Source organism: Arachis hypogaea, chromosome 8, assembly GCF_003086295.3.
Source record: "Arachis hypogaea cultivar Tifrunner chromosome 8, arahy.Tifrunner.gnm2.J5K5, whole genome shotgun sequence".
NCBI lineage: Eukaryota > Viridiplantae > Streptophyta > Magnoliopsida > Fabales > Fabaceae > Arachis > Arachis hypogaea.
The window spans coordinates 30,685,590-30,743,730 of record NC_092043.1 but is presented as its reverse complement, the minus strand read 5'-3'; the positions used below and the strand labels follow the sequence as shown (position 1 = coordinate 30,743,730).

Here is a 58,141-nt window from a genome sequence, read left to right as displayed (position 1 = left end):
AATTAATTACCTCACGACAGAGGCCCTCCCTATAGATGAGAAAGAGGCAAAGAAGTTAAATCAGGAAGCACAATACTATACCATCATAAATAACACTTTATACAAAAGAGGAATTTGAACACCATTGCTAAAATGCATGCCGACTTACAATACTAAGGACATCTTAGAAGAAGTACACAGTGGCATTTGTGGCAATCACCTCGGAGCACAAGCACTCGCCAAAAAAGTACGACGGGCCGGATTCTATTGGCCAACCCTACAAAAAGAAGCCACAGACTTCGTAAGGACATGTTCGCCATGTCAGAAACATGCCAACTTCCACACCGCTCCGCCCGAGGAACTCATCAGCGTAACCTCACCGTGGCCTTTCGCAAAATGGGGACTCGATCTCCTCGGACCCTTTCCCCAAGGATTCGGATAGGCAAATTCCTCATAGTAGGAATAGACTACTTCACAAAATGGATCGAGGCAGAACCCCTAGCCAATGCCACAGCTCAAAGAAGTCAAAAATTTCTGTATCAAAATATTGTCACAAGGTTCGGAGTTCCATACTCCATTACTACGGACAATGGTACTCAGTTCACAGACGCAGGCTTCAGAAAACTAGCGGCCGACCTGAATATAAAACAACACTTCACCTCTGTTGAGCATCCCCAATCCAATGGGCAAGCCGAAACTGCCAACAAAGTTATATTAGCAGGGATAAAATGGAGATTACAGGATGCAAAGGGAGCCTGGGCTGAGGAGCTCCCACAAGTCCTATGGGCATATCGAACGACCCCACACTCCATAACAATGGAATCACCTTTCCGGTTAGCTTACAGAATGGAGGCTATGATCCCAGTAGAGGTTAAAAAAAGATCCCCTAGAGTGATCTACTATAGTGAAGAAGCCAATCCCCAACTTCAAAGGGAAGAGCTCGAATTACTCCCAGAAGTCTGAGAAAGAGCTCGGATAAGGGAAGAAGCATTGAAATGACGAATGGCTTCCATATACAATCAAAAAGTAATACAGCGGACCTTCATGAAGAATGACCTCATTCTAATCCGAAATGACATTGGAACAACTCGACCTGGAGAAGGAAAGCCGGCTGCAAATTGGAAAGGACCCTACCGAGTCATAGAAGTGCTAGGGAAGGGCTACTACAGGCTTTCCGAACTCAACGGGCGAGAGCTGCCAAGGTCATGGCACGCCTGCAACTTAAGAAGGTACTATAGTTAGGGAGGATAAGGGACATTGGGACAAGGCACACTCTTTTTCCTGAAAAGGTTTTTTAACGAGGTGCCAGGCCCAAGACCTACAAACTAACCCCCACGTGTATATATTTGCATTTCTCTTAATAAAATTTTTTCAGATTTTCTACAAACGTTCAAGTCGTATTATTCTAAAAACAATCATCGCCCGATTATAAAGCTACAGATCGACAGAAAGTGAAAACCAAATTCACTGCGCGATCACGATAAAAACGAGGGTTAAAACCCAAAATTCTACAAAATCGGCAAAGATGAAAATAGAATAATACAAGAAGATATAGAAAGTGATCCATAGAAAGGACCTGACGAGGTCCTAATAAAATGGATTGCTATAGAATAGCTTAAAGGCTGGCCGACACCTAAAGTCGGCCAGCCCCAACAAACCAAGTTATAAGTAAAGCCCTGGAAAGAGGTCTGGCCAACCCTATAAAAGAGGATTACTATAACTTCGAAGAGCCCGACGTGACGAAGTCGGACTCCTACAAAAGGTTACAAAAGATAATCCCTGAAAGAGACCTAAGCAAGGTCCAAGAAAGAGGATTATCAAGTAACTCGACAGCGCCCGACGTGACAAAGTCGGCCCAGAAAGATAAAGTTACAAAGATAATCCCTGAAAGAGACTTGAACAAGGTCCAAGAAAGAGGATTATCAAGTAACTCGACAGAGCCCGACGCGACAAAGTCGGCCCGAAAAGATAAAGTTACAAAGATAATCCCTGAAAGAGACCTGAACAAGGTCCAAGAAAGGGGATTATCAAGTAACTCGACAAGGCCTGACATAACAAAGTCGGCCTGGGCAGATAAAAGCTACAAAGATAAATTCCTGAAAGAGACCCGAACGAGATCCAAAAAGAGGATTATCAAGTAACTCGACCAAAAGTCCGACATGACAAAGTCGGCCCAAGACACAAAACCACAAAGGTAATCCCTGAAAGAAAGGGCTTATTACGATCGATGAGAGCAACGTCAGGCCAAAGGATCAAGTTAATCATGTCAGATAGAAACTTACGAAGGCGCCAAGACAAGTGCAAACAGACATAATATAGAAACTACCGAGTTATGACAATAAACTCCAGAGGCCATCAAAGACCAGCCCCGGAAGCCCGAGAAATACTTTTGATTTTCAAAACGAAAGTTGCTAAACGAGCAACCCTAGAAAGTGTCAACAGTCAAACAAAACACCATTTACAAAAAGTTCAAACGCCCACAGACTGGGCTATGTACAAATTTATCAAGAATAATCAAAGAGAGTCCAAAGGCTTCCCAGTAGCAACATCAATAAGAGGTGAAGGAGGACGAGTCTGGAGAGGCACCGCATCCACTGTCCCGTCGCCTCGATTCAAGATCTGACAGTCAGAATCTGGCTCAACTACGGTCGAGGGGGCTGAAGGAACCGACATGGTAGAAGCTTTCAGAGGAGGCGCAGGAGGTGGCTCAACATCATCATCGGGATCATCCGGGACAATCTTGCCATCCTTTACTACGTTATCAAGACTAACGAGAGTCAAATCGGCATTAGGGGCAACAATCCGGAACTGCTCCATCAGATTCTCACAGGCGGCAGTCACGTTGCCCACAAGGTGACCCTGGAGCTCGGCATAATCAGTCCGAGCAGTTTCCAAGTCATCACGGAGATGCACCAACTCCCTATAAGTCGAGACATAGCTATCTTTGTGCTTCAGTGCGATGTCCTCAGCCAACTTCAAAGAAGCAACCAAGGTAATAGAGCTGGTCTTCTCACCCTCCAGTTCCTTCTCTACCTTCGCCAACTTCACCTCCAATTCATCCTTCAGACCCTTGATCCGATCAAATTCTGATTTAGCCTCCTCCATGAAGGATTTTGTGGCATGAATCGGGATCCCCTGAACAGTTTGAAAAATAGCCGCACCCATATGTGCCATTTTCACACTACTTTTGGTGATAAAATCCAGATACTGAAGAAGAGACACATCATCCATGGAGAGCCCACCATAGGGGGCAATTTGCTGGTCAACAAATACGACAGCATCAAAATCCGGAGCATCTAGGTTAAAGGGCTCAGATGTTTTTTGCTTTTTTAAGAGAGAAGCACCAGAAGCAGCAACAGAAGTTTGTGGGGGATCTGTTAGTCGAACTCGAGGAGTAGGGATCACCCTCCTCGGCCTAGGGGAACTCAGCACGGGCAACTTCAGGATGGTTTGAGAAGACCCCTCCCCAGCCGCCCTGACCGAGATATTCTGTGCAGCGGCTGCCTTCCTAGCCTTTTTAAAAGCCTTCATGGAGTCATTGTTCCTCGACATTTCTGAAAAACAGGAAAGACAGAATCAACAAACAAAGTCATTGAGCACAGGGAAAAATAGAATAAACTAAAAACACGTCAGTCAGTACCCAACACATTTCGGACTAAAGATGGGTCCCCCAGAAATTTCTTAGTATCCAGATGCGGGGCCTCCCCCCAAATATCCTCCAATACACTCACAAAGGCCTGTTTGACCTCGTCCAACATCTCCCAAGTATACCGGACACCATGACATTCTTTTGCCACTCAAGAGGAAAAACGGGTTCATCATTTTCATCAAGAAAAAAAGGGCGAACACCCTCAACAGCTCGAACTTTAAAGAAATAGTTTTTGAAGTCCTTAAAAGACTCGTCATACATGGCAAAGACTTTGTGCCCCTAAGCAAATCTAAAGGAAACCCAAGAAGCTTTCTTTTTTGAAGAGGCCCCAAGCTTGGCCGAAACAAACAAATAGAGGAAAAGAGTTAGAGAAGGCTTGATGCCTAACTCTTGACACAGCAGCTGAAAAATCTTTATAAAACCCCACGAATTGGGATGAAGCTGGGATGGAGCAATGTTACATGACCACAACAAGTCGGTCTCAAAGGCAAAAAAATGAAAAGTAACGTTCAACTGACTAAAGAAATACTCGTAAGCATAGAAGAAGGGACGCTCCCCCTCGAATGAAGTGGGAAAACAGACTCTCTCGCCAGAACCAGGCGCTACAAGCTCATAATCCCTCTCCTGGGCATCACTACCACAAGCCCTATGATGCTTTCGCAGCTCTATACAAAAATCTGAGTCCACCACAGAAATACACAGAAGAACCATAGAATCCACCCAATCAGCCATGCCCTCAGGGACTTGGACAGATGTCTCAACAATATTTTGCAAGAAGCCATGAGGCCAACTAGTCCTACAATAAGAAAAGAATATTAGATTACTAAAACACATCTCGGACAACAGCAAAATAACTCAGCTACACAATCAAGCACGGTATGAGGAACAAAAGGAGACCCAGGACCTACACGAAAGATCCAGGGGCGTCCTTTGGAGGCAACCACAGAACAAGAACTCAAGGGACCTACAAGTTCACACCCCAGCAACGACCCTTCATTCTTAACCAGAAACCATCAAGAAATCATCATTTCTGTCAAAAAGAAAAACTATCGACAAAACAAAGCCACCAAAGGAGCAACCTTTTTTCAAAACGCAGCAACTTGCAAAACCCTAAAGGTAATAAACTACCAAGAAATCCAGCCGAAAGCATACAGAAAGACGAAAAGAAAATTAGAAACATACATCAGAGCGACAGTCAAGCATAGTGGTACGAAAAGATTCAAGCTTTCCAACAACAACTCAGGAAAAATCAAAACTTTATTGAAGAATCACATTCCAAAGTAAAAACAGAAACAAAGAAAAGGTTCAAAGCTTTCCAAGCATACAAAATCAAGGCGTCATCAAAAGGATCACAAGCAAAAGTAGCAGAAATAAAAAGGTGAGGAAGAAAGCAAAAACTAACCTGGAAGAAGGAAGAAAACTTTGAAAAGCGAGTAGCAGAGAATCGATCACAAAGCAGAAGCACCAAGCGAAGGCCAAAGCTTCACAGAGAGACGAGAAGTGCAGAACAGGAAACGGCGAAAGAAAAGGAAAGTTAAAGGGAAAGAAAAACCGTCTCTTGGATACAAAAATTTGAAAAGAGAAAATCAAGAGAAACGAAACAAATTAATGGGGGCATTAAAAACCCTCGCACATTCCAAAGGAAAACGCTAAAAGGCAAAAGCGTGCGCTTTCAGAAGAAACGGAACAGAAACGTTCCGTATTCAAGAAAGAGCTCTACGGAAGATAAAGCGACAAAATGCTCGAGTTCGGCTTTACCCGAGAAGGCTCAAAGTCCTAAAACCAAGACTCGACCGCCAGATAAAAGACCAAGCTCGAGCAGGGGCACTGTTCATACCTTGGGTCGAGCTGTCCGACCCGGGATGTTCTACAGACAAAGCGACCGACCTCTTCAGGCTAGGACAACCCGGCCTCTTCTTAAAGAGCTCGTCCAAGTCACAGGAAAGCCCAATAAATGGGCCCAAGCAGAAGAACACGACCCGAATCCAAGGGTGGCCCAAGCCTATAGAGATAAAGGCGGTTCCCTTAAAGATAAGATGACCTCGCTCGAAGATAAAGATAAGATAAGATAACTAACTTATCTTATCTAAGAAGGTCAATCTACACCATTATAAATACACTGGAGCACCCAGGTATAACTCATACTCTGATACTACTCAATACCTGCTTAATACCCCTGCTAACTTAAGCATCGGAGTCTCTTGCAGGTACCCCCCACCCTCCGGGGACGAAGGATCAGCATTATCACCAAGTCTCACACGTCGAACACCGCGACTCCAAACACCCCCGTAAGATCGGACTCAGCAGCTCCGATCAGTATAAAAGATCTCGTCCGAGATCGACCTCTAGTTTCAGGTAACCCTCGGAATAAATAGGATACTAAGTATTAAATATACACATGCAATCCAACTTATCCTATGGTTATCTAGCCTAAGTTTTCACAGAACATTATATATTAAATGTAAGAAACCTAAACTATACCTTGGCCGATTTTCATGTAACGACCAATGGAAATTATTTAAAACCAAGACAACCCCTTCAAAATTCAACTAATCAACATCCTCTAATTTTCAATATTCACAATTTCAAGCTCCAATTATTTATTCACAACCTAATACACATTCATAACACATATATATTCAATTTAATACTCAAAGCTCAAATTTAATGAAATTAAAATAAAATTATTGTATTCTCACCTTACCCAAGCTTCACATAAGCAAGAGTGAACGTTTTTCTCAAGCTAATTGGATCATAAAACATCAGAAATTAAAGAAATTCAACATTCCTATTCATAATTCAAAAATTGGGGGAAAGAAAAGGCTGAGGTGAAATAACAAGTTACCTATGAAATTGTTTCAGTAGAAACGTAGAGCTCGACGCGATGAACGCGTGGTCGCAAACGGTGCGGCGATTGGAGCTCAGACGGAGAAGTTACGGGAGTTGGAAGGTTACTGTAAGGATTCGGGAGTATTTCCTTCTCCCTGGAGCTTTCACGCTGCTGCAGGTGAAATGAAGAAGAAAGGGGCCTTCGGGCTCATTTAATATGTTGGTCCGGTTGGACCAACAGTCCGGTTTAGGCCCGGTTCAATCGATTTGGCCCGTTCAGTCCAATCTTAGACCGATTTCTTCGAAATTAGTGTCAAAATTCTCATTTCGATGAGCTCTATTCTAATTTGATATAATATTTGTGTTTCTAATCTTTCTTATTAAAACTAATTTATTGACTAATTATCTACTAATTTATCAGGGTTTACATAGACAATAAGTTTGAGCTTCAGAATCGGACGTTGTTACCAATGCTGGTGCATCAACGTTTAGGGTCAAACGTTGTGTCCAACTTTGGGTCCAACTTTGGGTTAAAGTTGAAGCAGGCTTGGGAGTATTTCTCAACGTCTGTGACATAAAAAATGGCCCTAATAAATGCCAATACACCCCTGAAGCATGCATTAACCTCTCAAGCAAGCAGAGCCCATCAACATCAGTCAATCCAAGGCACAAGAAGCATCTAGATTAGGAATTTTAATTCAATTATAATTTTTTCTTTTATTTTAGTATGTAAGCCTATATATAGGCATTAGCTGGATTGGAGAATTCATTCTGGATTGGAGGGGGGAGTCCAGAATCAAGCATACCCACATCCCCTGACATACACCACTGGGAGTGGGTCTTCGGATCCCTCCCCCTTACACTCTTCTTCCTTTTCTTTTCTTTTCTTCCTTAGTAGTAGTTTCAATTTGTAATTTTCATTTATGAATTTTAAAGTTTCAATTTCAGTTTTGAATTCTTAATCTTCATCTTTATTTTTTTGCACTTTCTTTCTTTTTAGTTAGAATAGAGCAATGAACTAAATTAACTTTTTTCATTGGGTTAGAGAGCTCTGTTACAATTCAAAGGATTAAAATGTTTTCGTCATTCATCTTCTTCTTTCTTTTCTCTTGATTTTGCTAGAAAATTTTCGCTCTTCATTCAAGCATTCAATTGTCTTGGAAAAGAAATTGAATGTACTTGGGTTTTGTGATTGGCTTGGAAGAGAAATCATAAAACCATGCTTGAAATCTTTCTCACATTGGATTAGGTTGGAGGTTGGATGGATATAGTGACATGTAATCCTACCAATACTTTGATCTATGAAGGTGTGTGGTATAATCAGTGACCAAACTTCATCTCTTCCCATGAGCAATTAAATCAAGGAATTGGGCAATTGTTCAAGTTTAGAGAGATTGGATTGCCAAGAAATTGGGATCCAATCACCTAAGATTGCCAAAGAGATCAATAAATGCATTGATTGAGGAAGAGATGAGAGCAATTGATCTGGAGAATTCAATATCTCTCTATCCCAATGCTCTTATTTTCTTTTACTTTTAGTTATTTACTTTCTTGTACTCTTCTTTCTTGCATTTTACTTTCCCGTATTTTACTTTTCTTACTCTTTTATTTTCCAGCACTTTACTTTTTTTGCCATTTACTTTCCTTGCACTTTATTGTTTCCTTTACTTTCATGTCATTTACATTTCCCTGTTGCTTAACATCTAATTGTGCTTGTCTAACTAGGCTAATCAATCAACTATTATTTGCTTATAATCCTCGTGGGATCGACCTCACTCTTTTGTGAGTTTTATTATTTGATACGATCCGGTGCACTTGATGGTAGTTATTACGGAGAATTAATAATTTTTCCGTATCACAAACTATTCCAAATAGACGTAAAGTGTGCATTCCTTAATGGTATAATAGATAGAGAGGTCTATGTAGCTCAACCTCCCAGATTTAAAAACAAAACATTTTCTAACTATGTTTTCAAACTAGCCAAAGCTTTATATGGTTTAAGACAAGCTCCTAGAGCTTGGTATAAGAGGTTTAGCTCATTTTTATTGAAAAATAATTTTCAAAGAGGAGCCACTGACACCCTTCTATTTATTAAAACCTTCAATGATCATTTTATTCTTGTGCAAGTTTATGTTGATGATATCATTTTTTGTTTAGCTGATGAGGCTTTGTGTGCAGATTTTGCAAAGCTAATGACAAGTGAATTTGATATGAGCATGATGGAAGAGCTAACTTTCTTCCTAGGCTTGTAAATCAAGCAAACTATCGAGGGCATTTTTGTTCATCAAGAAAAATATGCCAAGGAACTTGTTAAGAAGTTTGGGCTGGACTGTGCCAAGCCAATGGGAACCCCCATGCATCCAAATATCAAGCTTGACAAGGATGAACATGCTAAAGATGTTGATGAGACAAGATATAGAAGGATGATTGGTTCCTTGATGTACCTAACCTCTTCAAGGCCTGATATCATACTAAGTGTTGGTGTGTGCTCAAGATTCCAATCAAAATCCAAGGAATCACATCTCTCAGCTGTCAAGAGGATTATTCGATATGGTTTATGATATCCCAAAACTAATTCCTTTCAATTAGTGGGTTATTGTGATACAGATTTCGCTGGGGACAAAATTGATAGAAGAAGCACAAGTGACATGTGTTGCTTCCTTGGCAAATCACTCAATGTATGGTAAAGCAAGAAGCAAGCAACAGTTGCACTATCCACAGCCGAAGCTGAGTATATTGCAGCATCTTCTTGTTGCTCTCAATTACTATGATTGAAAACTCAGTTAGTTGATTATAAACTGAAAGTATCTAATATTCCATTATTTTGTGACAATATGAGTGCTATAAATATTTCAAAGAATCCTGTTTTGCACTCAAGAACAAAGCACATTGAAGTTATATTTCATTCTATAAGAGAACATGTGCAAAATGAACATTTAGATATTCAGTTTGTTAAATCTGAGGATCAATTAGCTGATATTTTTACCAAATCATTGATTGAAGAGAGATTCTGCAAACTACGCACTGCATTGGGCATTCTTGATTCATCTGATATTTCTTAATTTTACTAATATTCTGGTTTAAACATTTTGTCTCATAAATCGAGATGAGATTATTCTAGGTAGATGATGAGTAAGCTTCATTAACTCCTTGTGATACATCCTGGACTCGTTGAAAGCAAGAGTGATTTGGTGGACCTGGAGTGTTGGCTTGTCTACCGTCATATGGGCCTCCTATATTGAAACCTTTGGGCCCACTTTGGACTTGTAATCTCAAAAATTTATTGGTCCCAAAATTTTACTCAATTTGTTTGGGCTTTATTTAAAATTGCTTTTCTGTTACATCCAAATTTCTTTTAAATTACTTGTTTTTGAAAATAAAAGTTACATTGGTTACAGTTGTGAAATTAAATTGTTTTCAAAGTTTTTATTTTTATCCTCTTTTTCAAGCTGAGACCCTTGCACTCCCCAAGGTCTATATTAACTCTCTACTACAAGCACCTCTTTACATACAACTCTCTCCACTCTTCATATTCTGAAACTAACCAATGCTCTATAAGTATGGCTCGCAAGAAAAGAGCAGTCCGCAAAGGTTCTCATAGTGGTGCTCACTCTTCACGTTCTAATTCCTCCACTCCTATCTCATTAAACTCTCAATCATCTCCTTCTCCATCTCCCACCAACTCTCCTCTTACCTCTCCTCTAAATACCACTCTTAAAATGGCTCGCACTAAGACCACTACTCACCGTCCTAGCGTAACTCCTCGACCAACCTCCACTCAGTAAAATGTCTCACAGCCCAGCTCTTCTCAACCCAGTTCATCCCGGGAGAAGATACCCATTCGTGAAGAAGACGAAGAGCTTCCTTCACCCCCTGCTACATTCATTGACTTTCATCTTTGCTCTATTTCTGAACTAAAACTCTCCAATCCCATTGCCTACAAATCCTTCTATGTTGACTTCCCAACAGTTTCCTTTGATTGTTGCCGTTATAATTCCTTCATGAACTATATGTTTTTCTGCAAGAACATTTACAAGCGTACTCTCTGTCCCTCTAAGCTTGTCAATATAGACAAACTTTATAGAAAAGGTCTAAACTTTGCACCTCTGTTTACATGTCAAGGACGAATTCCCATCCTGTCCATTCGTGAAAAAGTTTATCCTGGTCTAGTGAAGCAGTTCTATAGCAACATGTCCTACAAGGAAGGCAGAATCACTTCCTTTGTTAAAGGTCGCACAATCATTCTTGACAAGTATCACATCAGGAAAGCCCTAGATTACCAGGACAAGGAACTTGATGTATTCACCTCTGGTAAGTGGGATGAGTCTCTCAATGTGTCATATTTTGAAGTCATAGGGACTGTTTGTGTCAACATTCCTCTCCTTAAAGGTACCACTCCCACTCATAAATCTCTTGGTCCAGTTCGTGCCCAATTTCATAGGATTGTGAATCATATAATTTTACCTTAGAGTGGATCTTTTCAGCGAGTCTCCTTCTGTGACATACTAGTTATGTTTGCTCTTCTCTCCAAAATCCCAATTTCTTTTACTTACTTTTTAGTGAGACACATGCATGCTTGTGTTAGTTCTAAAAATGCTTTACCTTATGCAATGCTGCTCACTAAAATTTTTTAATATTATAATGTTGATTTTGAGAATGAGATTTTTAGAGACTGTAACTCTTACATCAAAGGTGGTGGTGCAGTAAAAAGAACAACAACTAAGCGCTACAACACTGATGAAGGCACTGAAGTTCCATACCATGATGAGGATCCACTGATTCCCACATCCAATTCCTCTAAGATCAAAGTCCTGACAGGTATCGTGAAGAATTTTTGCTCCAAGAGTTTGTCAATCTGACCGATCTTCTCATCAACTATGGAGCCGAGCGCAAGAGGAATGAAGTTATGGAAGAAAATGCACTCAAGAAAACTAAAGGAAGGATTCGGATTCTCAGAAATTATGTGGAGGACATTAAGGTTGGCCTTACAAATACTGATAATGAGGATGATGATAAAGCCTCTGATGATGCGAATTCTAATGCCTAGACTCTTTCATCTCTTCTATGGATTGGACTGTTTTACCTAGACTCTTTTCCTTTTATCTGGATGACTGTAACCCATAACTACTTTACTACTTGATGACTCTTTTGTTTAGCCACTAACAGTTTTTACAGGGTCTTTTCCCTCCTTGATGACAAAAGGGGGAGAAAAAAAAGAAAAGAAAAGTTAGTGATCATATCCTGGGTCGAGTTGTCCGACCCGGGATGTTCTACAGACAAAGCGACCGACCTCTTCAGGTCAGGACAATCCGACCTCTTCTCAAAGAGCTCGGCCAAGTCACGAGAAAGTCCAAACAAAGGGCCCAAATAGAGGAACACGCCCCAAATCCTAAGGCAGCCCAAGCCTACAAGAGAAGGGCGGTTCCCTTGAAAGATAAGATGACCTCACTTGAAAGATAAGATAAAGATAAGATAAGATAACTAACTTATCTTATCCACAAGAGGCCACATCTCACCATTATAAATACACTGGAGCACCCAGGTATAACTCATATTCTGATCCTACTCAATACCTGCTTAATACCCTTGCTAACTTAAGCATCGGAGTCCCTTGCAGGTACCCCCCACCCTCCGGGGACGAAGGATCAGCAGCACTTTCAGTTCCACAAGTCGGACACACCAGCTCCGGCCGCTATACACCTGCCGGACATGTCAGCTCCGACCAACACAGAAAATCTCGACCGAGGTCGACCTACAGTTTCAGGTAACCCTCGGAACATTGGCGCCGTTGCCGGAGAACCTGGAAGTCATCCCAACACTATGGCGGACAACCATGACAACGACCACGACTCAGGTTTGGAAGATAGAACGCCGCACAAGAATATGGATGCTATACTTAAAGATACTCTGGAATCCAATGAAGACAAAAATTCATCAAATCCAGGGGTGATAGAAGCACTTCAAGATCGACTAAAGCAACTTGAGAAAGAAGCCCAACATCAACGCGAAAAAGAAGAGGATCTACATCGGGGGATAAGTCGGGGCCGAGAATTAGAAGATAAGCTTATGAAACTCGAAGCTGATCACAAAACTAAAGCTACTCGATCCACCCCAGAAGATAGCTCTCACAAAGATCAAGATCCATTCACCAGGGAAATTATGAAGACCAAAATTCCAAAAGATTTCAAACTTCTGGATACGTCTTTGTATGATGGCACCTCGGACCCCAACCACCATCTCAGCAACTTCAGAAGTAGGATGTACCTCACTGACGCCTCAGATGCAGTTTGCTGCAAAGCCTTTCCAACAACTCTTACCAAGACAGCCATTAGATGGTTCGACAACCTACCTCCAAAATCCGTCTCGAGTTTTGACGACCTGGCCAAAAAGTTCCTGGCCAGATTTTTCATACAAAAGGACAAAGCCAAACACGCACCCAGCCTATTAGGAATCAAGCAAGGAGATCGAGAGAGTCTTCGTAACTACATGGAAAGATTCAACAAAATATGCATGGACATACAAAGTCTACCAACAGAAGCTGTCATCATGGGCCTCATAAATGGCCTACGAGAAGGACCATTTAGCCAATCTATATTAAAGAAGTCCCTAGCATCCCTAGACGAAGTACAAGAACGGGCGCAGAAGTACATTAACATGGAGGAGAATTCTCGACTTGGGGAAGCCTCAAGGTTTGGTTCTGCCTACCGAGATAAAGATAAAGAATCCAAGAAGAAGGAAGATCGCTCCGGGGAGAAAATAAAAAAATATCATAACTACACCCCTCTTAGGGTATCCTTGCTAGATGTTTACAAAGAAGTCTGCCATACGGAAAAAATACCCCCAACTCGGCCACTCAAAGGCAAAAGGGGGGAGGAAATCGAAACGAATACTGTGAATATCATCGAGTCCGAGGACATTCCACCAACGAATGCTTTGTCTTGAAAAACGTCATAGAGAAATTAGTAAGGGAAGGAAAACTAGATCGGTTCTTGGCCAATCGGGACGAAGAACCAAGAAAAAGAAGAAGGGATGAAGATGTCGGACGGTCTGAACGATCACCCCGCACACTGGAGAGACACGTCCACGTGATACACGGCGGATTTGCTGAAGGAGAAATCTCCAAATCATCCCGCAAGCAACACCTCAAAGAAGTATACCATGTTGAAGGAAAGAAGGAGGCGCCAGACATCCCAGCAATCACATTTACCAAAGAAGATGCAGCCGGAATCATCTTAGGACACGACGACCCCATGGTCATCACAATCATATTGGCAAATGCCAACCTCCACCGTACATTAATTGACCAAGGAAGCTCTGCCGACATCTTATTCAAAACCGCCTTCGACAAGCTCGGCTTAGAAGAAAAAGAGCTAAGAGCATACCCGAACAGCCTGTTCGGACTTGGGGATACCCCAGTACAGCCACTGGGATACGTATTGTTACATACAACCTTCGGAAAGGGGAACCAATCCAGAACACTCAAGATAGACTATATCGTGGTCGACGTAAGCTCAGCCTACAATGCATTAATAGGCCGGACAACGTTAAATCAACTCGGAGCAATAGTTTCAACTCCACATCTATGTATGAAATTCCCAACTGCAGAAGGGATAGCTACAATAAAAGCAGATCAAAAGATGGCGCGTCGCTGTTATAACAAAAGTCTAAACCTCCGAGGTGAAGGAGGAGAGTTCCACACAATCGAACTCGGCAGAGTTCAGAGACGAGAAGAACTCCGCCCACGACCCGAAGGAGAAATAGAAAGAGTCCAGATCGGATATACCTCGGATAAAACAACTAATATTGGCTCAATCCTGAAAGGAGACGCAAAGGAATCACTAATACGGTTCCTACGAGATAATGTTGATCTCTTCGCATGGAAAGCTGCCGACATGCCAGGCATAGATCCCGAACTAATGAGCCACAAGTTGGCAGTCTACCCGGGATCCCGACGGTACAACAAAGACGAAGAAAACTCGGGCCAGAACGGTCTCAAGCTGTAGAAGAACAAGTACAAGCACTACTAGAGGCAGGGTTCATAAGAGAAGTTAAGTACCCACTATGGCTAGCAAACGTCGTCTTGGTGAGAAAGTCAAATGGGAAGTGGCGAATGTGCACCGACTACACCGACCTCAACAAAGCCTGCCCAAAAGACCCTTATCCACTCCCAAGCATCGACGTTTTAGTAGATGCCTCATCGGGATATAAGTATCTCTCGTTCATGGACGCATACTCAGGGTACAACCAAATCCCAATGTATCAACCGGATCAAGAAAAAACCTCGTTTCTCACACCAAAAGCAAATTATTGCTACATCGTAATGCCTTTCGGCCTTAAGAACGCAGGAGTCACTTATCAAAGGCTAATGAATAAAGTCTTCTCGGACCACATTGGAAAAATCATGGAGGTCTATGTGGATGACATGTTGATAAAGACACAAAGTGAAGAGACATTACTAACCGACTTAGTTCAAGTGTTCGACACCATACGGAAGCACGGCATGCGACTCAACCCGGCTAAATGCACCTTCGTAGTGGAAGCAGGTAAATTCTTAGGCTTTATGCTCACACAAAGAGGAATCGAGTCAAATCCAGATAAATGCCAGGCCATACTCAACATGAAAAGCCCAACCTACGTCAAAGAGGGGCAACAACTCAATGGGAGATTGGCGGCCTTGTCCAGATTCCTAGCAGGGTCAGCAATAAGATCCATCCCCTTCTACGCTACCTTAAGGAAGGGAAAGAACTTCGAGTGGACAACGAAATGTGAACAAGCCTTCCGAGACTTTAAAGAATTCTTGGGATAACCCCCTATCCTATCTCGACCACAAAAGGGAGAACCACTCATACTGTACCTCGCAGTAGGAAGTCGGGCAATAGCCTCAGCACCAATTAGAGAAGATGAAGGGGGACAACAACATGTCTACTTCATTAGTAAAGCACTACAGGGGTCAGAGCTAAACTACCAGAAAATAGAGAAGTTTGCCTATGCTCTGATACTCACATTCCGATGACTTCGCCCATACTTCCAAGTGCACACCATTAAAGTTCGGACCAACCAGCCCATAAAAGGGATATTGCAGAAAACAGATCTAGCAGGAAGAATCCTACAGTGGGCAATCGAGTTGTCCGAGTTCGACCTCCAGTACGAGGCGCGGACAGCCATTAAATCACAATACCTAGCCAACTTCATCGCAGAATTCACAGACACCACGGAAATCCCCATAGAGTGGAATATATACGTGGATGGTTCCTCGAATAAAACCGAAAGTGGTGCAGGTGTGATAATCGAAAGCAACCAAGGAACCCAACTTGAGCTTTCCCTGAAATTCGGATTCCTGGCCTCAAACAACCAGGCGGAATACGAAGCGTTATTAGCTGGTTTGAAGCTGGCTAGGGAGGTCGGAGCTCAGAAACTCAACATCTACAGTGACTCACAAGTCGTTACCTCACAAATAACGGGAAGCTACCAAGCCAAAGATCCTACCATGAAAAAATATTTGGATAAAACCAAAGAACAGCTCGGACAACTCGGAGAATATAGGATCTGCCACATACCCCGCGAGCAAAATGCCTGAGCTGACGCACTCTCAAAATTAGCCAGCACCAAACCAGGGGGCAACAATAGAAGCCTCATCCAGGAAATACTGCAGAACCCATCAATATCAGAAGAAGAAAAAATCCTAGCAATAACAGGTCGGGATCAAGGATGGATGACCCCTATAATCAACTACCTCAAAACATCCGTGCTCCCTACAGATGAAAAGGAGGCAAAGAGGTTGAAAAGGGAGGCACAGTACTACACTATCATAAACAACACCCTGTACAAAAGAGGGATATCAATACCATTGTTAAAATCCGTACCGACCTCCAGCACAAAGGAAGTCCTGGAGGAAGTACATAGCAGCATTTGTGGTAATCATCTCGGAGCACAAGCTCTCACCAAAAAGGTACTTCGGGCGGGATTCTATTGGCCAACTCTACAAAAAGAAGCTACAGAATTTGTAAGGACATGCCCACCATGTCAGAAGCATGCCAACTTTCACATAGCCCCACCAGAAAAGCTCATCAGCGTGACCTCACCTTGGCCATTTGCAAAATGGGGACTCGACCTTCTCGGACCCTTCCCACAGGGATTGGGACAAGTAAAATTCCTCATAGTAGGAGTAGACTATTTCACAAAATGGATCGAGGCAGAACCCCTAGCCAACGCCACTGCCCAAAGAAGCCGGAAATTCCTATATAGGAACATTATTCCAAGGTTCGGGGTACCATATTCCATCACCACAGACAACGGCACCCAATTCACAGATGCAGGTTTCAGAAAACTAGTGGCCGACTTGAATATAAAACACCAGTTCACCTCCGTCGAACATCCTCAAGCCAATGGACAAGCCGAAGCGGCCAACAAAGTCATATTGGCTGGGCTGAAATGGAGACTGCAAGAAGCAAAGGGAGCTTGGGCCGAGGAACTTCCACAAGTCCTATGGGCGTATCGAACAACCCCCCATTCTACTACGAACGAATCACCATTTCGATTAGCATATGGAGTGGAGGCAATGATTCCAATAGAAGTAGAGGAAGGATCCCCCTGAGTAGTCCACTACAATGAACAAACCAACTCTCAACTTCAAAGAGAAGAGCTCGACCTACTTCCGGAAATCCAAGAAAGGGCTCGGATCAGAGAAGAAGCGCTAAAGCGGTGAACGGCTTCCAGGTACAATCAAAAGGTAGTGCCAAGAGGTTTTGCTGAGAATGATCTCATCTTAATCTGAAATGATATTGGAACAACTCGACCCGTAGAAGGAAAGCTGGCAACCAACTGGAAAGGACCCTACCGAGTCACGGAAGTACTTGGGAAGGGCTACTACAGACTGTCCGAACTCGAGGGACGAGAACTCCCCAGATCATGGCATGCCTGTAACCTAAGAAGGTACTACAGTTAGGAAAGATAAAAGTCTCATCACAAGATGCACTCTTTTTTCTGAAAAGGTTTTTTAATGAGGCGTCAAGATTGAGATTTAATCCGACTTAAGGGTATGAAAAACTCCCGCCTGTATATATTTGCACTTTCTTTAAATAAAATACATTTCAGATATTCGACAAATTCCCAAGACGCATTAATCTGAAGCATTCATTGTCCGATTATAAAGCAACGGATCGAACAGAAAGTGAAGAACAGATTCACTATACGATCTCGATAGGAATGATCGACCGACAAAGGTGAAAACGCGATTCACCTAAAGGTCGATTAAACCAGGACAGAAACCACCATCTACAAATCGGCAAAGATGAACACAGAATAATGCAAGAAGTTATCGAAAGCGATCCCAAAAAGAACCTGACGAGGTCTTATGGATTGCTATATAATAACTTAAAAAGACTGGCCGACACTAAAAAGTCGGACCAAGTCAACCCAAGTTATCAGCAAATCCCTGGAAAGAGGTCTGGCCAACCCTATTAAAGAAGAATTGCTATAACTTAGAAGAGATCGACCTAACAAAGTCGGTCTCCTACAAGACAAGTTGTAAAAGTAATCCCTGAAAGAGACCTAACAAAAGGTTCAAGAAAGAGGATTACAAAAACAACTTAGAAGAGATCGACCTAACGAAGTCGGTCTCCTACAAAGACAAGTTGTAAAAGTAATCCCTGAAAGAGACCTAACAAAAGGTCCAAGAAAGAGGATTACAAAAATAACTTAGAAGAGATCGACCTAACGAAGTCGGTCTCCTACAAAGACAAGTTGTAAAAGTAATCCCTGAAAGAGACCTAACAAAAGGTCCAAGAAAGAGGATTACAAAAATAACTTAGAAGAGATCGACCTAACGAAGTCAGTCTCCTACAAAGACAAGTTGTAAAAGTAATCCCTGAAAGAGACCTAACAAAGGTCCAAGAAAGAGGATTACAAAAACAACTTAGAAGAGAACGACCTAACGAAGTCGACCTCCTACAAAACAAGTTGTAAAAGTAATCCCTGAAAAAGACCTAACAAAAGTCCAAGAAAGAGGATTACAATAACAATTTAGAAGGGGACCAATATGAAGAAATCGGTTATAAGGTGCTAAAAATACAAGCCAGAGCAAGAAAAACCGAGAAACAAATTGGACCCACACAAGTCACAGCCTCAAAGGAATCCAAGCTACGAACAACAAGTAAGAAAACAACCCAAAGAAGTCAAGCAGCAAGATTCCAAAACCAGAAGAGATACCATGCTAAAAGCACAATAAAAGCATAGTATGATAAAGTTTCAAAAGGCTACCGAAATCTACCTCGAAGTGCTACTTTTGTTTTTTAAAGTAAAAAGTTGCCACGCAGACAACTAAAAAAGTATCAGCAGTTAAACAAAACAAATAAACAGTTCAAAAGCCCACAAACCGGGCTATTTACACAAAATACTCAAATAAAAGGAGGTCAACCAAGATCTGGAGCCTTCCCGGCAGCATCAGTACGAGGAGAAGGAGGGCAAGTCTGAATAGGCACAGCATCTACAGTTCCATCATTCCGGTTCAGAATCTGGCAATCCGGATCAGATGTAACAGGAGGAACCGAGGAGGCCGACACTTTAAGAGAAGGCATTGGAGAAGGGTCAGCATCATCATCATCCTGGTCATCAGGGATAATTTTACCATCCCTCACAACATTGTCCAGGCTGACGAGAGTCAAATCGGCATCAGGAGCAATAATCCGGAACTGCTCCATTAGGTTCTCGGAGGCGGCAGTTACGCTGCCCACAAGGTGACCCTGAAGCTCGGCATAGTTAACCCGAGCAGTTTTCAAATCATCCCGGAGATGCATTAATTCTCTATAAGCTGAGACATATCTATCCTTATGCTTCAATGCCATGTCCTCAGCCAACTTCAAAGAAGCAGCCAAAGCAATAGAGCTGGCCTTCTCACCCTCCAGCTCCTTCTCTACCTTCGCCAACTTCACCTCTAACTCATCCTTCAGACCGTTGATCCGATCAAATTCTAATTTGGCCTCCTCCATGAAGGACTTTGTGGCATGAATAGGGATCCCCTGAACTGTTCGGAAAATAGCCGCACCCATATGTGCCATTTTCACACTACTTTTGGTGATAAAATCTAGATGCTGAAGAAGAGACACGTCGTCTATGGAGAGCCCACCATAGGGGGCAATTTGCTAGTCAACAAACTCAATAGCATCAAAATCCGGGGCATCCAGGTTAAAAGGCTCGGATGTTTTTTGCTTTTTTAAGGGAGGAACACCAGAAGCAGCAGCAGAAGTCTGTGGAGGATCGACATGACGAAACCGAGGAGTAGGAATTGCTTTCCTCGGCCCGGGAGAACTCAGTACAGGAGGCTTCACTGGGACCTGAGAAGATCCCTCGCCGGCCACTTTGGCCGAGATGTTCAGAGCAGTAGTTGCCTTCTTTCCCTTTTTAAAGACCTTCATGGAGTCGTTGTTCTTTGACATCTCTGCAAATACAGAATTAGCCACAATAAGAGGAAGAAAAAATTAAGAAACAAGTACAAGAGACAAGACAGACAAGTACCCAAAACAGTCCGAACCAAGGACGGGTCATTCAAAAACCTTTTTGTATCAAGATGGGGTGGTTTCCCCCATAGATCCTCAAGAACAACAACAAAGGCACGCTCAACATCATCAAGCATCTCCCAGGTATAGCAAGACACTCTCACATCCCTCTTCCACTCTAGAGGGAAAGAAGGCTCATCATTTTCATCAAGAAAAAAGGGGCGGGCCCCCTCGACAGCACGAACCTTAAAGAAGTAATTCTTGAAGTCCTTAAAGGACTCATCATACATAGCAAAAACTTTATGGCCCTGGGCAGACCTGAAGGAAACCCAGGAAGCTTTCTTTTTTGAAGAACCGCCAGGCTTGGCGGAAACAAACAAATAAAGGAAAAGAGTCTAGGAAGGTGTTACATCTAATTCACGGCAGAGAAGTTGAAAAATTTTAATAAAACCCCAGGAATTGGGGTGAAGCTGGGATGGGGCAATATTACACGACCACAACAGGTCGGTCTCAAAAGCAGTAAAAGGAAAGGTAACGTTCAACTGGATGAAGAAGTATTCATAGGCATAGAAGAAGGGACGCTCCCTCTCAATGGAAGTCAGAAAGCAAACTCTCTCATCAGAATCAGGAGCGACAAGCTCGTAATCCTCCTCACAGGCATTGTTACCACAAATCCTATGGCGCTTCCTCAGCTCTGTGCAAAACTCAGCATCCACAATAGAAACACACAACAAAACAAAGGGAGTCCAGCCAATCAGACATCCCCTCGGGAACTCTGGAAGACATCTCTATAATGTTATTGCGAGAAGACATGAGGCCAACTAACCCTACAAGTAAGAAAAGAAGATGGGGTTACCACAAACATCTCGAACAAAGGGAGAAAACAACTCGGTCAATACTTCTCAAGCGATGGAACAAAGAAAAGGAAAACCCCAAGACTCAAACCAAAGTTTTGGGGCATCCTTTGGGGGCAGTAACAAAGCAAGGTTTCCAGAAATCAATCCACAAGCTTACATCCCAGCATGTCTCAAAAAGAAATTCAAAAAACAGCAAACACCTTTCTTCAAGGAGAAATACAAAAAATCGTTACATTCTACCAAAAAGGCCAATCAGAGACCATTAACGATGCAACCTTTTTCAAGATCAGACAAAAAGTAAATCTCCAAACAAAGCAAGAAACAGACGCAGATTTTTATCAAAGTATCAGGCAGGAAAAAACCACAAGCGACAATAAAACCCTAGAAAGCCTCAACGGAAAAGCCAAGAAGAATGCATAAAAGAAAAGACAGGAAAAACATGTTACAGTGACAAGCAAATACAAGACCTCAAAAAAAAATTCGAACTTTCAAACATGCAAAATCAAAGCTTCACCAAAAATTGAAAACGAAGCTACAAGGAAGCCAGTACTAACCTGGAAAGAACAGCAAGCTTCAAAGAAATTGAAGAAGGAGACGAAATCTGGGACGCCCTCTCACAAGCAAAAATGCGAACAAGGGCAATGTCGCAGAAGAGGAAACACGAAAACCACAAAAACTCCAAAAGAAAGCAGAAGCGCAAACAAAAGAACAGAAAGCAAAGAGAGCAGAGAAAAGAAGTTACGAAAAGGCTAAAGGAGAGAAACCGTTGCTGGGTTTTCAAAATCAAAGTAAAAAGCCAAAAGGAAACGGGGCAATTAATGCTCAAATTAAAGAAGGCATTAAACCCTCGCACGTTCCCAAAAAAAGCGCCGATATAAAAGCGCGCGTCTTTTAGAAGAAACGTTCTACATTCAAAGCTGCTACAAAAGGAGTCAACAAAATGCTTGAGTTCGACTTCACCAAAGAAAGACCGAAGTCAAGGACTTGACCTCAAAAAGAAGACCGAGCTCAAGCAGGGGCACTGTTCATATCCTGGGTCGAGTTGTCCGACCCGGGATGTTCTACAGACAAAGCGACCGACCTCTTCAGGTCAGGACAATCCGACCTCTTCTCAAAGTGCTCGGCCAAGTCACGAGAAAGCCCAAACAAAGGGCCCAAATAGAGGAACACGCCCCAGATCCTAAGGCAACCCAAGCCTACAAGAGAAGGGCGGTTCCCTTGAAAGATAAGATGACCTCACTTGAAAGATAAGATAAAGATAAGATAAGATAACTAACTTATCTTATCCACAAGAGGCCACATCTCACCATTATAAATACACTTGAGCACCCAGGTATAACTCATATTCTGATCCTACTTAATACCTGCTTAATACCCTTGCTAACTTAAGCATCGGAGTCCCTTGCAAGTACCCCCCACCCTCCGGGGACGAAGTATTAGCAGCACTTTCAGTTCCACAAGTCGGACACACCAGCTCCGGCCGCTATACACCTGCCGGACACGTCGGCTCCGACCAACACAGAAGATCTCGACCGAGATCGACCTACAGTTTCAGGTAACCCTCAGAACAGTTAGCATTGACTTAGGTTATGGACAATGATACTTGATGATATATGTTGCTATGATTAACTTTAATTGCTGTGTGTTAATTGCTCTATGCTCTGTGTTATTGTTGCTGTGATATATTGCTTTGGTAATTTTTCTTTGCTGTTTTAAGTTTTATCCACTTGAAGATGTAAGCCATGATTAAGGGGGAGAAATGCTAACAGTGAGAGAGAGTACTACACACTTCGGATGGTCATCAAAGGGAATTGCTCTCAACTTATTTACTCTCAACTCATTTAAATTAATATTTTAAATTCAATTATCCTCTTTTATCATGTTTGTCATCAAGAGGAGATTGTTGAGTTAAGCTTATTTTGGGCTCATATATGATGACAAATATTATTTAAATTAAAAGTCCAATATTATTAAATGTGTGTATTTGTGGTGCAGGCCTATTATTCAATCATCAACCCAACATGTTGCTTGAATATTTCTTCAATGCTTCAAATCAATGCACAAGCTAAGCCCAATGCACTTAACAAGTACCATTTAGCAAAAATAGAAGGTTATGCATTTGCAAAGTGGAAAAATGGGCATTTGTCTTCATCATGGAGAAAGGAGGACAGCTAGAACAAAAAGGAATTAACAACACAACGATGACAACTGTGGCTCTAGCAAAGCAACAAGACACAAGGACAATTTCACTACTCCCAGGACTTCAGTAAAGCAACATTCAGAATATGGGAGAGCAAACACAAACTTGTAAGAATGCAAAAGTAGTGGAGCAGCTCCTCGGATAGCAGAGGTAATGGAGCAGAAGGGAGAAAGAAATGCATGTCAAGGAAGAAAGCAAATCCAAGGACAGCAGATGTGGTGGAATAGCTCCTCAACCAACAGAGTTAGTGGAGCAGGATAAAAAAGAACTGCATGCCATTAGAGATAGCTCCAACGGGTTGAAGAAACAAGGAATTGAAAAGGCAAATTGGAAGAGGAAGATGATGATATAAAACATACCTCACTTTAACATTTGAAAAGAAGAAAAAGAGAGAAAATTCATGAGCACCATCTCAACATACTTGAGCTGAATTCTTTTTCTTCTACTAGTGCTTTTCTGATTTTCTTTGTTATGGCTATCTTGTGTCATCTTTTGTATTGAGAAAAGGCTGATTATGTAAGTGAAAAATCCATGAGAGAAATGGCAAAAAAGATACATGAAAGAGCCACTAAAAATTCTATTTAATTGAGTTGTTGAACTAGGACTAGTTTCCCTTGTCAAGTTGGAATAGCACTTTGTGAGTTTGAATCTGTTTAGATTCTCCTTCCAAGTTGGGACAACACTTGAAAAATTGAGCTTTAGTGAAAAAAACTTAGTGGTAGATACTAGTTTTATTAGGTTATGATTCAATAGTATTGGTGAATGTAATTTGTTTATTATAGTGAAAATTCTATCATGGTTGTAGTGAAGATTGGATGTAGGTTTTATGTTATATAAATACCGAACCAAGATACATGCTGCCTTCTATCTCTATTTCCCTTGTCTATTTAAGTTCTGTGTATGAGACAAAACAAAAAAATTTTCTACATATTTAGCTTCCGTGAAAATAGAGCAAAAGAAGTTCAATTTTGAACTAACTTGATTCAACCCCATTTTCTCAAGTTCTAGCAGTTCTATCAATTGCGGATTTGAGTTTCATTTAAAAATTTATCGTTAGCCAATAAATTACTGTATATATAAAATAAAATGGATTTGGATCCTCTAAATTTTAAATTTCACTTTAAAGAGAAAAGTATAATTTATCACCATTTATTTCATAAGTGGGATAAAAAAACATAAAAGAAAAAATATTCAATAATAAAAAATCTCACTTTATCTTCTAAAGTAAAAATCTAAAATTTAAAGAATATAAATTTAACTAAAATTAAATTCCAATACCCATTTAAACACACAAATAAACTAACAACACTCAGACCAATTCAAATTAGTTAAAAAGACAATATATTTAACCATTCAATTAAAACCTCAATTGCTTTTAACTTGGTTTCCACACACCTCAAACAATGGTCAAAACATGTGCCCAATTGTGGCCCAACAAGGCAACAACAATAATATTTTTATGAGATTTCATATAATTACTTATTTTAAAATTTTAACTAATGAAGGACTAATTATTTTATTCCTGTCTTTATTAATTACATCAATGTTGCTTCTCTCACTATCTCGTCTGTTTCGGTATTTCCTTTTATATAATTATGGTCGTCTAATAAGTTAAAAGAGAATTTTGTCTTTAACTAATAGCTAGGTAATAAATATATACCTATAAATAAAAAATCCATTTTTTTTTTGGCATAAGGCTGTAAGATTAATATTTACTTTTTGGTATATTAGCAACAATAAAATTTAAACTTGAAACTTCTATAAAATATTTATACCTCGTTAATTAATACAAATATGATATATTACCTACCATCTTAGTTGAAGTATATATATTCCTTTTCACTTTTGGAGACATCCTGTCGGTGTTATAAAACAGCTACTAAAAAGAAAGAACAAACCCCGAAAGGGACTTAGTTCCCAGAATATTATTAAAACCTAATTTGACATCAATCTTTTATATTAGAGTATGTTTAATGTCAGTTCTAATTTTAATTTTATTTTAAATTTTATAAAATAATAAATAAATTTTTATTTTTCTTCTCCGAAAACATCTAACTACTACATTCTTAAAATTGGCTAAAATTGGAGAATAGTTACGAAGTACGGACACTTTACTGAGTTGCCGTGTCTGTGTGTTAGACACATTTCAGATACGACATTCATCGATATTCGTCTGACACGCGTGTCTGCTGTGTCCAATTGTATCTTAATAAAAAATAAAAAGTTTTTCTTCGGACACGTCTGAACACGCCTAAATACCATCACGTGTCAGCGTGTCCAGTCTTATTCTGAACATATATTCTTAAAATAAATTTAGATATAGTATATATTATTATTTATTAAATCAAAAAAATATTTTAAATACTTGATACGATGAAAATAAAATATTAAAATAATTAAAAAATTAAATTTATATTTTAATATCAATAAAATATCAAAATATTATTATAATTTATCTAAAAAATATTTTATATTTTATATGTATGCATGTCCCCGTGTCATGTAAGATTTTAAAATTCGCGTATCGGTCGTGTTGTGTCGTGTTCCGTGTCCGTATCAGTGTCCGTGCATCATAGGAGAATAGCCACATAACAGCGTCTATGTTATAAGTCTCATTGTACTAATGTACTCATTTACCTCTCTATCGCAAACTAGATTAAGATTATTTATTTGAACTTTAAATATAAGTGTTAAATATATAATAATTCATAATTTTATATTAAGTTAAATTTTTAGAATAAATAATTTTATAAAAAAAAAAACTCATCGATAAGTCTTGGAAAAGATTTAGAAGGGTTTGAAACTCCAAGACTTGCATGTTACGTGCGAAAGACCAAATCTTCAAATAATCCCAAATTGCAAATAATCACACTTCTTGTAATCTGTAAATATATGGTATAGGGATTTTGTCTTGTTGCATGCGTGTTTTCTTCAGCATGCATAATCACTCACATCGTATCCTCTTCTTTCGCAATTGCATACTCTTTCTTTCCGCGTCGAGGATAATTAATTAATTAATATTAATCATGAAGATAATAAAGACACATGTACTTTCCTGAGGGAGACGTTCTGTAGCATAACTATGTTAAATCTTTAATTTTCATTATTGACCTGGTAATAATCTCATCATAATTAAAATCGTACTACTAGGGAGCCATGCATATACTCTTTTTTACAAAATAATATTTGTTGTGTACTTATAGTTATAATATAATATTATAATGTTTCCATTTTCCACCACCCTAAATAAGCACAAGGGTAATTTGATTTGGAAGAAGGGCCTTGTGAATTGGTTTAGGCACATGGGATTTTGATTTGAAGTCATGTGTGGACTGAGGAGAAAAGCCACCGATAATATTTTCTAGATTGTGTATACATATTATTCGCCGTGAACTCAATTAATGTAATTAGACATAAATACACGTGACTTTAGAAAATGTTGAACCTGAGAGACCTAATTTAGGGATCGAAGCACTTAACTATGTCTCGGTATGAATGAGTTACAAAACAAAGCTAGTAATATATAGCTAGTGCTTTATTATAACAATATGTGCTAGCTACCTTTAATTTGGCAACCCCACAAGTACATATATAGGTAGACTCGTAATTGTAACGACCTCTAGATCATAGAATTTTCTTAATTCCGTTCATTATTAAATATTAAGTATATGCAAATAGTGAAAAATATCAAGGTATTCCAATTATAGGGAAGAAATAAGGAAAGTAGTAACTAGAGGGTGCCAAACCCCACTCGGGTGGAAAAGGGAAATTGAAATCGAAGGTTTTGGATGAAGCGAACGCGTTGCAATATTCAATGTGTTGTTGGGGGCATTCTTTGAAGAAGCTAAGAGGACTTGATAGTTTTACCTCCTTGCCCTTCATTACAATTTCTGACACCTGGTTCTTCTTTCTCGCATATATGTGATTTGGTCCTCCAATAATTTTTGCATGGCACTTCTTCATAAAATTATTATGCTGGTCAAAGGGGAGGTCAACCTTGAAGGTGCCGTTATCTTGTGTTGTTGCCATGGCTACCCTTTTCACACCTTCACACTTCACTGACACCTTGATCCCTGAAACCAACACAAATAATTATAGATACCTTATCACTGCACTTTGACTATATTGTTCCACCAATTAATGCGTGCTTTGAAAATAAATATCCGATTTATTAATTTACAAAAATATTTATATACATTAAAATTAATTATTATATATTTATGTATAAATATATTAAATTTAATTTATTTTTAATATATAATTTATATTAGTGACTAATTTTAATATGTAACTCGCATGATTGTTAATTTTAATAATTCAACCATTTTTAAAATCAAATCTAGTCTAATAATAGCTTTAATAATATGACTTGATGAAATCATGTCATTGGTGTGAGTATTCTACCACGAGACCGATTAACCATTGGCGGAAAGATTTTAGGGAGGAATCAAGCGAGAGAACATAAGTTGAGATGACACTACATCTAACTCAAAACCTTAAAATAGTAAGTTAATGAGTCTCTCATCTTATAAACTTCTCATTTTTTATATTTTTCTTATGTAGGAACATTCCTCACACTTGCAACACCAACAGTTATCAATCTTTAGAGAATAATGATAGTTAATGACCAAAACTAAAACACTATATATAGAAATTTGAATATTATGTATAATAGCATAAATAAATACTATATAGTACACACAAAAAATTAATCACTAAATTAATTATTATATATTGTGTATAAATATATGTTATTTAATTTATTTTTAATGTATATTTTTTATATTTTAATACATATTCTATATGAATAATTAATTTGGTAATTGTTTTTTTATAAGTTCAAATTGAACAAAAAAAGGCATGAGATAAAAATATATTGACTATTTATTGTGAGGTTCTAATTTTTTACTAGAGGAGACACCAAAGACCTCTACCCTTCCATCCCTTGAATAAATAGAAGAGAAGGGGCAGAGCTTTTGGTTTTATCAATTAATATAATATTCAATTTTTTAATTTAAATATAAGATTTTTGAATATAATATTCATTATATTATATATATATATATATATATATATATATATATATATTAGTATTTGTAGAAATTATTATATTTGATGTTATAAAATATAAAGATTTACTAGATATTTTTATTTTATAATAGAAGTTATAAATTATAATGTTATTTTAAGAATTTACATGATGATGAAAAAAATATTTAAAACTCAGACTTGACAAAAGTAGCTTTGAATCTGGGCAAGAAATTATCGAGTTGGGTTGGATCATGAACATCTGATCTTCTAACATGAATCAATAAAAAGTTGGAAAATATGCATTTCTAACTTCTAAGCAATATATATTAATTTACACACAGTTGAACCAATCTAGATACATAATAATTTACATATCTATATATCTTGATTGATATCATATCTAAGATTTATTACTCTGTTTTCTAGAGTACAGATATCGTTGTTGTATGTTATCTATTAATTATTAAATAAATTATATATATTTCTAATAGGCAGAATAATATATTTAAGAACCATAAAGAAAGCTAATAATTAGGAGAATAAATAATTAATTAATCAGAGACAAACCAGAGAAATCGTAGTTTTGATGAGTGCAGTCATTGCAGGAGACTTTGCCCTTCACCAATTGGCATGCTGAGGGGTCAACTTTGGTCAAAACTAACACAAAAACAAGTGCTGTGACAACTTGATGAGCAAAAGCCATCACTTATGGAAGACCAATAAGCAATGGATCGGATGATGATAATAGCTTATTAACTATATAGTAGGAAATTTAAACCAGAAAATAAAACTTTGAAGAGAAGAAGGTAAGTTTGAAGCTTATAAATAGTGGTGGTTAGCTTGCTTGACGTGACTCACATTAATTCATTAAATGTAAGGGCCAAGTGCTGCTATTAGTAGTTGGACACATTTTAGTTTATTTACTTATGTGGATTACTTAAATTGTAAAATCACTTTTTTGAAAAAAAAAGAAAAGAAACAAACAATGCAATCTAATAAAACCCATAATCTTAAACCAAAAAAATTTATCTATTAAATAGAAAAACTTTGATAGTTTAATTAAAATACATTTGAGCATATATTCATTTGTTCAATATTCATAGCTTACCTTATATTTAGAGTAAATTACAATTTCTCTTCATAAAAGTTCAGAAGATAATTTATCCATGAATAATCGAAACTAATATTGTATTTATAAAAAATAAAAAAATTAACATTTTACTCATAAAAGTTTAGAGTATTAATAAATCTAACATAAATAAAATTAATATTTTTATACTTTTATTATATAAAAATATCTTTCGTAGATACAAAACTAATTTTATTTATTCATAACTAAATTTATCAAACATTTTAAAGTTTTATGATTAAAAATAATAATTTACTCTTATATCTAACTATCAATAAATTCAAATCCACTTTGCCCACTCTCATTGGTTTGCTTGTCTGATTAGGGTTACCACGGAAGATATATAAACTTTGTACGAAAAAAATATTATTATATATTCCACCGCTCCCCTCGGATCTTCAAGAAAATCCACCATGCATGCATGGTCCTTTCTCTATACTATGCTTTTCAGACAAAGTAATCAATTTTTAGTTGCAAAAATAGTGGTAAGTTTTAGACTTTAGTATGTGTGAGCAAAGCAGAGAGCACACACTTGGAAATTAAGAAGAAAAATGTGCCCCACCTTGAGAGCACACTAATTTACTATTTCTATTCCTAATTTTCTGTGCCCTAAGAATTTGGGTACTAATATATAACTTGTTTTTCCATGAGTGAAAATGAAGTGTGCAATACAGTGATACACCATGTGGTTGATGCTTTCTCTAGACACTATCATTAATGAACATTAATTAATATGTTTTAAAACTTGAATTTGTTAGATATGTAATTGAGTAACACAAGTAAATGGAAAATACTATAGACGTATCCCATCTTTATAGTGAATTTTAGGCCCTTTTTGTTTTTCCCTTTTGGATTCTACATACTTTAACTTATCCCTTACAATCTGGGAACGTTGCTTGAACCAAGTAAGAACTACGAACAGAACCAAGTGGTAATTTTCTAAACGGGTAAAATTAACCGTAAATATAAAAAAGATATCGGGAGATAATTTATCAAAATATTATAACTAGGCCAGATAAACTCTTCACAATTGGATATGAACTATATAGTTAGTTATGTTCTCATTCGTAACATTCTAATTATTCACGTGATTATGAATTTATGATGTACCCTAAACCTCTGAATATGTGTGTGAGGCCCCTACATTGTGGATTTTTCTTTTCTGAGTAATATTGTTTATACATTTAAAAGTAAGAGCCCATTAATATTAAACTAAATCCAAAAATGAAAATATGAGTTGGGCTATTAAAAGACTCTAAACAAGTTACCTTCATTACTATGTAATAAAATGTAAACATGACTTTATTAAATTAATCTATATATTTATATAAGCTTGGTGTTTTCTCCTAATGAGAATGGAAAGCTAAGTGGCAAGCTTTCTTGGCATATTATCCAGCTTAGAATATAGTTGTGATTTTAAGAAAGGAAAACTTTCACGTGCAACAGAATAAAGTGTTGATCACTGACAAACATATCACCATACAAAACCAGCTAGCTACTCCACCGCATCAGTGTTAAATGAAGAAGATATAACACAGCATATTGTGCAAGTTAAGGAAAGCATTCTTAATTCTTGGCTGCTTCTAATTGAATGATCACTGCGCCAACGGGACCATGTGGGTGTTCTTGGAGTTTAATTTAAAAGGACTAATTGCCATTGTGAGGTTGAAAACCAATGATGAATACACTGCCAAAAATGGCAATGGTTATTCGAGTAAATGACTCAGTCAGTCTTCAAAATATTATGTGGACCATTCAGGTTTATCAGGTTTTGTATTTTCAATTTCATTTGTAATATTTTTTTTTTCTTTTAAAGTTCTACTTTTTCTTTCTTAATCTTTATTTATTTTTGTTGACTGATTATTGGTTAAAAAAAAGCTGGTTCCTGAATCCTAACACAACCATTCTCAATAATAATAAATAAAAATGCAAACCACAGGCTGTTAGTCTCCGAAAAGTTGAACCACTAAGAATTAAATCTTTGACCAACATAGTACTTAAAGATGTACTTTATCTGATAAATTTCATCGCACCTTGTATTAATATAAGCGGAGTCAAAATAATAACTTTGTTGTAATTCGAAGTACGTCATTTGAGAACCATAAAAATCCATCCCACCTTGAATTAATAGAAGTGAAGCCTAAAAAATAAAATAGGAAGTGTTTTGGCCAGCAATCTAGCACTGTAGTAAATTCCACCCTGAAACTCAAAGTCTGAAACATGACCATGATTGAATATGAAATGCTCACCTAACAATGGACTGTTTTACAATTTGAACTCTAATAATCTGGCTAAGTGTGAGATTAGCTTACCTATGCAAATAAAAAATTATGAGCAACAAGTGACAAGCTCCACTCTGCTCCCAACAAGAAATTGAAAACCCAAAATTACTTGCAATGAAGAATGGAATGAAATCGTACAAAGGATTAATTCAACTTGAAAAACATATGCCTGCTAAGCACTAAGGAGTGAAAAGATAAAAGTGTAAAACTGAACTGATCAACTTAGCACAAAGTGCCAAAAATCAAATAAAAAGATGAAAAACCAAGAATCATTCCATCCTAATCCATAAATTCATGAAACAATGTTTGAATCCTTCCCTGAAATAACCGATTTGTTTTCAGCTGTGTATGTAAATTGTTGCTTCACTTATGAAAGCGTCCGCTACGAGCAAGGACTGCCAATCAAGTAATATGTTATATTGTTATCACAGAACAAATCTACAAGATTATGACAGGACTAAAATACTATATAAACTTCAAAAGTTGACATAAGAAAGTCATATATCCATAATCATAAAAATTGGCTGCATTCTGATAAATGGCTGTTATCATTTCAGCTGACGTAAGAAGAGCCATAGGAATGCAGCTTGGGATTGAGCTCAACACATATACGTTAATTAGTCAAATTACCATAGTGGAGAGAAGAGAAAGAGAAAAGAGAGGCGGGGGGCGGACATAATAAAGAATAAATCAATTGAGGCGAGAAGATATTGTTGTGTTGGGTATCTGGGCGTACAGTTATCCCAAATAATGGTATGCTATTCAAAATGCCCTAGGCAAACAAGTTTGAAGGATAGAGGACTTCAGGAAACACAAGATTGACAAGAACCCATCACATGGCTTAAGACGTGTGCAGTGGATCATAAGTAAAGATATGACTGGTTAGTTTCTCTCCTCAACACGAAGCCACCTTAACCAGCACAAAAAGAACAAAAAAGGTCTAAGAACCATCTAGTTATGATAATCCTTAAATCCACCTGAAACAAAGACTCTAGACTATGTTTGGATTGATGGAAAAGTGAAGAGTAGAGTGGAGTGGAATGTGATTTAAGAGATGAAAACCAAAAGAGTAGAATTATTATTCCACTCCAAGGTTTGAATAAATGGATTTCTACCCTGTACACTCCAGATTGGGAGGAATTAAATATCGAGCTTCAAGTTGAAACAATTCTTTTCCATCATAAAACTACATATCCAAACAATAGAAGCCCTTTATGTTATATTGCACTGTGTCCTATTTTTCTACAAAGCAACATTCAGAGTTCATTAGGGGAATAACAGCAGGTAATCTTGTCCTAAACAATCTGTTCATAGCTTGGGTGGCCAAATATACAAAGCCTAATCCTACCTAGTACCTAATTTGGCCAATTCCTATACTGAAGGAGCAATCATTCTTTTTTTTTTTTTTAATCAAAGAAACTAGAATAGAACAGAAGGTAATAGAGTATCTTGATACTAAGCAAGAAAAAATATAGCATCACCAGGTGTATTTGAAGTTTCAACAGAAACGAATAACATCTTCCAATGGGGCTCAATGGCTCATTCGAATAGCACTAATTTAGGTTATGTACATTATGGAAAAATATTCTAGTTGATTAACGAAGAGCACAAGACATACACAAATACACGAGGGGAATGAAATCATAAAATCAATCAATGATTCAACACACTAGATTATTGCCCAATCTTCAAATGTCAAATTCTGAACATGTCCACTAGGGTTTTCAGCTTTCAGCCTTTGTTTCCATTTCTCAGTTCACATAGAAAGATAAAACTACTCAAATTTAACCCTAAAAATTCAAATATATTTTTTTCAATCAAGGAAACCTGTTTGCCGCCAAACCGCATTCCGAACCTGCCGTAAGTCTCTCCCTTTCAGGGTCCGCCCCACCCCTTCCAGGACCGAGCACGCCAGCATCGGCGACTGCGCCGAGTTCCTCGCCACAATCTCGTGCGGCGGAAGCATCACATCGTCGTCCTCCGCCGTCACATCGTCCACATCGTCGTCATCGTCGTCATCAAACTGGCGGTGCCTCCTCATCATCGCCTGAGACAAAATAGGAACGTTCACCGGCGCCGACTGGTGGTACATGACCGAAGACTGCGGCATCCGGTCGTGGTGCGCTGACGGAGGCTTCGGTATGGCGGGAATCATACGCGACGAAGAAGAAGAAGAAGACGAGGATAGCGAAACCGAGGAGGCCTTGTGGAAGAAGTGCGTGCCGTTTGGAGCAGTAGGTGAGGCGTCGTTTTCCGGCAGAGCGGCAAGGATGCCGAAGGTGTCAGAGGAGCCGAATCCGAAGCCCTTGTGGTTGTTGTTATGGTGGAGGTGGTGGTGGTTAGGGGTGGATGAGTTGGAAGAGGAGGCAGTGGAAGGGAGGTGATTGTTGTCGGCGTTGTCGTCGCCAAAGAAAACGACGTCGTCCTCGGTGAGCTCGTCGGTGGCGGAGGAGGAGCTAGGGTTTTCAAGAGGCGGCGCGTTGGATGGGACGCCAAGGAAGCGTTCCGTTGAGGAGGCCGGTTTACGGTTACGGAAGCGGTTCGGGTCAGACCGATCCATAAGATGGTTTCGGGTTCGGAGCTTTTGAATTTGGTGTTTGTGAGAGAAAAGAGGATTGGTGGAGACTGGAGAGTGGAGACAGTTAGAGCTTCATCAAGAGCGACCAGCAATGGCTATGCTTTTTCTCAATTTATTTATTTTATTATTTTTTTTAACTTATTAGTGGAACGGTTTTAATGCCTATTTTCGCCACTTGCCACTTCCCACGTGGGAACTATTTAACAGAACGCAGTGGAGCCTTTGAACGTGGTGTGGGTGTGAAGCCCAATTTTGAATTTTCACAACTTTTTCCTTCCAGAAGAAAACAAAAAATTCCTATTTCATGTTTTCACATTTTAACTCAAGTAGCGCACTTATTAATTTGTTACTTTTATATATATTTTGGGAGTTTATATTTCATTCTCAATTTATATTAAGAATTATCAGTGTTTTTTAAACTTTTCAGTGGAAAAAAAAATCTTTCTATGTATTTGACAAAAACATTCTTAAGGGAAAAAAAAAGGATAACGTTTTTCATCATATTATTGATTTTATTTGATAAATAAGTCATATTATTTAATTTTAGAGTAAATACCTTTTTGATTTTGACTTTTTTTCAGTAAGACATATCGTACCGTAATCATTCTTAAAATTAACCAGATCCCTACCCATCAGTAAAATTGGACAAATCGACCCCTATAACTGATTGACAATGGGTTGCATATCTGACGTGTCAGGTGAAGTATGATGTGTCAATGCCAAGTGTTAAGTATCAACTCCAAATGGTTATAGGGACTAAAACAACCCCCTCTTCTTCTTCTTCTTCTTCTTCTTCTTCCTCCTCCTCCTCCTCCTCCTCTCCTCCCTCTTTTTTCTCTTCGTCAAACCCATTATCATTACTATCTACCTCCATAGCCTTAAAACTCTTTTTGCATTAACCTTGACAATATCATAAAACTAGTAATTCATATATCATTAACAATTTAGGATACACTTCATATATACAGAAGACAGGAATTGAGGGCAACAAAAAGGCCTCGACGACGAGTTTAAATGTCTCACCAGATACCACATGGGGGCTCTTGTAGCGCTTGCGGAGGACAAGGTAGGGCAAAGGACTCTGGATGGCATACCAGTCAGGGAAGATGGAGTTGTTAGCTGCGGCGGTGAGGCGGCACAAAGGATGGTGAGGGCACCGCGGATCTTGGTGATCCCGAGAGGATTTGGAGTGAGCTATTGAGGGAGGTTGGGTGAGGGCGAGAAGGAGAAGAAGAGGAGGAAGAGAGAACCACGGTGGTGGCGACTATAGGTGGAAAAACAGAGGGAGAAGATGGTGGTTTTGGAGATGGCACGATGGAGGAAGAAAAAGAGAAGAAGAGGAGAAAGAGGAAAGGAAGAGGAAGAAGAAAAGAAAACCTCTAAATCATTCTATACTACGACTATTCTAGTTTATGAGGTATTTATAACCTCTTATTAGGTTAAAATATAGAAAAACCCTAAACCCGAAAACATAAAGTAAAATCTAGTAATTAAATAAACAAAATCAAAATACATTAAATTAAATTAAAACATTCTAAAAATATAAATTAATATTTTCTAAATAACACTTGAACTCTTCATATCACGAATATTTGAAGCACGTATCAGGTTGGTTCGGCGATGGTGGTGCCACGGTGATGGTTATGGAGGTGAAGTTTGATGATGATGGTGATAGTCATAAAGGTGAAGTTTGATGATGATGATGGTAATGGAAATGATGGTGACTAGTCGAAGAGAAAGACGAGGAGGAGAAAGAAAAAGGGAAGAAGAGGAGAAGGGAAGAAAGGAAATTTTTTTTTGCAGGGAGGGAGTTTTTTAGTTCCTATAATCATTTGGAGTTGACACCTGACACGTCAGACGGGAATCCGTTGCCAACCGGCTGCAGGGATCGATTTGTCCAGTTTTACTGATGGGTGGGGACCTAGTTGAAGTTTAAGGATGATTAGGGTGTTATATGTCTCACGGAAAAGAGATCAAAGATTGAAAATGATATTTACCCATAATTTTATCCTATCCATTACAGTAGAAATTATTTCTTTTATAATTCTCCCTGTATCAATAAAAGTGTAAATTAATTGTGTATATATTAAGAGGTGGACAGTAGACACACTCAATCTCCATCAAAGACCAAAAACTATGCATTGTTTATCATCAGCATTTAACGTATTTTTTTATATAAATTAAATAAATATTTATTTATATTTATGTGTAATATAAAGGGTGTTTATTATTTTTTTTAACATATCGTATCTCAGACACTACTTGTTCGATTAAAATTTGTTCATATTTCGGATGTTCATAATCTAAGATAAGTAAAGAATTTAGTTAAATATCAGACACATTTGAGATATTTTTAATAAACGATTTTATAAATTGTACATTCGAAATATGCATGCAATATTTTTGTATCCTTTGCATTCGAAATATGGCTAGAGGACGTTTATATAAAGCATGAGAGTATCTCACCTTAAACTCAACCTCTATCATCTATGTTATAGTCTTCTTTTTCGTCAAAATTAAAAGGGTCATCCAACTGTATGACATCTCAAGAGTATGATAATGACTTAGAACATCTGTGACTTGAAAAATAACAAATGGCAGAGTAACAAGGAATTAAACACCCTTACTTCTTTCGCAAGATGACCCTATTTCAACAATGTATTCCGAATCAGACTCACTCTCCTTCTCCTCCACATGGCCACTCGGATCGACGTAGTGAATAGGATTTGTCACTAGTAATAAGCCCTGTTGGATTCAAGAAGAAGGCCCACCACCACTACTTATGTCACAAACCTCAGCATACCATTTAATCATATGTTCCGACATTAGTTTTGTATACACGTTGAACATTACCTGCACATGGTCATCACTTGAACTTAAAATATCCTATTTTGAAATCCTCCATTCAGCAGCGCTGATAGAAATATGTATCCAACCCTCTTAACCTCCTTAGAACCATCTGCACCTGTTTTCATTAAGATGACATTGGTCAGCGTATCAATAGAATTTAAACGACAAGTGCATAGCATCAGAAGAGAACATCACTTAAATATTATTCCATCCTCACCATTTCTTATAACTTCATTTAGATAAACAATCATAAAGAAAAACTCACTATTAGTCATATATATCTATGAATATAGGGAGAAAAGAATGTAGTGTATGGATGGATTGTTATGAGTTATGGTGCTTAAGACTCTTTATATAAGTGAATTATTTTGGACGTAACTATTTAGGATGCAGAGTATTCGATTTTATTTTACACACATTTCGAATGCACTACATCCAAAAAACATATCAATTTATATCGAATGTTCAGTACCGATATATGTACAAGCTTTTCAAAAAGTTTGATCTTGAGTGCGTCTGAGATATTAATTTTTAAACTCGTGTCATATTTTGAGTGCACTGAATACGTGATATACAGATATGTATATATCTTTCTTATATCTAGTGTATCCGATATGTGACATGTATATTTAAATTTGTAAATACTCTATAAATTATGTATTAAAATAAATAAAATATTTATTTGATTTATATAAAAAAAATCAAGCGTTCAACGTCCTAAAAATAAGTTTATTATATTGTTTGTTTCAGATTCTATTTTAAGTTGAAAAGTCCAACCTTTTTCAATTTCCCATTCGGCCAAAACAAAACCGCATTTGTGTTAATAAACTCATAATCGGATCACCTCTTATCTTTAAGCTGCGCCTATAATTTGTTTGATATTGATATTACCTATAAGCTATGAAGCACGAACACTTTACTGAGTTGCCGTGTCTGTGTGTTGGATACATTTTGGATACGACACTCATCGACACTCGTCTGGCACGCATGCCTGCCGTGTCCAACCGTGTCTTAATAAAAAATAAAAAATTCTTCTATGGACATACTTGGACATACCTAAATACCATTACGTGTTAGCGTATCCAGTCTTATTCTTAACATGGACTAAATTTTGGGCAATAAAGAGAAGAAAAAGGTAAAATTTATGTAATATTTTTCTCTTGATTTATTCTGCTGTATGCTACTGTAATTATACAACTTCCACAAACTCATCATATCTACAATCATATCTAGTAAATCTTTTTAATTTATGGAATATTCTAATAGGATACTAACAGAATGAAAAATACAAGCTGACTCGCACATTCTAGAAGAATAAAAGAAGGGAGAAATAAACATGTGAATAAAAGAATCCCCAAGCTTGGATAAATTGGCATGAAAGGAATGTGTTGGAGAGGCTTGGTAAATATATCCACCAATTGTCGCGAAGATGGGACAGGAAGTAACTTCATTACACCAGCTTGAGCCTTTTGGCGAACGAGATGACAATCCACTTCCAAGTGCTTAGTCCTCTCATGGAACATATGATTGGCAGCAATGTGTAAGGCGCTTTAATTATCACAAAACAGAACAGGTGGACGATCACAAGACACACGAAGAAACCGTAACAAATCAAGATCGATAAAAGCTCGCATGTAGTATTAGCTAAGACTCAGTACCTAGCCTCCGTTGAAGATCTAGCAATAGTAGTTTGCTTCTTAGTCCTCCAAGAGTTTAAAGAATCTCCCAAAAAGAAGCAATAACCAGTTAATAAACGACGAATATCCGGGCAACTTGCCCAATTAGAATCACTGAAGTGAGATATCTAAAGACTAAAAGATCTAGGAAAGAAAAGACCTCTGCCCAGATTATTTTTCAGATATCAAAGTACTCGATGAGCTGCTGCATAGTGAACATGAGTAGGAGTGGCCATGAATTGGCTAAGCTATTGGGTGGCGTAGGTGATATTCAGACGAGTTATGGTTAGGTAAATCAACCGTCCCACAAGACCCCGATAAATAAATGGATCAAACAAAGGAGGACTATCATCTTCATGAAGTCTAGTGGTATTATCCATATGAATAGCTGTGGGTTTTGCACTCAGAAGCCTAGAATCATTCTAAAGATCCAAGAAGTATTTGTTCTGTGATAGAGAGATCCCCCGAGAAGAATGAGCTACTTCAATACCTAAAAAATACTTCAATGTACCAAGGTTTTTAATTTTAAAATTAGAGTCCAAAAGTCTCTTTATTATTGTTATCTCAGAAGAAGAACTTCCAGTAATCATAATATCATCAATGTAAACCAGTATTATACAAATGTCAATGCCCATAATTTTGAAGAACAAACTATAATCATAAACCGTCTGCTGGTATCCATAAGAAACAAGAAGAAGGGAGAGTTTCTCGTATAATATATTTGTAGTAATTAATAAATAGGTTTAAAAAATAATAAAAGCGTATAAATATATAAATAATTAAAAAGTTATTGAAAAATATAAGTTTGGATTAATGTAAAAAGTAATAATTATAAAAAAAATTATTTTGACTTTTTCTATGACAACAGGAATAATTGAATAAATTTTTTAAACAATAAAAATTATTAAAATAATATTTTAAAACAAGATGAAAGACAAATTTTTAACAGATTACATGATTATATAGGTTAAAAAAGAGAATGTTTTAAAATTTACTTTTAGATAATAAATTGATAATTTTAGTTATATGAAATATCACATACCAAATTTAAAAATATCAAAATCTTAAAGTATGTATAGTTGAATGTTAATTCTTATATAATATAATTATTAATTTTGATCTATATACTATAATTTATATTTTGTTGATTTTTTATTATGTTATATTTTAATTTATTTTATATTTAATTTGTCCCCTTCTTATAAAATTTTTGGATCCGTCACTGACCGAGGAACACTGGAAAAAGGTTCTACCTGTGGAGGCTAGGGTAGAGATGCCTTGTTTAACCTATAGAAAAATGGCAACAAAATCTTGGTCTTTTGGTATATCCCATGACATATTCTTCTTCTTATATATTTATTTATTGTTTTAAATTTGTATTTCTTTTTCTCTTGATTTTATTATTATGTGATTTATAAATGGTTTCGTCACTCGTTTTCAAGTGACTGAAAATTCAAACCTCCCATGGATATATGAAGATATGAATGTTGACATCTGCGCAAGCTATTGTGATAAGTGCGTTATCACACTTTAATTTTATTTAGTAGTTTCTACGATTTATTATATTAAGAAATATGAAATAATGATAATACGAAGATTATTAAGTATAATTAGTAACACAAAGTTACACACGCGTTTCATTCTAAGTTACAAAATTTCGATGAGAAATATTAGAGAGTTAATATTAACTAGCACGTTATAAAAATATATTACTGTTTATATGGCTGTAATTGTTTACTCTTTAGTGTTAGGCTGGGTCTCTTGTGGCTAAGGAATCCACGCAGGCTAAGGGTGGTTTAGAGTTGACCAACAAGGTTTGGTTGACACTTGGCATAGGTACTTTCAAGAGAAACTTTCGAATGAGATGCTAATTAGTACTTAAGTTAAATTATCGTTAAGTTTAACAAACAAATAAAAACATTTTGATGATAATAAATATAGTATTATTTGAGTTGATAATTCAAGTGTGTTTTTGATGTGTTATTTAGTGATGTAGGCTCAAGTAAAAAATATCAGTATGCAGCCCAAACTAAAATCACAGCACAATGAACTAAACCACTAGTCTAGTCTATTGTCTTCAGGAAGAGAAGAAGCAAATAGATGATGGTGGAACTTTGGTGTCTTCAAGTAATACACAGAAGAAAAGGAGTTTTATTTTTTCATTTTAATACCAAAGAGGAAAAAAGAAAAAGCTAATCAAGGAAGCTATGTCAAATCAAGATCAAAAAAACAAGTTAAGCACAATTAAAAAAAAGTAATTTTTTTTATTAACATGTAAGTCAATTATTTGTTGTTTTTTTTTTCCTTTTCACCATCATTTCGAATGATAAGCAAAAAGTGGTGGCTATTTTTTTCTGCTGTGAATCAATGATTAAAATAATTTCTTCGAGCTAAAACATAAGATTAAGGACTTGAATGTGGCAAATTCATTGAAGAATCTAAGATTTATAAAACTACCGATACTCATCCTTCATAACATTACTTATTTATGAATTCAAATTCTTGATTTTTGGGGCTGATTAAAGAAAAAAAAGGTAAGATCTCAGTTGGTTCAAGATTTAAGGAGTTGACTTGTGAAGCAAACTTTAGCTGAGAAAACAAAGCTCATATAAATAGGAAAATAATCTTTATTTCTGTTCAAGGAGAGAGAACCAGAATTTGAGTTTTATTAAGAGCTTCCCTATAAGAGTTCAACATTTTGGATAGTGTTTTTACATTAAAAAATTATTTTGCCAAGATAGAGAGTTTCATCAGAAAATGCTAAATCTGGTTCATCTTATAGCGTCAACGCTATTAAACATCATCTCCTTCATGGTTTATCATTGAGTATTCTATTTTAATGTTGTATCTTTCTTTATTTATATTAAGTAGTAAATGGCATAAAAGAGAGGCATTTAAAAAAAAGCCATTAAGAGAAAAGAATGCGAGAGATACCTTTATTTCAGATCCCTTTGATTGTATTTCTGTTTTGTTTCTGATGTCTAAGTTGTATCCCTTATTAAGTTGGGTAATCACTTAGTGTGTTGAGAGTCTAGGAAGTTGTCTGGCCAAATCAAGTTTAGGTTGAAGCTTGATTTATCTCAGATAGGATTCGGCTGAATCCTAGGAAATTGGTGTATGTAATATTTGATATGATAGTGAAACTTTTACCACTGTTGTGGTGGAGACTAGATGTAGGTTGTATTGCACGAGACAACTGAACCAGGATACATGACTGTGTCATCTTCTTTCTCTATGTTCTGATTCTATTTTACACGATTTATGAGATAAAATAAAATTATCTCCTGCATAATTCATTTCGTAGACAAAACAGAAGTTAAGTTTTAATTTCTGGTGTTGGGCACAATTAATTAAGTTTAAAAGAAAGTCATAGATTCAACCCCCTTCTGTAGGCCATCAAGAACCTTCAATTGGTATAAAAAATTAGGTCTCAAGAATCAAACTTTACAACTTGGAGGAAAGGTCTAATGACTAACAACTTGGATGCTATGTAGTGGTCTACACTCTAACAGAGTGTCAATCAAACAACATGCTTCTTTTTTTTAATGGAAAGAACTATGCCTATTGGAAGGAAAAGATGCGGATCTTTGTTCAATCCATTAACTAGAACATATGGAAGATCATTGTAAATGGTCCTCAAGTTCCTACCAAGACAAGTGTTGAAAGAGTAGTGATTCCAAAAGAAAAAGACGAATGGAATATTGATGACAAGAAGAAGGTGGAGTTAAATGCAAAAGCCATTAACTTGATGTATCATGCTATCAACTTCGAGGAGTATTAGAAGGTATCTAGATGCAAGACGGCAAAGGAGATTTGGGATAAACTCCAAATCACAAATGAAGGTACCAAACAAGTCAAAGAAATAAGGATTGATATGCTGTGAAAAGAGTATAAAATATTTTTCATGAAGGATGAAGAAACCATTAATGAAATGTTTAAGAGATTCTCAATCATCATAAATAGCTTTGATGCTATGAGTATGACCCACACTGAACAAAGACTTATGAGAAAAGTCCTTAGAAGTCTATAAAAAAGAGTGGGAAACCAAAACTACTATGGTGGCCGAGAGCAACAACCTGAATCCTTCAACCTATGATGAGTTGAGAGGCAAACTTCTAACATATGAAACCATACATACTAAGCAAGACACAAAAAAAAGAGTGGCCCTAAAATCAAAAATTAAATTATTGGATGATGATTCCAATGATAGTGTTTCAGATGATGAATTTTTTTTCCTAGAAAATTGATAAGGCTAATGAGGAGTAAAGGCAAGTGTAAGAAATCAAGTTCAAATGAGCAAAAGAAGAATTTAAGTAAAGTCATATGTCATCATTGCAAAGAGGCAAGTTACTTCAAGACCAACTGTCAAAAGCTCATAAGTTATATATTTATTTAAAATATTAATATAAATAAATTATAATACATATAATTTAAAATAAATATATATTTAAATATATATTGTGTTTAAAAGAAAAAAACTAAAATAATTAAAATCTTAAAATTCTTAATAAATTTAGTTCAAGTTTAAAATTATAAGTTGCTAATAGATAGATATTAACCAAATGATTATAATTACAATACACATTATTATAAATAAAAATCATAGTCAAAGATTATAATTTAACATAATTATTTGTATTCGTATTTTTTGTGTTTATTTATTATTTTATTATAATTCAATTATTTTAATTGAACTACAGTTGAACTGATTGAACCACTAAATAAATCAGTAACTAGAACAATTCGCTGTCCGATTCGAATTTCAGAACTTTGCTTCTAACACTGTTTGGGTAACCTAATGGCACAAGGATTTTTTTATTTAAATTAAATAAATATAATATTTATGAAAATAAATAAACGTTGAAATAATTATAAAAATACATCCACAGTCACATCTCAGATACTGTGGTTTCTTGTCGAAAATGACCACATCTTGGATGCACAAACCTTGTTCTGTGATAGGGTTTCTGCGAGTCATATCTCGGATGTAACCGTGATATGAACATGAGCATATATCAAGTATTGTGCATCCGAGATATGCTCGTTTCGTGGTTGGGGTCAGTGCATCCGAGATAAACCCAGCTTCCTAATGCCCCCCCTCAGCATCCGAGATATAGTCAAGATTATAATTAGGGTCTCAACACCCAGGATATGTGTATTATGGTATAGATGTCTCTGCAGCCAAGATATGTTGTAGACCAAGTTTATTTATAGAGACCATTTCAATAGCTCTCCTCACAATTCACAAACCATTCTTCTCTTTCTCTTCTCTCCGTTTTGTTCTGACGGAGAATAACCAATTCTTCTTTGTGGTGGTTTATCCCAGTGGGATAGTCAGACACGCTGATGAAGGAGTGATTTTTGAGTCTGACAAGATTGTCATGTTGCGCACTTACTGGGTTGATAGTCTGGATGCGCTAAACACAATCTTGCTTAGCAATATGGGGGGAGTAGGAACAAAAGAGGTTGGGTAGGTTGCAAATAGATTTCTGAATGTGCTTTCGAACGGTGGATTTACCAACTGGTTATTTTGGATTGATGGGGATCAGCATGTGAGGGTAATGTTCAACGTACATGCACGGCTGATCCCACAACATGTGATGGAGTTGTATGCTGCGATCCGTAATGTAGTTGTTAGTGGTGGGCAGTCTCTTTCAACTCCTGAAGTTGTGCCGCTCAAGGCGGTACCGATCCACTATGCCCAGCCTTATGGTAGTGCAGACGAGGACAATAGTAAGGGCGATTTGGGTCCAGGTCATCAAGCAATACAGCGTCCGAAGATGAGTTTGTACCAGAGACTCCCAGCGGTGGTGTTGGTAGGTTTCTGCTGCCTCCCCCTTTGGTCATTCCTCGACGGTGAAGAACTATAGTATTCAACGGAATGCGAGGTACAGAGTTCTGGAGTCAGATAGGCTTAAATATCATTGTTGATGCAAGCAATTTACCAATGGTTGTCCATGGAGTCTTCGTGTGGCATTACGACAGAACTTGAATTACTCGTATATTTTACGTTATATTTTGGATGCATTAGACTCTATACGTTATATTTTGTAGGGAGGTACGTCGGTTCGGTGGATCACATACCTGTCTGGCACCTACCATGTCTCAGGGCATGCTCAGCTGAATAGTGGTTTGATTTGCAAGGTCATGTTACCTATGATAAAGACTGACCCATCGGTGTCTATCCTAGTGTTGCAAAGTGTTGTCCATCAGAGTTACCATTTCAATCCCTCGTATCGAAAGGTGTGGATGGCAAATCAGAAAGCAACTTCCAAGATCTATGGCAACTGGGAAGAGTCGTATAACAGGATTCCTGCGCTCTTACAAGCTTTGCAGGAGTGTCTCCCAGGTACGATTCACGAATGCATTGCTTGCCTTATTACTAACAATAAAAAAATGTTAAACTACCAACCTCAAAGTCCAATGCTCCAACTACGTGCTAAATATTATTCAATCTATTGATGTCTCCTTCGCGAAAATATTGTCGGGGGGTCATATGTTGTCAAGAAACTCGATTTTCCACGTCCAAAAGCTCACAAATCTGGAAAAAAAAATGGTTATAATCCACGTTCTTCCCGGATGTTGTGACTTATATACGCAATCGCGCATATCTCGAATGCACCGACCCTGACGGGCGAAAATTTGCCGATTAAGAATTTATAGTGAAAATAGCGTTGCAAGTACAGTTGTATCTGAGATATATGACCCGTAAAAACTCTATCACAAAATAGGGTCTGTGCATCTAAGATGTGGTCATTTTCAATAAAGACCCTCTATTCGAAATGAAATGTGACTGAGAATGTATTTTTGTAATTATTTCAACATTTATTTATTTTCGTAAATACTATATTTAATTTAAAGGAAAAACAACCATTTGTACCCATGAACTTTACGAATGCTGACAAAAGTACCCATTAAAGAAGGAAACTAATGTTGTATCCATCAAAGATGGATTCCGTACGACAAAAGTACCCAAATCCTAAATTTATATTGACTTTTTAATAAAATTACAGAATTACCCCTCACCATTATCTTCAACCCCTCCTCTCTTCTTTCTCAAACCTCAAACACTTTCATTGCCTAAAAACCCTAATCTCAATACCTAAAAATCCAAAATTACTATTTTTCTAACCCTAATCTCAATACCCCTTTCAGCAAATTTCAACCCTCTCTTTATTCTTTTCATCAATTTTACCACCTCCTTCACCAACACCATTATCACCGCCACTGTCACCAACCGTCAGCCTCATCTTCCTCCTTCTTCACTGTCACAGCCATAAACAACAACTTCACTCTAACATTTAATTTTACTTCTCATCATCACTTTTTCAATCTCAAATCCTATCAACACTCTATTACCGCCATTACCATCACCACCCTTTCTCCATCACTTTCAATACAATGTCAGAAGGAGAAGCACCTTTGGATGCTAAAAATTGAAACTTTGGCAAGATTGCTTTGGTGGGGTCGCATGTGAGTAACACAGGAATCTTGCACATGATGGTAGTGATTTGGGAGAATGAGAAAGTTCAACTTCGTTAATTATATAATAAATTTGTAATGTGTACTGTTGTAAATATAGTACCTTTTTCCATGGAGTCCATGAGCTTGAAGTGGACCTAGGAAGAGTTGAATCGCACCACAAGATCTTGCGCGCTGGATCTCAGTTCAGTCTCACTTCCGGAGCTTCTCCATCTAGCGTTGCATGGGAACGGATGGATTGCCTGGTTGCCTTGTTGTTGTCTTTGTCATTGTCAGCATGGAAAAATGGCGACAGTAGTGGTTAGTAGAGTAGTAGAGAATAGAAGGTAGTTAAGGTAATGACAATGAAGGTGTTTTGAGATTTGAAAAAGAAGAGAAGAGGGATTGAAGATAAAAGATGAGGGTAATTTTGAAATTTTATTAAAAAGTCAACATAAATTCAGAATTTGTGTACTTTTATTGTACGGAATCCATCTTTGATGGATACAACGTTAGTTTCCTACTTTAATGGGTATTTTTGTCAGCGTTCGTAAAGTTCATGGATACAAATGGTTGTTTTTCCTAATTTAAATAAAAAAATCCCAATTTTTAATATCTAAAATTTTTATAAATTTTTTTAACAGCTATTTTCTGTTGCAATTAGTGTGGTCTTTAATCCAACACTTCCCACATATAAATTAGGTTAAATGTCTATACAAAAATAATAATCCATATAGCATATGGCGCATTCTTCCAAAATCCTACATCATAAATCATTCATTCGAGTTTAAGATGATAGTAAAGCATGTCTAGGACCCATTTACAGGTGGGTCATATACTATGGTGAAAAAGAAACTAGTAGTTCATGTAAGCATCTGTGTTATAAGTTATAACTTGTAAATGGAACTAGTATCTCATGCACGCATCTATGTTATAACTTGTAATTGAGTTATGCATTACATTACATAGACCTGAAACCCAGAATCTCCCTTCCCTTTCATACGTCCTTATGATGAAGCATCCAAATACAATCCCATACTAACTCCTATCCGATGAAGCCTAAAATAATAATATTGAAATTCAACGACTATACATAATTTATCAATGCTCGTGTTATAGCTTACATGTTCTCAAGAATGACTTGACCCCCATTTAAATTCAAATGGGCTTCCAAAAGGAACATGGCCAATCATGGAAGTGAGACTACCAACTAAGGAGATTCTTCGACTGCTGTAGTTTCGCATTATAGGAGCTTTCCATTTCCTCCTGAATATTATTTCACAGTTAGCAATGCACAAGAAACAAAATGCAACTTGCGTTTCCTCTCTCATTTTTGCAGACATTCCAAAAGCATTTTAAAACGTGCCACATTGTTGTCAAGCTAGAAATAGGTAATACTTAATAGAGAATGAAGAGCTGATTCAAACCTTGCAAATTTTCAATAATGGCTGAAGGAAGGATGACCTAAAGAGCTTGATGGCATTTGCAAGTGAAGTTTTATTCCATTCTGCCATAAGTCAAGGTGACGAAAGCCATTAGTTGGGAAAATCTTGATTCTTGAACAAGATGTAAAAATAGAACAATAATTATATGCATGGAAAACTAATTATTGCCCTGACATGCAAAAATTCTACCAGAAAGAAACCTAAGTATTGTCAGAGTATCAAACAAACCTCCTTCAACATCAGACCTCAAGCCCTCCCTATTCAGCTCTTCCAAAAGCTGCAATTTTAAAATTTTCACAAATATTAAACATACATCATCCAAATGGAGTAATCAGTAATGTGAATAAGTTCAAGCATTTTTTTCAGTTCAACCACTTCCACATGGTAAATTGCATTAGTAAAGGGTGGGACCAGAAGAGACAACATTAAAGTGCAGCAATTCCCAAGTATTCAACTATTTATAGAATACTCCTCATATTTCAAGTTTGGCAAATAGTTGGCAAAATAAATCCAACCCTCCTTTCCAGAAGGATGAAGATAACCATTATAGTGTGCATATTTTAGTTAAGTAAGAAGATAGTCATTGTAGTTGTACCTGGATAAGGGTTGGCACCGTCGTGGGATCAAATTCTTCACAATTATTTGGGTTGATGGGGACACAAACACGGCCTACAAGGAAGAAATAGCCATGGCATATTATAAGCCCTAACTAACTAACACACTTATCCCTATTTTCATAGGGACGATGCACTATCTAACCCGAAACAAAGGAGGATAAATTTTCTCTTTTAATATTCTTATAGCAATTACAAATTAAAAACAAAAATATGACTTAAGAGTCAATAGACACTTAAATCAACAACTTGCTATCAAGAAAAAGTTGATATGGAAAATATACCTGTTTTTGGGTGCACACAGAAGGGTGCTTTGAGCAAATGGTTCATATGTTTAGAAACCTAAAATATAAATACGTCCAGCCAAATAAGTAAAGAAAATTGTGTTATGAGGACTGAGGAATAAATATGAATGCATAAGTTCGAAGCCAATATGAAAACCATCAACAAGAATACATGGGGAAAGAATGCCAAATATTAGACGAACCTCCATATCAAGCCTAGGATATGTATAGGTGAACACAATCTCTTCAACACACCTACGCACCCCTTGTGCCTATGGAAACGCAAAGGAAAACAACAACAACAATAAAAATATCAGTTAGTATCTAGTTTGTACAATGAAGCATCTAATTACTCAAGAAAGTCATAGCTGCACATATTTGATGCCATTAACCAATTGCTCCCAAAAAAACAGCATGCCTCAATACAAATGAGACTTCCATACCTTATGTTTTTGCAGTAACTGTTTAAGCTGCTCCCATCGAACAATATTGATGTCTTCTTTTGCACTAGAAGACCGCCTACTTTCTTGCCACTTTCCTCGAAGTTCAGAAGCAATAGCTGCAAATACAATTTACTCATTATATGCCAGATGATAGCAGGAAATCCACAAGCATCATCATACAGTGATAGGAGAAAAATACATTGATCAGGAATCATCTCTAGGATCTTTTCATATCTCTCCTCGCTAGAAAGTAAATTTTGACTTGTAAGCAGTTTTGTCTCAAAATATTCCTTGAGAACTTCAGTATATGATCTCCTACAGATATGAAATGTTATTCAGGACATTGAATTATGGATTTAGCTAGGAAGGTCAGTTATTCACTATCGAACTTACGCCAGAAAGGGATGCAGAACTTGACCCATCAAGGAAACCTTCTTATAGTTATTTTCATTTCCCTGGAAAGAATATAAATCAAAGATATACTTAATACATGACTCGTAAACTAGATTATTAGTACAAAACTATCATACCTTGTAGACACGAAAATAGTCCGCAACTGCTGCTCTCTGCTCATTAGTCAACCTGTAAGTGTAATGGTAACATTTGAAAATATGTTTATGGCCCTTAGTAGCCAAACCAAACCAAAAACAAGTTTTAACTATATAGTGTCTCATGGCCTCACCGTCTTGCCTTTCTATCACAGACCCAACAATGTACACCACGCCGACCACTATATACCCAGAGAATATGTCTAAACCCAAAGTCATCTGAAAGAATAAATCAACACAATAATTAAGCTTGAGTGCATCAGAAGACATTACTTCCAAATAACTATCTGACAGTAGGGGTGCACATCGGTCAGGCCAGGCCGAGTTTAGTTAGACCTGGAACCGGCCCTAATATAGCACTGGGTAACAAAAAAGCAAACCCAACAAAATATGCCTCGGGTCTGGGCCGGGTTTCAGGTCGAGCTGGGTCTTGAACACCCCTATCTGACAGCACAAAGAATGGTGCATAGACAATAGAGGGATATACAATAGTAGTATACACAAGTAAATGTTAGTAAAGGCCAAAGAGACAACTTTAGTCTCGCACTTTCATTTCAAACAATGTATAAATCACAAATTCTACGCTAGCTTTCAGTCTTTCACAGTATGTATAAAATGCACAAAATTACCTCTTAAGGAAGTATCTATTACTTTGACAGCTACAGTCATTAATGGCCAGCAATTGAGACAAACATCAGCACCTGAGCAGCAGTATCTAACATCATCATAATCTGACATATCCTACACATGATAATTAACCAACAAATGTTAAGAATCCCACAAAGAAGTAGAAAAACTCACAAGTACATTTTAATTTGAAGAGCTTCTTACTATATCAAAAATCAGCTCCCTCTCAACCGGAGTGAGAACATTATCTCCAGCATAAGCATTCCTATGTGCAGGCTGTAATACATTTAAAATAGACATCAGAATTCTTCCAAAAGTATCCTACATTACAGATTTTAGGTGGGGTATTTATGAGTTGGTGTGCTATATTTATTACTCCCCTATATGTTGCTTATTTCTCTGGTCACAACACCCAACAATTCACACAATCAGTAATATCATCTTTCTCTCTTTGTCTAGTTAGTAGTTACTCTATTATTTCCACTGAATAACCATGAATCTTAACACAGACTATTTAGTGAATTCAAAAATATATGCATCAATATCCTTCAGGATTAAGAGAGAATTAAAAGAAACAAGCTTTCATATCTTACGTTGAGGTTGTAGATGGGTCCAATATCTATCTTTAACGGGCACTTGTCTTTGATGGAGTTTTCAAGTTCGGTGGCACTATTGAAGGTATTGTAGCGCACAAATATATCGTTATCTAGGGTGTACGAGAATTCCCTTCGTCCCAAGTAAGATGAATCACAAGCAGGATGCTTCCCATCTACAAATACAAAAACAAAAATATAAAAAAGATTAAAAGAAAAGATTATGACAGTAGACTGGTAGAATGGAATTTAAGCTTACCGTTGCCGTATGACATCCATCTATATAAATCAGCATGAGGAAACAGCTTACCTGAGGTCCAAAATATCAATGAATAAGCATAATTATATAATTATTATGAAATTTTAGGAATAATGAAATAGGAAGAGAAATTAAGTTACTGTAATATATTTTCAGATAACTGGGGTTGAACTCATTAGGAAGGGCCGCGATTTGGCCTTGCTGAGGCAGTTTTGGTTCATCAATGAGCATGTCATCGCTTTCTTTATAAGCTCCTTGGCGAGTCATTTTGCGGCGGTTGTTGGGGATCTGAAATTGAAGTGTGGAGATGTAGAAGACTAAGCGAAAACAGCTTAGAGAGACAGCGGAAATAGCAGATTGGAGCAGATGGCAGGAACCAGGGGTATTTGTGATGCGAATTGGCTCGGTTTTGATAGGAAAAACCATCTGATCCTATTGTACCGAATTTAATTGGATTGGTTTGGTTTGGATTTTTTGGTTTTTAAAACTAGTTTAAAATCCTAACATGTCCAAATCATATTTGATGTACTAAAAACCTGTTTTTATGCTATTTTCAGCCAATAAAATGAAAAAAAAATACCAATATATGAGAAGTAACAACGTTAAATTTCATAAACTGCAATCATACAACACAATAACTAACAAAATTCAAAGTTCAACAAATAAAAAACATAGTTCTTGATTTAAACTCAAGTTCAGCAATGACAAAGCAAAAACAAAGGTTTTCATAGTTTCCATTTGAATTTTCCAACCACATTTTAATTATTCCATTCATTCACTTGAAGGTCTTGAAGTTACAACCAAGGTTGCGAGAACCGGACCGGTCATTGAACCGGTTAAGTAACTGGTTCAATGGTTCAATGGTTCAACCGGGGTTGAACCGTGGTTGAACTGGTTTAATTAAATATATAATAAAATTTATTAAAAAATTAACTCTCCCATATGTAAATTTCTGTTAGTCAATCAAGCACTCTCCAAAACATCCAAAACATGTATCCAACCTAAGAATCACAAGCATAATTCAACCAAATCATATGAAGCCATATAGTAAATTCAATACAGAGTTGTGGCAATGTTTTTATTTTGAATCAATAACAGCAAAACAACAATTCACCAAAACAAATACAACAGATTGAATTTAAAAATCAATCTCAGCCGAATTAATAAATTAAACAATTGAATTTATAACTCAATCTCAGCAGAATTAATTCAATTCGAACGGACTGACTTCAAATAAAAATTCAAAACATTAATATCTCAAAATTCAGCAGAATAATCAATACACATCATATGCATGATCAGAATAAATTTCAAATTTCAGAGGGATAGAGTCAGGGAGATAGAAACAGGGAGAGTTAGAGACTGAGACTTGAGACCTGAGAGGCTTGAAGGCTTGAAGCAGAGAAGAAGAGACTTGAGACCTGAGACCTGAGAGGGTTGAAGCAGAGACTAGAGACTTGAGACACGACGAAAGGTAGTCGCTTTGACTGCGAGACTCCACGCGAAGAAGAGAAGCAACGACAGTGAGACACAGTTTGGAGCATAGAAGCAGAAACGACGCCAGCGAGGAGGGGAGAAGCAGAAATGACGAGGGGAGAAGCGGCGACAACCCAGGGCGAGGAGCAGAGAAGCGGCAACGACCCACGGCAAGAGCAGCAAAGTGGCGACGACCCACGGCGACAGAGACAGCTCGGACAGAGAGAGCGACAGAGAGAGAAGGGAGAGAAGGGTCCCTTAGAAGTGGGATGGTGGGTGGTGGCTATTCTTCGAATTCAAAGAGAAGAGAGGATTGGGTGGGATTAGGGTTTTCTGCTGGTGTGTGAGAGAGACAGAGAAAGGGGTGGGGTGGGGTGATATCACTTATCAGCAAGGTTCAGAAAACCGGATCGGTCATCGAACCGCTCTAGTTATTGGTTCACTAGTTCATTGGTTCAACCGGTTCAACTATGGTTCAACCGGAAAAACCGTTTTATAATAAACACCTGATTCTATAAAAATTCAATGAATAAAGCAACTGGTTCTAAACACTCTTCTACTGCATTTTTTTACTTCAAAAGGGGATCATAAACAACTAGTTCTATGAATAAACAAACTACAATGATATGCAATGCCAAAAATAGGCCAATGATAAAATAATAAAGGGTTTCTCTCTTCAATTCTATGTTCAAGCTTGTAGCATACCAAAATCAACAGAATAATACCATTAAAATAGTCTTCCTTCTTAATTCTTATATACCTCAAAGAATTTCCTACAAAATGAAAATTGAACACAACACACAGCTTTAAAACAAAAACAAAACAACACTCAGAAATCAATCACCTCTTCTAAACACAGCCTTAAAACAAAACAGAACAACATTCAGAGTATGAGCATTAATCACAAAAAATTGATTTCTGAAACAACAAAAACAGCAGAACAACATTCAGAGTTTGAGCATTGATCACAAAATATTGATTTATGAAACAAAACAAAAACAGAAGAACAACATTCAGTGTTTGAGCATTGATAACAAAAAATTGATTTCTGAAACAAAACAAACACTGCAAAACCAACAGAACAGCATTTAGAGTTGAGCATTGATCACAAAAAATTAATTTCTGAAACAAAACAAACAATCAACAAAACAATGAAAACAGAAATTTTTTTCCTTCAGAAGAAGAAAACAATGAAAACATGAAGCATATAATAAATCAATGATAACCAATATCCAGCAAGAATCTCAAAGATAACAATAAATACACAACAACAAGTTAGCAAATAAACAAGAACAAGACCTAAATAGAAAATCCAACAAATTAAATCACAGAAACCTAACAATTTAGCAAATTAAAACAACAGCAGCCCAACAATTCAGCAAATTATCAACTTAACAAGTTCAAGAACAGAAAATCACAACAAAAATAAATAAATAAAAATAACAGAAGAACAACAGAACAACAACACCAGAACAATTAGCAAATTAACAAGTTCACACTAACAGTTAAAATTTACCAGAAGAACACTAATGCAAGTGGAATCATCATGCTAATATGTTTTCTACAAAGGTGCTATTTGTGCAGCTAAAATTTCCTAATTACTAAGATCCAATTATTCTAATTTCACGTGCAATCAACTTACTAAGTTTCTAAAAGCTAGAAATGATAAAACCAACCGGAAATATGGTTAAAGCATTTCATCAAACATGTTGAGTGCGGTAAACTTGAAACGAAATAAGAGAATTCAAAGCTTAGTATCAATGTGATAGAGAAGAGAACATAACTATTGTATACTTTAATTCAGTCTATGAAAAAAATCCAAACCACTGCCAAATCAAATAGTTACTTATTGTAATAGAAATAAGAAGATGCAGAGTTTGAAGCAGATTATTGGTGTTGTGTGAGTGTATTGTCTGGTGGTGGGTTTAGGGAACTCACGGCGGCAACAAAAGAGAGCAGTTCGACGGCTAGGTGGAGCGCGCGGGTTGGTTGCAGAGTTTGAAGCAGGGCAACATGGCTTCCAGACGAATGCGAACCCGAACGGTGAACGGCGAGTGAACGCGAACGGTGAACGCCGAGCAAACTTGAACGACGAAGAACGCGAACGAAGACGACGGACGCCGAGCTCGAGGAAGCAGCTGCGATCGGTGACAGCGAACGGGGGTTGAAGACTTGGAGCACGAGGGAAGCTAGATAGACGGACGGACGGACGGACGGCGGCAGTATGCCACTCCTTGCGGCGGCGTTGGTGTAGGCTTACAGTGCTAGGGTTTTTTGGCTGAGTTTATGTGAATGAAAGAAAGGAAGGGAGAAAGGGAGAAAGAAACGGAGCTGCAGAACCAAGAGCGAAAGTAAGCAAATTTGGCAAAAACGACGCCGTTTCTTTAAAACAGATCGGTTCCCTGTCCGGTTCAACCGGCTGGAAACCGACTGGTTCGACGGTTCTCCTCCGATTTTTAGAAAAACGGTTTTAGGGGGCAAATCGGACTGTGATTGCTGCCGATTCACAGTTATACTAATCGAACAGACCGGTCTGATCCGGTTTTCAGATCAGCTTCAATTTTTCTTTTCTTTTTTTCCCTCAGTGTCAAAACGACACCGTTTGGTGGATTTTGAAAAAACCGGTCCTTGCAAAAACCCAACTGGTTCAGTCGGTTCAACAGTTAACTATCGGTTTGACCGATTTTTCACCGTTTTTTCAGGACAATTTTGGAGATGGACCGGACCAGCTAGATGATCGGCTCCCAATTAACCCGGTTGAACCGGCCGGTCCGGTCCGGTTTTTAGAACATTGCGAGGCATCGAGAATAAAACTAGTTTTCCCGTCTAAAGAGGGGTTGTTCCAGCCGGGGATGCTTAATTGTTTTGAAAAAGGGGATAAACGACGTCGTTTAATGCCAAAACTCCAAACCCTAATTTTACTCCTCACTCGTCCCTCTCACACTCAACATCCCTCTTAGCCTCTAAAACACTCTCGTCTTCACTCGCACCACCCACAAGCCAATAACCACGCGAAGCAGCCAGCAACTCGGCTCAATCATTCCGTCGCCGGGTCTCGTCGTGGTTCGTGTGTCGCCACCTTCTTGGTCTCGTTATTGCCAGCTCAGTCAAGCAAAAGCAGAAGCAGCCAGCAACTCGCCTCTGGTTCAGACGTCATCGTCTTCTTGCTTCTTGGCCTCGCCGTCGCCGTGGTTAGTCGCCTTTCCCTATTCCCTCTTTTTCAATTTTCCCTTGTCCCTGTCAACTCTAGTTCACAGCTTCTTACCTTCTTCTTTAACTAATTAATTAATTTGCCATTTTGCTGTAATTTCTACATTATTATCAAATTGTAGAAATTTCCAGAAAAAATAGAACAATACTTAAATTACAAAAAAAATAGAAAAGAATGTACACATAACATAGGCAACATCACACAACAAATAAGCACAATATTAATCAATAAAAAAGGCAAGCAGCTTGAGAGAGACACATTGATCAAAATTCTATAGTTTAGCTAAATGGTGTATATATTGTCCATAAAGAATTCATTGTCAACCCTAGTCCATTGAATAACAAAATTTAACTAAAAAAAAAAGAAATAACAGCCAAAGAGATATCAACACTTAACTACTTGGTAGAAGCTAACACAATTAAAGCTAATGCTTAATCATCCCAAACAAAAGAAAAACAACTAATCAATCTTTTGATAAAATAATAATCACACCATCAATAGTACCATTCAACATACGCTAATGTTGAAGTAAAATAGAACAATTGAATTGAAACTCTAAAAGAGAAAGAATCACACAACCATTTATTAAAAATCCATGAAAAAAAAGTTAAGTTCCTTCTCCTTTCACTGAGGAAAACAAGTAAACAGTTTGTGTGCATATTCTGTTGCAGGGCCAACCGTAGAGAGCTCTCGACAATCGGGGAGACTTCGGGGAGGAATCAAGCGAGAGAACATAAGATGAGAAGACACCACATCCAACTCAAAACCTTAAGGTGTCAAGTAAATGGGTCTCTCATCTTATAAACTCCTCACTCTTCCATGCTTTCTTTGATGTGGGACTAACTTCAACACTCCTCACACTTGCAACACTAACAATCTCCCCCTCAAGTGTGAGCCTCCACATCAAGCATCAACTCCCCTCTAGCTCCTCCACCACCATGAGTATTTGTCCATCACACCGCCGCAAAACACCGCGGGACACGCCGCCCGAACCATCTTTGTCGAGAAGACTTTCGATGCTTCACCTTGAATACTCCTTAAAACCACCAGACCGATTAACCATCGGCTATGATACCACTTTGTTGGGCCAACCGTGGAGAGCTCTCGACAATCGGGGAGACTTCGGGGAGGAATCAAGCGAGAGAACATAAGATGAGAAGACACCACATCCAACTCAAAACCTTAAGGTGTCAAGTAAATGGGTCTCTCATCTTATAAACTCCTCACTCTTCCATGCTTTCTTTGATGTGGGATTAACTTCAACACTCCTCACACTTGCAACACTAACATATTCTATATCTGCGCCAAAATACATAAGATAATAGTTAATGCTATATCTAAAATTCACAAATACATTAATAACAATCAAGTATCAATTCTAAACATAATTAATAATGCAAAAATAAATAATAAACTAGTCACTATTACAAAATACTTTCTCAACTTAAATAAACAAGAGAGTAAAAGATAACACAATCCAAAAATCAAATCTAATGGGTGATCACAAAGTTGGTGTCTGTTTCTTCATGAGATAACACAATCCATAAACCAAGTCCAACTTAAAAACTAATATTTTTCTCCATAGTTGTACGTTCCTAGAACACCCAAGCATGGGTAGAGAAAAAATAAAGAGTATCAAAACAAAGTCTTACCAAAGACATCAGGAAACAAATCTCAAAGTCACTACATAAAACAAACTCACTAACTCACTGGATTTCCAACAAAGCAATGCTTATTTCAAAATTATCAAATTTCAAGTCATACCAGAACTAGAGGTATCCTCATTTACCTCTCCTGGTTTAAATTCCAAATTCTATATTTTCACAGAAATTCAAGTGTTGAACTCCAAGAGGCATGTTGCCTAACTTTCTTCTACAAGACTAACTAATATATTTTCACAAAAATTTTTGACATACAAACTAACTAAGACGACAATGATTATTTATTTCATTCTACAGGACTCCATCTGTTTTTCTAATTATGATATTAACAGACTAACAGTACTGTATAATTTTATTAGAAACATGATTTAAATTCAGTGATGATTTACAGCAAAATGGCAAATTAATTAATTAGTTAAAGAAGAAGGCAAGAAGCTATGAACTAGGATTGATAGGGACAAGAAAAAATTGAAAAAGAGGGAACAGGGAAAGGCAACTAACGACGGCGACTCGGCTACGAGACCGGCGAAAAGGCAGCGACGGCAAGGCCAAGAAGCAAGAATATAAATTTTAAATAAATATTATTTAGTATGAATATAAATTAATTTATTTTAAAATAATTGATAATATATTTTTTATATGTAAATAATAATATTTGATTTGTAATTTATTAATAATTAATTTATTAAATTTTTTTGTAAAATGAATAGTATGCGAAAATAGTAATTTTTTTTATTAGTTACAAAATTATTTATATTTTTTATTATGTAATTAATTTAGTTAATAATTTTTATTATTGTTCTTTTATAAAAAAATATCAGTTTATTATTGGTATTATTATGTTTATTATCCTAGATAATAACTTAAGTTATTTATTTTGCAAAAATAATATTAAGAGAAATGCTAGAAGATCATCAGAATTTATTATTTTGTGTCATCATTTTTAGCCATCAACCTAATTCTTTT

At 37.3% G+C, this 58,141-nt stretch overlaps 3 protein-coding genes across 6 annotated transcripts; all 3 read right to left on the bottom strand.

Annotated features, from left to right (window-relative positions):
- Positions 1-26,507: 26,507 nt before the first annotated feature.
- Positions 26,508-28,841, bottom strand: LOC112706924 (uncharacterized). The gene is made up of 2 exons (XM_025758450.3): positions 28,606-28,841; positions 26,508-27,080 (listed from the first exon to the last, which is right to left on the bottom strand). Exons 1-2 carry the CDS (start codon positions 28,739-28,741, stop codon positions 26,695-26,697), a joined length of 522 nt encoding a protein of 173 aa, XP_025614235.1. The 5' UTR covers positions 28,742-28,841; the 3' UTR covers positions 26,508-26,694.
- A 2,530-nt stretch (positions 28,842-31,371) lies between these two features.
- On the bottom strand, positions 31,372-34,255 carry LOC112706923 (protein S40-7). Its single transcript, XM_025758449.2, has 2 exons — positions 33,277-34,255; positions 31,372-31,844 (listed from the first exon to the last, which is right to left on the bottom strand). The coding sequence occupies exons 1-2, from the start codon at positions 34,007-34,009 to the stop codon at positions 31,813-31,815; spliced, it is 765 nt and encodes a 254-aa protein (XP_025614234.1). The 5' UTR covers positions 34,010-34,255; the 3' UTR covers positions 31,372-31,812.
- Positions 34,256-46,876: 12,621 nt separating this feature from the next.
- On the bottom strand, positions 46,877-54,660 carry LOC112706921 (uncharacterized). Of its 4 annotated transcripts, none has more exons than XM_025758448.3 (17): positions 54,242-54,660; positions 50,968-51,115; positions 50,828-50,878; positions 50,569-50,744; positions 50,180-50,251; positions 49,978-50,089; positions 49,483-49,567; positions 49,331-49,382; positions 49,194-49,255; positions 49,000-49,115; positions 48,801-48,916; positions 48,561-48,629; positions 48,358-48,415; positions 48,055-48,128; positions 47,649-47,736; positions 47,442-47,521; positions 46,877-47,280 (listed from the first exon to the last, which is right to left on the bottom strand). In XM_025758448.3, exons 2-17 carry the CDS (start codon positions 51,092-51,094, stop codon positions 47,218-47,220), a joined length of 1,401 nt encoding a protein of 466 aa, XP_025614233.1. In that variant the 5' UTR covers positions 51,095-51,115; positions 54,242-54,660; the 3' UTR covers positions 46,877-47,217. The 4 variants fall into 4 exon arrangements, with proteins under 4 accessions (XP_025614233.1, XP_072057795.1, XP_072057794.1 ...); XM_072201694.1 differs by having other exon boundaries at positions 47,688-47,736; XM_072201693.1 differs by lacking the exon at positions 54,242-54,660 and having other exon boundaries at positions 50,968-51,346.
- Positions 54,661-58,141: the final 3,481 nt, after the last annotated feature.

Bases quoted from the DNA above. Each gene is read 5' to 3' on its own strand.
- LOC112706921 (XM_072201693.1), bottom strand. From the start codon at position 51,253: ATGGTTTTTCCTATCAAAACCGAGCCAATTCGCATCACAAATACCCCT. The intron at 50,252-50,568 runs GTAAGATATGAA...AATGTATTACAG, and splicing joins GACCCATCTACAACCTCAAC to CCTGCACATAGGAATGCTTA. The intron at 49,116-49,193 runs GTAAGTTCGATA...TCATATCTGTAG, and splicing joins GTTCTGCATCCCTTTCTGGC to GAGATCATATACTGAAGTTC.
- LOC112706924 (XM_025758450.3), bottom strand. From the start codon at position 28,741: ATGGCTTTTGCTCATCAAGTTGTCACAGCACTTGTTTTTGTGTTAGTT. The intron at 27,081-28,605 runs GTTTGTCTCTGA...TGTTGGTTTCAG, and splicing joins TCAAAACTACGATTTCTCTG to GGATCAAGGTGTCAGTGAAG.
- LOC112706923 (XM_025758449.2), bottom strand. From the start codon at position 34,009: ATGGATCGGTCTGACCCGAACCGCTTCCGTAACCGTAAACCGGCCTCC. The intron at 31,845-33,276 runs GTTTCCTTGATT...CTTGATTGGCAG, and splicing joins TGCGGTTTGGCGGCAAACAG to TCCTTGCTCGTAGCGGACGC.